The sequence below is a fragment of the Oryzias latipes genome, chromosome 4, assembly GCF_053564925.1.
Source record: "Oryzias latipes strain Hd-rR chromosome 4, Olatipes_Hd-rR_3.1".
NCBI lineage: Eukaryota > Metazoa > Chordata > Actinopteri > Beloniformes > Adrianichthyidae > Oryzias > Oryzias latipes.
In genome coordinates this window covers 30,231,450-30,294,379 of record NC_136240.1, presented here as the reverse complement: position 1 = coordinate 30,294,379, position 62,930 = coordinate 30,231,450, and the positions used below count along the sequence as shown (strand labels likewise).

Below are 62,930 nucleotides of genomic sequence, written 5' to 3'. Positions count from 1 at the left end.
ACTATACCAAAACCAACTAAAACTATAAAATCAAACAGTAAAACAGACCAGAAATTCCTACTTTGCGAACATCATTTCTGTAAATAAAAATAACCCCAGAGTCCTCTTCACCACATTTGAGTCTTTGATCAACTCAAATGTGAACAAAAAAAACACAATGCCAGCCTCCACCTCATTGTGTGAGGACCACTTCAGGAGCAAGATCGATTCTGTCAGATCGAACATCATAAATGGACAGAAAAGCCTTTCTATTGGTAATGATGGGTTGATCTTACCTGAGGAAGCACTGGACAGTTTTGACCTGGTTGAAGCTGCAACACTTGGTCGAGTTTTCTCCCAAGTAAATCCAGCAACTTGTTTTTTAGACCCCATCCCTACCTCACTTTTTAATTTATTTTACGGGTCTTTTGAGAGTGAGATTTTAAATATCGTGAACTCCTCTCTAGAGACGGGTATTTTTCCTGCTGACTTTAAAACGGCAGTGGTGAAACCGTTACTCAAGAAAACTAATTTAGACCCTTCAGTTTTTAATAACTACAGACCTGTGTCCAACTTGCCATTTTTAAGCAAGGTTTTAGAAAAAAATGTTTTTATTCAGCTGAATGAGTTTCTCCTACAAAACAACATTTTTGAGATAAACCAGTCTGGCTTTGGAACGAACCACAGCACAGAGACAGCCTTGTTAAAAATCGTTAATGATGTTACATGTGCCTTGGATTCAGGTCAGATCTCAGTACTAGTTCTACTAGATCTAAGCGCAGCTTTTGATACTGTTGATCACCTGATTCTTGTAAACAGACTTAAATTCTTGGCCTTTCAGGGACTGTTCTCAAGTGGTTTGAATCGTATCTCATGGAGAGAAACTTTATGGTAAGCATGGACACACACTTTTCTGGGGTCCATGAAATTAATTGTGGTGTGCCTCAAGGTTCCACCCTTGGCCCCTTGCTTTTTAACATTTACATGCTTCCTCTGGGGAATGTCATCAGGAGCCACAACATCAGTTTTCATAGCTATGCTGATGATACCCAGCTGTACATAGCTATGTCTCCTGATGACATAAGACCAATAGAAGCACTTTTTAACTGTATTTTAGATGTGAAATTATGGATGGAAAATAATTTTCTGCAGCTCAACCAGGAGAAAACTGAAATTTTAGTTATCGGTCCTGAAGCCAAGAGGGAGAAACAGTTTCTGAAGCTACAGGAACTTTCATTAAGTCATTCAGAAACAGTCAGAAACCTGGGCGTTATCTTCGACTCTAAGCTAACTTTTATCCCCCACATAAAACAGGTGGTTAAAACTGGTTTTTATCATCTCAGAAATCTGGCTAGGGTCCGCCCACCACTCTCTGCATACTTTTATCATGAGGAAAATTGATTATTGTAACGCCCTGCTTGCTGGTCTTCCAAAAACCAACATTAGGAACCTTCAGCTTCTCCAAAATTCTGCTGCACGAGTTTTCACAAAGCCCAGGAGGCGGGCTCACATCACCCCAATTTTAAAATCCCTGCATTGGCTCCCCATATGCTTCAGGATTAATTTTAAGATACTTTTAACAGTTTTTAAATGTCTTAACGGTCTTGCGCCATCATATTTATCAGATCTTTTAGTAAAGTATGAACCTTTGCAGACCCTGAGATCCTCTGGCACGGGTCTTTTAACCATTCCGATTGTAAAAACCAAAACCTATGGAGAGGCTGCGTTTCAGCACTATGGCCCCCGTTTATGGAACAGTCTGCCAGAGGATCTGAGAGCCGCAGAGAGCATTAATGCTTTTAAGAAAAAGCTTAAGACCTTTCTTTTTAACCTGGCTTTTAGCTGATTTTTTACTACTTTTATTTATTTATTTATTTATTTATTTATTTATTTATTTATTTATTTATTTATTTATTTATTTATTTATTTATTTATATATTTATTTATTTATTTATTTATTTATTTATTTATTTATTTATATGTATTTATTTATCCATTTTATCTTGTTTTATGAACTTGAACTAGACTTTTAACACGTTATTTTAATTTACCTTATTTCAATGTTTTATTGTTTTTATCAATATGTTCACTTTTTGATTCTCATTTTTATTTTCATTTTCATTTCCGGTGCTTCCTCAGCTGGAACCTCTCCCTCTGGGTCGGCTGCATTACCGCTTAGCTGTGGTGGAGCGGTCCCCGCCTGTGATGCTGCATTTGGCTTGCTATGCAGCTGTTCACAGGGAGGGAGGTTCTAATTATCAGGGTTTCCAACATCTTGTTTTCGTGCTCAGCCTATTTCTCATTGTCTTTCCCCATCAGTTAGGGGGTGGGAGGTGTGAAAGGAGTGGGGGGCTAGGTACAGGGAGGGGGGGCCCTATTTTTTAATTTTTGTGCTTGTTTATTTTAATCGTTAAGCTTGTTTTTATATTTTGTTGTGTTTTAATGTAAAGCACTTTGTGTTATATTTTTATATGAAAAGTGCTTTATAAATAAAGTTTTGATCTAGTATTATTTTTATATATTTACAAGGATAGAAATAAAATAAAAATATTTAACATTTTCTTGATTCAAAAGGCTTTCACATTTTTATGCAATGATACGTCTAGATAAAATGAGAAATATTTGTCTAACCTTTGCACATTTATACATAATATTTGTCTATTTGAAAAAGGTTAAACTTGTTTTGTATGATTTTTTTTTTAGGGATTTTGTTTTTCTTCATCTTTCAAACCTCAAATTTCACCACAAAAGCATGACCTCAATCTACAAAGCATTAGCAACACAAGTCTGACGCAAATAAAGACGGAACGTGCAAGAATGAACATTACAGGAAAACCATGTACTTGGTGACTTCACACTGACAAAAATCAACATTTTAACTATGCTGGGAGCAAAAGAAGAGAAAAAAAAGAAATAACTCCATCCTGGCGTACTAGAGAACTCAAACAAATGGATCCAACCACTACACTTATTTACTTAAACTGCATAATATTTCTGCTTCTGTAACAATAAAATACACACTGTGTGTAACAAAAATGTTATAATGTGATTTAAATAAGGTCTTTTTAGGGAAAAAAGCAATAAAGACAAACAAGGATCAACAACAAAATCAAATAGTTTGTATGATTGTTGTTGTTTCATGACAACAAATGTCTCAAAGCAAAGTCAAAGTAAAGTAGTGAAAAGGAAACGAATGATTGTGGAAGTGAGATAACGGCTGTTTTTAAAGACTTGTGGCTGCTGTACAGTCAGAATGTATTAGAGAGAAAACAGAAGGAGAATAAGGTCAACAGTTCAGAGCAACCAAGTCTGGGGAAAGAAAGGAAAAAACAAAACCAAAAGGAAAGGTTTAGAGGACTGAGAGAGCAGCCATGTTGTTGGTTTCGATGCTCTGATGCAGACAGGAGGCAGAGCTGGAGGTCGCAGAGATAAAGAGCCCTACTTTTTACTTTATCTTAAATAATATTTATAATAAAGAATTTACATACATAATAAGAACAAACTTTTGTGTTCATTATCATTATTTTTTTTTATAAAGTACCATTCACCACCAGCCAAGGAGGCCCAAAGTGCTGTACACACGGAGAACAAAACATACAAGAATTAAAAGCAGGAAACCCAAACAAGCTCCACAGAGACATGAATAGAATAAATGAAAAAGTATAAAACCAAATGAAAACATTTGTAAAGACACAAATAAAAAATAATAGAATAGGATAAAACCATTTAAAAGAGATTTTTCAGTTTTAATGAAAATAAAACAGAAGTTTGGACCAAGTGATTTTAGTGAATCTTCCCAAGTTTATTTGGGTCCCTTGACTAACTTTTTAAAAACAAACGTTTCTAATCTGGGTTTCAAACTGGACAGTCATTTTAAACTGGATCAGCAGATAAACTCAGTGGTGAAGTCAAGCTTCTTTCATCTTCGCCAACTTGCCAAGGTAAAACCTTTTTTAACAGCTGCACATTTTGAAACAGTAATCCACGCGTTCATCACGTCCCGGCTGGATTACTGTAATTCTCTGTATGTTGGACTCAGCCAGTCGTCTCTCTCACATCTCCAACGTGTTCAAAATGCAGCTGCCCGTCTTCTGGTTGCAGGACGTAAGAGAGACCACATCACGCCAATTTTAGCTTTGCTCCACTGGCTGCCTGTGTATTTTAGAGTTCACTTTAAGATTATTTTATTTATTTAAATCTTTACATGATCTTGCCCCGCTGTACCTCTCTGAACTTCTCTCTCCTTACTTGCCAGCCCGGTGCCTCAGATCAGCTGATCAGCTGCTTCTGGAGGTACCGAGGTCCAGACGGAAGCTCAGAGGGGACAGAGCTTTTGCTGTCGCTGCTCCAAAGCTTTGGAACTCTCAGCCACTGTCCATAAGAGAAGCTCCATCACTGTCCATTTTTAAAACACGCCTGAAAACCCATTTTTATGCTCTGGTACAACATGAGACTTCTGTTATTGCTGTGTTGCTGTACTGGTTTTTATTGTTTTTATCTCTCTATTTTTAATCTTGTGTTTTAAGATGTTTTAGTGTTTGTTTTCTTCTTTTTTCGTGTTCAGCACTTTGTGTCGGCTGCTGTTGACTGAAAGTGCTAGATTAAAGATGAGTTGAGTTGAGTTGAGTTGAGATTAAAACCAGGGTTAGGCTGATGCTAAAACGCTAAAATGAGGAAGAATTATTTTTTTAAACTCCCCAAGAGTGTGACTCTCTAATTGCCAGTGGCAACTGATTCCAACTTTGAGGTCAAAATTCTTACCACAGTCCCACTGGGGGAAACAAACCAGTTGAAAAATACCGAAGGTTTTTCATGGGCTTCTTCAGCTCACGCTCAGAAACGTACAATCCTACCAATGGCACATTTAATCGTGTGAGTCCTTAAATACACAATTTTCCATTAACCCTTGTGCTATCATAAAGGGTTCAGATGACCCGATCCTTACATTGAATTGTTATCCCGACCATGTCAAAGGTGGATAAAGGTGGAGAGGATTTTATGTAATCCATGGACACCAGTGAAGAGCAAAAATCATTGAAGAAAAAAGGTTTAGTTTGTGGGGTCCAGATGACCCTACTCCCAATGTTAAAGTGCCTAGGATAGCACAAGGGTTAAGCGCCTCAAACAAAAAATTGACATAAGCAAAAAAAATAAAATAAATAAAGTCCCATGTAAACACAATGCAATGTAAATATAAAAGTATTGACTATGGCTATGGGTTATTTTGAGTCGGAAAGCAGCAGGAATGACGCACCTCCTGCAGAACCTCTACACACAGCGCAGGTGGATCAGTCCATCTTCATAAACTCCTTATTAAGAGTTTTTCCACAGATTTCATTTCTAAAGTGAATTCTATCTCTTCTTCTGACACTAAAGCTACCACCTGCCTGTGCTGAAGGGAAAATCAACACTGGTCCTTACTTTACAAATTGTGCTTAACACAAACAAAAACAAATAGACATACATCTTGAATAATTAAAGAATGACCATGTCCTCAACAGGAATGGATCCAACTGTAAAACAAATCAAAAAAACACAGAATGTAAAAGTTTTTTAGCAAATGATTTAATCCAGTGAAAAAGTGGCACAAAATGTGCACTGAATAGAAACAACAATAAACAAATATTCATGCAGAACAGAGGAATCTTTTCCAGGAGCAGATTATGATACGAACCCAGAAAGGTTTGAGTGTAAGTTAGTGGATAACCTCAACTTTCAGTTCCAAAAACAGAAGGTATGTATTTATAGCAATTATTTTCTCAACACATCCTGCTCCAGAGCAGATCATGTTCCAGAGAGAGTTCTGAGCACAGAGATCTTTAAAACTGATCCTGTGGCTGTCAAAGAACAGATTACACAATTTCTTTTTTCATCCTATGAGGGGGAAAAGGCCAAGTATTGATGAATACTCGGCCTTGTTGTTGAATGTTGAAATATTGATTGACTCTGGGTTACTGGGTTATCAGGTTGATTAGACTAACTAATTAACAGTTTAACCCTTGTGCTATCCTAGGCACTTTAACGTTGGGTGTTGGGTCATCTAGACCCACTAGACAGTGCGCTGAACCTTTTTTCTTCAATGATTTGTGATCTTCACTGGTGTCCATGGATTACATGAAATCTTTCCACCTTTATCCACCTTTGTCATGGTAGGGAGAACACGTCAATGTAAGGGTGGGGTCATCTAAGATAGCACAAGGGTTCAAACTGACATAGTAGGTTTTGGGTTGATTAACCATGAGTTCAAGATTTATTATATGACACAGTCATGTGAAGAAATTAGGTCACCCTCATTAAATGATAAGCTTTTTCTTTAAAAAATGGTCGTATATCAATGTCCAATCTTGTTTTGAAAAATGTCTAAAAAAGAAAGTGATCTGATAATAATCAAACTAAAACATTACTATTATTCTACCCATAGAAAAAGGGATGAACAAAAATTCATATTTTAATGGAGGTCAAAGTTTAGTCCCCCTGCCTCCCATTAGCTATTTTTGCTCCTTTAGCTGAAATCGCATCACTGAGAAACCTTTTTTTTTATATGTCAGTCCCTTAAATGTGTGAAGTGTCTAAACTTAACTATGCAGAACTTACATTCTCTTGAAATTGCATTTCATAGAAAGTTTTACATGGCCTCAAAAACATTTTAGTGTCAAGTTACATCTCTTGGATTTTTCAGTGATGTTCAAAGTGATATTAAATGTGTACATATCCAAATATGTGGGAAATTATACAGACTTTCATAGGGTGTCCTAATTGTTTCACATTAAGCCAACTTTCTAAAACTTGCCCCTGTTGCTCCTGTAAAGGTGACTATAGCTCATTAAAAAACCGGGAAAACTGCCCAATTAACCTTTTAACAAATCCCTACTTGATTTATTTAAGTTTCTTTTTCTCCTCCTTTATTTGTATTCTTATATTATTTTATTTTGCTTCAATTATGTTGTAACTTAAGTAATAAAGAAATGACTGAGTATTGTGTCTTTTGTACAGCCCCTATACACCTATACATTCTCCTATACATGCTGTGATATGTTCAATAAAAAACAAGGCAGCTGTTTGTTTGAGTAGTACCACAATTCATTGGTACTGCAAATAGTTGCATGGATGTGCTGCAAAACTATAATTGCACTGCACTCGCGTGTGGTGCAAAAACAAGGTCACAGCAAGAACAGAATTTTATCACCATTTACAGAGTGCTGTTGCAAATCCAAATAGCAATGTGTTAATTTCTGTTACAGAGCAACAAAGAAGCAGGACAGACTGTCAAAAACTACTAAGGAGCCTCCAAAGAAAAGAAGGCCCTGCGTTCTGCTGCTTTCCGGCCTTCCGTCTTTGCTCTACTGGTAGATGTGAGCACTCCAAATGGGAATTAGTTTTCCACATTTTACAATTAGTCATTTGTTTAAACAAAGTGGATGTGCCTCAGCACCTCCTTTTCCACATAGCTGTACCAGTGAAAAAGGAGGCAGCTGAATCATATTCTGCCACCATTACTCTGTGTCTGTCAAAAATTAAGCCAGCAGACCTCAAGAAGCTATAATAAAAAATGTTTAAAGTCCCATTACGATCATCTTAAAAGCAGTGGCTTTAAATTATGATTATCCCATTTTTAGCCGAAATCAAAAAATGTGTGTCGTTTTCTAAGGCATAGTTTCTGCAGAGCGGCAGGAGTTAATCAGAAATTCACCTCTGAGTTGTGAGCGGGATTGTTGGCGTGGAGCAGCCCCACCCCTTTGTGTCACTCTCTGTTTATGTGCTCTCCTGCTCCCGCTAGCTTAAAGCCTCTCACACCCCCAACCTAAAATTATCGGTGCAAAAAAAAAGTTGAGCAACATTGGAGCCATCCAGCCGTCTAGTTTTGATCCAAATTTCAGCTCAGACGAGGAAAACAAAGACATACACGGATCTATTTGTCTGCAAGTGGATGCATCAGAATGGAGTGGAGCAGGAAACTTGTAGCCTGCTGATTGTAGCTTCTACGAAACACTGACAACCTTTTTAAATTGATTTTTTTTATCTTCTCCTGATTCACAACTATTTGAATAAAGAAATACTCAAGAGCAATTTTGAACTTTTTTTTAAAAAATATATGAATTCTATCATCAGATAAATGTCACAAGAACATGGTAAAAACGTCAGAAACAATTTTCATTGGATTGGGTCTTCAAAAATGACAGTCACATCTGTAAGTGCGTTATTACTATCATCATCCACTAGAGTACACTCACAAGAAAAGTTTAAATCTAAATTGTTCTCCGAACAACTCAATACAGCATGCTGGGTACTTCCAACATGCCAAATCTGTGATGGTTTGAGTCTTGGGACAAATATGTTTGGATAGACAGGAAGGCTTATATTTGGATGCCTGCTCAGTTTTCACAACAGTTCAACTCCTTCAGATCCTCGTATTGAAGGCATTGTAATGGAGACACATCTATTTGAATCTTGTGATGGACATAAAACTAAAGATCAGACTTCCTGTATTCTTTCTCACACAAATACATTTTGAGGGGCTATAAAAAAGGTCAAAGGAACCAAGTCAAAGAGAAATGTTAGCTCAATAAGATAGTCTTAATCACTACACTAAAGTTGTTGGAGTACAGGTGGATTAGGGGCTGGGTGTAGGGGAGGCAGCACAGAAAGCACCCTCAGAAAGTATTGGTCCTGTAAGGTTCAAACCCCAATGTAGCCATTCTGTTGGTTTTTAATGCCACTAATAGTCCCTCTCTTCAGTGTAATTATTCAAATAAAGAATAGGGCTGGTCTTTTCATATCTGGACTGGTCACACCTGGAAAGACATAGAAAGAGCCTAGGACAAAAGACGACGGAGTGAAGTTGTTGAAGGCCAATGCCCCACCAAGGGTACAAAATGTAACTAACTTTCAATGTTGTTCAGGGCTAATCACCGCTTTGTCAAAGACGAACTTGAGTTGTAGATATTCCAGTTTATGTACACTGTTGAAGGTTGTCTTGATGAACCGAGGACATCATGTGCATCATATGTATGTGTGGTTGCATGGATATGGGTTATGTGAGCTATTTTGCGTTTGTAAAGATGTTCATAGGTGTGTGCATGATGGAAAGAAGAAAAGTTGACATCTTGTGTTTTTCAGAGACCAAATGTAAGAAACGCAAGGCTCATAGACTGGCAGCAGGTTCAAGCTGTTTAATCATGGTGGATGGAAAGAGAAATAAAGGAGAGATCCTGAAGGAAGAGTTTTCTAAAATATTCCGGAGGTGAAGAGAGAGTCAGACACTTGAGTCTGATGCTGAAAGTTGAAGGTGTGACAGTGAATGTTGTCAGTATCTGTGCCCTTCAGATTAGGATGTGAGCAACAGGAGAAGGAGAACCATGACAATCAGGTACTTAGAGTTTTTATCTTTTTTTTTTGTAAATTCAATTTACAAACTTTACAACAATGCAGTAAGAATAGTGTTTTTAAATCATCTCTGTTTTACTCTTTGACTTTAATGGTCTGAGATTATAAGAAAGAAAAAGTTAAACCGAAGCCTAAAACAACTTCAAACAATGAGTGATGTGTTAGTTTGGGATGCCAGAAGGTTTATCGCGGGACAGCACAGAGGCGGTAAGGTTTGGGACAGCGAGTGGCTCCCATCCTGTTCTCCAGACTGGGCTGCTCTCCTGCAGGCGCTGAAAAGGAAAATCTCTGAAGGAGGGAGGTGAAAAACAGAAACAACTCCATCCGGGCCAGCTGCTCCCCGAGACACACACGTTTACCTGGAAATAGAGTACAGCTCTGAGGATTTTAATTTAAACAACCATTATGACTATAAAAATCAACTCAATCTTCTAAAAAATGTTTAAGAAAAATAAAGGTTATTGTTGTAGTTAAAGAATCTGTAGTGAAGGCTAAGGATGTTAAAGATGAATTTAATCATAAAATCCTCTGTTCTTGCCATACCATTGTTCAATTGAATAGAATGCAGGGAGTTTTTGACACTATTTTGATTAAGCAATCAGTTTCAGAGTGAATGTGGTGTTTAAACTACATCCTAACAGTCCATAACTTAAAAGCAAAGTTTGAACAAAAAGTGTGATCACAACCAGATTAAGCTTTGGTTAAATGGGTTAATTCCTACAGGTTTTTGGGATGTGTGGGCCTGTAGAGAGAGCCCTTGTGCTCTCTGGGTCTAGATGACCCCACCCTTATATTGACGTGTTATCCCTACCATGACAAAGGTGGATAAAAGTAAAGAGGATTTCATGTAATCCCTGGACACCAGTGAAGATCACAAATCATTGAAGAAAAAGGGTTTAGCGGTTTTAGTCTTGTGTGTCTAGATGAGTGTTTCCCAACCCTGGTCCTCGGGGCACACTGTCCTGCATGTTATCCATGTCGCCCTGCGTATGCACATCGGATTCAGTTCATCATCAGGCTCTGTAGAAGCCTGACAATGACAGTCATCAAAGGCAGGTGTGATTGAGCAGGATTGGATTGAAAAAAGGCAGGACATGTGTTCCCAGAGGACCAGGGTTGGGATTCACTGGTCTAGATGACCCCTCTTCCAATGTTAAAGTGCCTAGGATAGCATAAGGGTTAAAGGAGCACAGTTGCCCTGAGGCTCATGCCTCCACCTCATGGAAATGGAGTGTACATTCTGCATATTTGCGGATTCTGTAGATTGGCAGGTGTCTCTAGTCCCTAACCCTGGCAAATATTGGAGGAATACTGTACAGTAAAACCCTTTTGACTTTGCAACGTACTTGTGGATCTGTTCTATATCTGGATTTCTTCCTGCTTGCCTAACTGTGACATGCTGATGGAAAGGTGCACAGACTGGCTCCTTACTGACCGTGTTCAATGCTGCATGCATGGCGTGTGCATGTCCTTCACTTACCCTTACGAGTTTCACTACAACCTTTCGCCCACGGCATGCCCATAGTAAGAAGGTTTCTGAACATTTTCGCCTTCCAGGCTCACTGGGTGGTCTCTTTGTATGGGTTACCAATGGGGCCTGTACATATTTGCTAATGTTTTAACCCTCAGACGGCCCGTATACACCCATAACGGCAGTTGTGACAAAGGCGCTATGCTGGTTTTAACTGAACCTCTGTGAAAGCGTGTAAACTGACCTGCACCAAAGGGATTGAAGGCCTCTCTTTTTCTAAATTTCCCATCCTTGTCCAGAAAGTGTTTGGGGTTGAAGGAGTGTGGAGTCTCCCACATGGACTCATCATGGAGAACGGAGTTCAAAGTAGGGATTATCATTGTGCCCTGGAATAAGAAGAAGAAAAAAAAATCACTTTTTTCTAACACATTTTCTAATGAACTGCACTAAAAGGTTTAAACACTACTTATATGTATTAATGTAATGTACACCTTTTGAAGGTGTAGGTCATTGTTTTATTGATCCAATATAATATAATATGTAATATTACAATATGTTAAATATGTGTAATTGATGGTAAAACAAACTGTCGTGTTTGTTTGTGGCTCGACATTTTGAGACGTCACAATGGGATCTTAAAGACCCAGTCCGATTAAAATTGTGTTTTAGATGTTTTTAACATGTTCTTGTAACATTTTCTTATGATGGAGGACACATGTAAATTTAAAAATTAAGATTAAAATTGCATTTCCGATTATTTATTTTTTTATAAAAACTTGTTGGTGTAACGTAGAAACTACAAGAAGGATAATAGAGTTTTATTTAAATAAGCTATATCATTCTGAAGCATCCGCTTGCAGACAAATACAGAACATCTTTCTTTTCCTTGCCTGAGCTGGCATCTGACTCAAAACTGTTCGCCTGGATAGCTCCAATATTGCAAATTTTTGTTGTTAGGTTGGGATGTTAGGTTAGGGGTGTGAGGGGTTCTAAGCTAGCCAGAGAGCGTATAAACAGAGGGATAATGGAAAAATGGCGCTGGATTACTCTGTGTCAACAGTTCCGCCTGCAACTTGAAAGCACATATCTAATGAACTCCTGCCACTCTGTAGGAACTATATCCTAGAAAATGACACAAGCTTTTTTTAATTTAGCTTAAAAATTGCATAATTATTGTTAAAAGATCACTGAGAACTGATTTCTACATTGTCCTACATAGCTTTACGTTTTTCACCTTTGGGATTGTGTATTTGTCAAGGGTGGTGTCCTTGCTGGCCATACGGAGGACACCAAGGGGGAGGATGTTTCCCATTCTCTGTATCTCATGGATAACTGCATCAGTGTAGGGCATGTTTTCTTTATCAGCCATGGATGGCTGTCTGGATGAACCAATCACAGCATCGATCTCAGCCTGGACCTTCTCTACAGGTCAGAATGAGAGAAATCGTCAGCCTTTGTGCTGCCAAGATGATGAAAGAATACAAAAATTCAGTAGAAAAAAACAGGAAACAGTTTACATTTAATTATTGATTTCCTATCGAGACATAATTTGAACACATACCTTGAATGTCAGCATAGTAGATCATGTAGAGCAGCCCCCAGTGTAAAGTAGTGGTGGTAGTTTCAGTTCCAGCAATGAAAAGGTCCAAGGTGCACATACACAAATTGCTTATGTCAAAGCTTGACTCTTGGTTTTCATTCTGAAACAGATGGAACAAATGTTAAAGCCTCAAAAAACCCTCAACTTATACTTTATGTTAATAAAAATAAGATATACAGTGGCAGACACCTGAGCCATTTCAATGAGAAAGGAGTCAATGTAGTCTTTTGGAGAGGAGGGGTCAAGGTTTTCTTTGTGCTCTGAAATCTTAACTTTTGCAAAGTCAATTAACTTTGCCAACAGAGTTAATATTTTCTGATGAGGTCCAGGAAGTTTCTTCATCAGCCAAGGAAAGGAGTTGAACAGCTGCATGTAAAAAAAGAGGGAGTTGGCTACTGTACATATCTGCTTCAGTTAACACTTTGTAAAGTTTACATCATCACATAATCTTCAAGTAAATACATTTTGTAAATTTGTGTGTATCCTCTGGAAACAGTAAGAAATGACAAGGTTTTTGTTTGTCAATTCACTGATTTTTTAGTAAATAAAATTTTTTTTAAAACAAAAAGCCAGTTTATTTTGTCTAAACATAAAACTTCTTGGCGCAAAGTCAGTTGATTGGTTACAAAATGAATAGAAAAATCAGCTTTCACTGATTCACAAAGGTGGTTTTTACACCGGATGGCCTTCCCGACACAACCCTGTATTTTATCCGGGCTGGGGACCGGCACAGGGGGACCCAAACTGGGCACCCTTGTGGCCAAATAGTTGGGCAGCAGCAAAGTTTGCTTTGTCTGATGACCCGCAAAAAATAATACTTCTGTTCAAATTCTTATCGGGATGACAAATGTAGAGATCAAATATGATCATGATAATGATCACATGACATGTTTTGGCAGCTTAGATGCTTCTTTTCTTAAATTTGTTGATTTTCTTTTGTTCAGTGGTCAGTAGATGGGCCAAACTAAAAAGAAAAAACATTCCTTTGAAGAATAGGTAGGGAAACTTCCTAGAAAGATATTTTGAAATGTTTTTAAATTAAAAAAAATTTGAAAGAAGAAAGCAGTGTTAGGTTAAGACTTTGATACATGCAATTGTTTTTAGGCTATTAATGCATGTGTCCTTTAACTTGAGTAAAGCTTTGAGTAGATTGTTTAAATATAATGTAATCATTTTTACAGAGTAAAGTTTTTGATTGAAAGAAAACGCCGTTTTCTGTTGATAAAGAAGCTCACCTGTGCTGCAAAACCTCCCTGCAGGATCATAATCTCATTAATGTCCTGGAGAATTTGCTGGTACTGTTTGTCAGAATACTCATAGCGTTCCCCAAAAACCAGACAACAAATGATATTGGACACTGCATTGTTTATCAGTGCCTGGGCATTAAAGGGCTTAACTGTAAAAATAAAGAAGATATAAGGTTAATATATATTTGAAAGCAACAATATTATTATTTATTTATTTAAAAAAAAACTTATATAGTAGTAATATTTTTGCTTTATTTGGTACCCTTGTACTCTCCAAAAGCCTCTGTGAGATAGCGGCACTCCTCCTGCATATATTTCTCCATCGTCTTTTTGCCTAAACCAAAGTTTCTCAGTGTATGTAGAGCAAATCTCCTCTGTTGCTTCCATGGATAACCATTTGAAACCACAATGCCTTTGGAGAAAAAATAGGAGACATGATGTGATTGTAGAAAAATATAGAAATATCCACGTATAATTCATGCAGAATTTTGAGTATACCTTTGTTTGAATAGAACTGTTCAAACAGTGGGATGCTGGGACGATCCACAAAGTCATCTCCTCTTTGGACCAAGGCCTCTTTCACATGCTTGTGTCCATTCAGGATCACTGCTCTTTCACCAAAGAGATGAAGGCTGAAAACATTTCCATATTTTTCTGCAAACTAAACAAAGATACCTTGTTAGGTTTTTTTCCCCATACTTTTCTTTTTTTGACTTGTGAATATAATTCTTGGAAAAAGTTTTTAGTGATGCACAAGTGTTTTTATTTGTTATTTTTAATTTTTAAATCTTACTGTATATATTTTTTAAATTTGTACACAAATACATCTTGTACCTATGCAATTGCAAAACTCTGGGGACATTTTTAGGGAACTGACAACACTTATTCATTTTTATTTTGTGAAAAATATGCAGTTACTAAAACAAAATCCAAAGTAATTTCAAATTACAAAAATGTAAAATAGCATAAAAGTGTGGAAGTCATAATCTTGGGTGCATCAGCGGGAACCTGATTACCTCCTTTAACCATGCATTTTTCTGTCTTGCTATCCAGGCCTCCCTATTGGATTCAGTTCAGTTAATTTATGAAGCGCAAAGTTATAACTTAAAATGTTATTAGTCGTGACACAAAAGATCAAATTAACAGATTGTTATAATCCGAGGTTATATGCATTTATATGAGCATTCCACAGCATCATAATGTAGTTCTGATCGTTTCAACAAAGCCTCACTATTTTAAATGTAGTTCAATAAAGACCAGTTTAACCGGCCAATAGATTATATTAAATGGCTTTTGGGTAACAGAGGAAATCAGTCTGAAGCTGTTGCCCTTATGACTGAGAAAAAGCAATGGAAGGCTTTGAAATAAGAAGATACGCAAGAAGTTTTGGCTATAAAGTAAACCAGAGTTTAATATGGAGCCCTAAACAAGATATATGAGCTGTGACTATCACTACTGTAGCAACCAAGACAAAGTGATGTGAGGAAACTAAACCTGTCTGTAATCCAAGAAAGTATCAGTATGTGTCTGTTTTATCCAGAGTAACATTATTTATGGGATTTTGGTCTTACCTCAGTGAGCTGCAGGTGAAGCCTGGAAGGGTTGATGCGATGAAGATCTCCAATGAAAGGCAGGGAATGGGGGCCAGGAGGAAAGTTTTTTGGTCGTCTGTTGGCTAAATAATCACTCAACAGCAGAAAGACAAACAGAAATATCAAAAGGCTCCTGCTGTCGATCCATTCGAAGCCCAAAACCGCAGTTATTGCCTCCATTGTTGGCCAAGACTGAGACAGTGCTCACTCTCAACAAAAAGCAGATTTATCTGGCTGATTTGTTGTACAGTCTTGAGTTACTGAGTCAGTATTGTGATCGACTTTAGTTATACTTGGCTGAGTTCTCTTGTATGGGACAACACCCATGGTTTACATTGGCCTAAGCTGTTCTTGTTACATCATTATAGCAAGTGCAAGAGCAGCAGTACGTTTACCTCCAGTTTATTGCTGTGTTTAACCTTTGATTTATTGGAGTGAAGCCAGAAAACCAGTCAAATCAATCTATGAGTAGAGTTTATCTATTAAGAAAGCAGAGCAGGCAAACAGAAAATAGCTGTTCTTTGTGGATTCAATGTCATTATTCTCTCTCCTTTCATTTTTGTCAAGAATGGAATGCCATTTATTGATTTACTGGAATCAACAACAAAAATTAAGAAAAAGCTGAGAAACCTGAAACAGAAACAGTTACAAAATAGTTAGTCTGATATAACAGGATTGGATTAAAACAAGCAGAAAACCAGAACACATAACTGACTACAGAGCAGGACTAACCCTAAAGCTAGCCTAAAAAAACTTTCTTTAAACATATTTTACATTTTTTCTGTGTGTTTAATTTAATATTTTCTTGTTTTGAAAAAAATAACTACAAAGAGGGCTGCATCTGACAAATTCCCAGAAGCCCCTGGGAGTTACTCAGAATGCTGCAATGTCAAAAAAACATCAATTGATGACAGAAACAATGCAACATTGCATGCTTTTTTAACATTTCATGTTATTTATTTATTGTCCTCTGTTTATTAATTTGTTTGTATTATAGTTCTTTAATTAATCTGGAATTTCTATTGGAATCAAAAAATGTAAGCATTATTCTCTCATTCATACAAAAAAACATTTTTGTGTGGATTGTTGCTTTTTTCTTTGACAAAATTTACAACTAATTCACTAGTTCTTACTTTATCATGCTCTAGATAACAATATTGATTAGATCTTTCATTTACGACAGCTACACCGTCAACGTACCATTAAATCCAATACTACAATTAATTAAGAATCACCTTTAATAAAAAGACAACACACAAAAATAGGTTTTATGAAATTGGAAATAAAAGTCAGGAATGAAGGGGTTGAATGTTTTATTCATTTGTAAAATATATTCCGATATCTAGCTAAATTCTTCTGTAGCAACTTTTTATTTACTTTTTTTCTTTACCTTGTTGGTAACAGCATATACTGCAGCTTAAAACATGTTTTCTTTTCTTCCAGACAAAACCTAGTCTAAAATAATCTTTTAAATATCTTTGATTACTTCAGTTTATTGTTATTTTTATCCTATTTAAGATTGGATTCTTGTCTGTTCCCATCATGCACTTATTTAGTACTCACACGCTTGTTGCCTTTTGCCACTAGTGAACTTTGAATACATTCGTTTTTTTTTTTTTGTTTATTGTTTAATCAGCCAGATTTCACAAGCTCTTTCCCCTTTGTACAACCTTTGATAAACTTGTGTGTTTGTCTTTTAAAAACGAAGAAATAAAGTCTCAGCGTAAGCAGAAACGTTCTTCTGTTGTCTTTAGTAAGGCAGATTTATCCTTTTTGGAAGAATTGAACAAGAACTTGCTTTCTTTGTTCTACATCATGTATTTATGCTTTTATTTAGTAGCATTTAATCTTAAAGATCCAAGTCACACTTGAAAGATTATTGAGCATAGGTTTACTTTAATGGCAAAAATACACTCTTAAGCAGGGTTGAAAGATCCAGTTTTTTGTGGAAAACCACAGAGCTGGAAATAATTATAATGATGGGTTAGAGTGATCTGTGCTTTTCCAGATGCTCAAACATACAATGTGTCCATTATTCATTCGCTCCTCATGTATGCTTGGTGATGACAGAGGCATGGCTGCCAGTTCGCGCCTACGGTCCGTCTGACCATCACCAGGGCATTCATATGCATTCACACACCAGTGGAGCCACACTGGAGGCAGGGAGGGTGAAGTGTCTTGCCCAAGGACACAACGACAGTTGACTGGGGGGAGCAGGGATTGAACCGCCAACCCTTCGATCGTCAGACGACCTGCTCAACCTCCTGAGCCACTGCCGCACTAATTACAAAAATAATTTCTGCTGAAGTTTAGACCAAAGGGCGGTCAGTGTTGTTTGCAGAGACTGAACTTGATTGAACTTGCTAATGTGGTAAATATTGAATAAAATATTAATTTAAAAAAATGATGACAACAAATTCTTAAACTTCAACAAGCGCTCTTGGTCATTGTAAAAGAAATGCATGGCTGTCAATGGAAATTTGGAGAAAATTAAAATACCTTTTTAAGGACTAACTTAATGACTTCAGTTGGAATCTGACACAAACTAAAGTACCAATTATTCACTAATTAATAATAAACAAAGTTCAACATCTGAAAAAACACAATACTTGGTTTTATACTGCAATAATCATTTGTTTAACTGCTCCTGACCAATTGCACAGAGCTCAGGGGCAGAAACTACATGAGTTTTCTACATGGCCTCTTTATACTAAACAGGTGTGTTGTTGGAATGGAGTGAGATTAAAACAATACTGAAGTAAACATTTATTTAAAATAATGTACAAAAAATGTTATGTCACAAATAGAGAGATATTTTAAGTGTTTGTACTCATGCCATGTTGAGAAAATCTCGGCTCTTGGATGATCAAATAAAATAATTTTATTTCAACCAAAAAGAAAAGTTACAATCAATACTGAAAAATAGAATAACAGGCTTAGACATTTTATCACAGAGAACAACAAAAGAGTCAATTTATGCAGAGAAACTACATCAACACAGTGCAAATAGCTGTGCTTTTTTATCGCAAGAATTGAATCGGTTAGTCCAAAAAGGGGCCCAAGTCCACAATTTATCAAAATAGAGTTTTTATATGTTCTATGGTCTTCAAGGGATAAGCTATCTGATTATGTGCAAAAAAGTCCCAAGTCTGTTGTAATGTATTGACTATGCTTGACATGTAAAATGCATTAAGTGCAAAATTCCTGGACTTGGGCCTCTCTTCCAGGGGTTTTGCTTTATCCCATAGATGGCAGCACTAGTTATCCAATATGGCAGCGCCCCTTCTTAATTTAAGAAGGGCCCAAGTCCAGAGACTTTAGTTTGCTAGTCCTCTGAAATTATAAAAGTGAGGGGCTTCATATTATAGCATTTGTAAGCTATGAACTGGTGCTAAATCTGGGTAAAGTATTAATTATTTGGTGTAGCCTCCCTTTAAGCTATGCAATCAAAATCGTTTCCTGGAAAAACAAACATCTTGGACTTGGGCCCCTTTTGAACTCAATTTTGGGATCCTTGAAGGTTTAACGTGGTGCAGCAATGACACGGAAAGGTTTTGGACAGCGAGTGGCTCCCATCCTACTCTCTAGACTGAGCTGCTCTCCTGTAGGTGCTGAGAATGAAAACCTCTGAAAGAGAGAAGTGAAAAACAGAAACAGCTCCATCCTGGCAAGCTGCTCCCCGAGACACACACGTTTACCTGGAAAAAAAACAGCAGAAAACTTTTCAAAGAAAATAAAATGTGCTATTTTATAAAAGAGAAATATCTCAAACAAGAATTAATATTGTTGCAATGATTGATTTTTTAAAATTGATCTAATTTTATTTACTATAATGTTTATATTGAATGTTTTGTAAAAGGCTGAAATTAAGCTATGACTCCTTGGCAAACAGTGGGCTTACTACTAACTATTGAACTGTGAAATGAAAATACATGTGTGTGTTAAACAGACTATTTTTGCTTTGATATTCTGTTCCAAAAAGTACAGGCTTCACAGCGACCGAAATCTGTTTAAAATGATCAACTGACCTGCACCAAAAGGATTGAAGGCCTCTCTTTTACAAAACTTTCCATCCTTGTCCAGAAAGTTTTTCGGGTCAAAGGAGTGTGGGTTGTCCCACATGGACTCATCATGGAGGACAGAGTGAAGTGCTGGCACTATTATGGTGCCCTATGGTTAAAAAAAAACAAATTTTCATGTAATATCATCAAACTTGGTCATACTTTTTTCCTTCTAAAATTGTAATGTTACTGAGTAGAAAAAGTCTGAAAAGGATTATAGGAGCAATGCTCCCTTGGGGCAACTTCTTCTAGTACAGACAAACTGGTTCTAAGAGAGTGACAGTGCAGACGTTTTTTTTGTTTGTTTTTTACTTTTTTAGACTAAAAAACAAAGAATCAAGTTACCCTCACTTTGACATGGATCCCTGTGACCTTGAGTTGTATCTCAGGTAAAAGCTTTTTGCCAGGAACAGCACACAGGAGAACAGGAAGATGTACAACTACAGTGTAAAGGTGGAGGTGGCAAAGGCCAAATAAAGGGCGTTGGAGAACTTGTTTAACAGGTTGGACATAAGGGAGGGAGAGTTGGCTCTGTACAGTGCAGGTGAGGCAGAATAAACAGACATGGAAGGGTGTGCAAAGGTGAAGTTACAGGGAGCAAGAGGTGAAGAAAGTGGAGGAGAAGAAGAACTCAGTGTCAACAGTCCAGAGTTACGGAACCCGTGTCCTGACATTAAAAAATTAAAATATATCTCGTTCCCAAAGATTAATATCTTGTTCCCACAAATTAATATCTTGTTCACACAAAATAATATTCCGTTCCCACAAGATAATATTCCGTTTCCTCGAAATACAATTTTGTTCTCTCGAAATGATTAATTCGTGCGAACGCAATAATTATTTACGTCATAAGTCATTCATAAACACGGATATGGTCTCCGTCCGGCTGCAAAAGACGCTTTTAGCAGTAACTTCCGTGTCTTTGTGACCCACATTCGTTCAAGAAAGGAAAAAGAAAAATAAGAATGATCCATTTAGTATTGTCTCAATGAATATAAGAAAACTATCATAAGATTTATGATACCTAGGCTTGCTGCTTTGCCATACGATTCACCGGACCCAGCTCCGCCGCGGAGCTCTCTTGCTTGTCATGCTGGCATTCGGAAAGCTAGCTGATATTGTAGTTTAGTGTCGAATTTGAATAATAACATTCAGGACTTGTCTTTTATTAACATACTCCTTAGCAGTTGCTTTACATTAGAAGGGTAGTAGGCTACATGCTAACTAGCCTTTCATTTATCCTGTTATTCTTGTCATAGGCATTCATATAGTTAGATTTACAGCAGATACCTTCACATTTCTGTTTGTGTGTGTCACATTACATTACTTTGAAGACACTGAGGATGTTTAGAGATCAGATTTATTTATTGTGTGTGGGTGTGATGTGTGCTCAAGGAGTGTCAGCACTCGTGAGTTCAAATCCAGACGGTGTTATACCAAAGACCTAAAATGGGACCCAATGCCTTTCTGCTTGACAGACAGCATCATGGGTTCGGATTGGAGGGTTCAACCGCCAAACAGTTCGCGAGTGCAGCTATGACTGCAGCTCACTACCCCCCCATGGGATGGGTCAAATGTGGAGAAAAAACAAGTTGCACACCTAAGTGTGCAGCAACCAATGAAATTTCATGTTAACAGAGGAACAGATCATGTAAGATGTTTTGGAGATAAATGCAGGGAAGCAGATTGAGATGGTTTGGTGAGAGGAGGAACAGTGAAATTTTAAAAGGTTTTATCAAATACCTTGGGGATTGTGTATTTGTCGAGGGTGGTGTCCCTGTTTGCCTGACGGAACACACCTTGGGGGACAATGTCCCCCATTCTCTGTATCTCATGGATAACTGCATCAGTGTAGGGCATGCTTTCTTTATCAGCCATGGATGGCTGTCTGGATGAACCAATCACAGCATCGATCTCAGCGTGCACCTTCTCTACAGGTCAGAATGAGAGAAATCATCAGCCTTTGTGCTGCAACAATGAATACACATTTCTTCTGTCCATCAGAAAAATATATATATGTTAACATTACATATATGTTAACATATATATATGTTAACATTCAAGGCTCTTTTGAAGTAACAAATGATGAAACTATTAATTATATATTTTTATAATTTACTATGATAATTATATTGTTATACACCTTGTATGTCAGGATAATAGATCATGTATAACAGCCCCCAGTATAATGTAGTGGTGGTAGTTTCAGTTCCAGCCAAGAAAAGGTCCATGGTGCAAATGCACATATTGTCGATATCAAATCCAGAATCTTTGTCTTGACTCTACCAGAAACATGTGAAACATGATCACAACATTTTTTTTATTTTTTAAATCTGTTACTTTAAAAACATGATAAAGTGAAAAGACAACACATCCAACACTCACCTTTTCCATCTCAATGAGAAAAGAGTCGATGTAGTCTTCTGGAGCAGAGGGGTCAAAGTTCCCTTTGTGTTCGTTAATCTTGATTTTCACAAAGTCAATAATCTTCCGTGTCAGAGAAAATATTTTCTGATGAGGTCCAGGAAGCCTCTTCATTAGCCAAGGAAACATGTTGTATAGCTACATAGAAACAAGTAAACCAGTTACAACCCCATATAACAGGACAAGAGTAAACCTGCTAGATTTGTTCTTCACACAAGCCCTCAAGGAATATTTTATTTTATAAGTGGCATTATAAATACAAATAACAGTTAGTGGGTGCTCCTGCTATCATATAAGGCGGGGCGGCCCGGCCTTGGTCCTTAAGGGTTACCGCCCTGCCTGTTTTGTCTCCCAAAATTTCTTGCTGCTGATTACCCAGATCAGGTGTAGTCAATCAAGCATAATGAGAAGACACCGGTATCAGCAGCAAGAAGGCAAGGGGGAGCTGGAAAACAGGCAGAGGGATAGCACTTGAGGACCACGGTTGGGCTGTCCATATTTAGGGGCATTAAAAAGTGCAAGTTGAGATGGATGACTTTGAGCATGAGGGGTTTCAAAGAAAGTTTGACCTTTTCTTGTCTGAATTTAAGCCATGAAGTAGGTGTGCCTGGATTTTATTTCCAGCTGGTTTTCTAACAAATTCTTGTCTTACTATTTAGCTTTTATCCAACATTTTTCAAAGGGTCATCTGGTCCTACTTCCCATTCTGTGTAGGAGTAAACTGGAACATCTCTACAGTCCCTGAACACTTTCTTTATAAATGAAGTGAGCACATGTTTAGCTTAGTGGCTACTCCATCTTTTTCACAGCTCTTCCAACATGGCAGTCTATGTATTGTGAAAAAAATGGTAACTGAATTTACTTTAGTTCGTTGGATCCTAAAGTACCGTAATTTCCGGACTATAAACCGCTACTTTTTCCTGCGCTTACAGCCCTGCGGCTTATTCAGTGACGCGGCTAATTTATGGATTTAATTGACCGGCGCCATGTACGTACTTTCGGACACAGTGAATGGTTAGAATTCTCTATCTAACACCAAGCACAAGTCATTTGTTTTTCAATACACCTCTAAGCAGCCAAACAGCATGGATCTCACTTCAGGTCTTAGACACTTCAGTCATGGTTCAACAAAACGAAACACGCATGCCCGGCCGCATCCCAGAATCCTTTGGTGCCATTAGACCCAACGTGCACGTGATCGCCACTACAATATGATGCAGCTTTCAAGTTAAAAGCAATCGTTAAAAGCAGCGTGAAAAAATCCACCATCACCAATGGGTTTGGAAAAGCTGGTCAGCTGCGTGACAAAGAGAACATTGCATGGAGGGAATTTACCTCTGAGTCATAGTGACTCGGCTGGCTGCACGTAAATATGTGGGAATAACATCAGCCTTTATTTTGTCGGGACATGACTGGAAACACAAATTGACGTGGTCGTTTTAACGGTTTCTAAGGACTGAGCAGAGATTTGCATTGAAACGCTCACAGCCTCCGTGTGAGCTGGAGACTGCCTGTCGTGTGAGCTGCGGGGCCGATGGCAGTCTGAAGGCTCCCACACGTAACAACGCATCCGCCCCTCATACACAAAACGTACAGTATTAAGTCCGATTGCTCTGCACAGGCACGATTTGCTCCGTTCACTGGCGCAATGGGGACGAAGCGCTCCTCCTTGGAGCCGCCCTGGCCAGAGCTGTCGGAGAAGATAGGAACGGGAGACAAGGAGCGCGCGGGAGCGCGGAGCGCAGAGGCGTCCGCGGAGCAACAGTGTTTGTTGTGGAAGGAAACTTCTGACCCAAGCGCTGCGAGGAGGTGCGCGTATCGCGCTGAGGCGCACGCTTTTCAGTCGCCGCTGCTTACTGTTGTGTTTTTTTAACCAGCCCTGTTACTCCCATAACGCTGCTGCGACACAAGCGGAAGGAGAGCTTTACCCGTTCACCCCTCCATGCACTGCTGATACTTGCTCATTCTTAAACACGTACAACAGTGAGGCGAGCCGGGCATTGGCCCCGCCTTTAGCCCCTAAGACTCATGGGAAATGGGGAATCGCGGATGTAAATTTCCTCATCCTAACTGAGGGATATGATGTTGATTATATGGTTACTGTTTGTAATTTTATGTATGATACCTAGATTGTCAATAAGTAAAAAAAAAAATGAAATAAAAAAACATAACTGAGGAACTTGCGAACAGAATAGAGGTCCATGCTGTTTGGCAGATGTAGTTATACTCAAATACATGAGCCTAAGGCAAAGCTGACTCCACCCACTGTGGGCTAATGAGTCACACTTACTCTGGGAGTCAGGACGTGATTTGTCAGGATGACAATGTTGCCTAATACATGCGGCTTGTGTATGTATAAAAGTAGTTTAACACGTGAAAATGGGTGGTTGCGGCCAGTTATCGGGTACGCTTTGTAGTCCGGAATTTATGATAAGTTGCCTTCTATTGGTGAGATCACACTTTCTCGGTCAAGTTTTCATATGCAGTCAATGTTCCAGCTTCACCGAAAAGTCCAAAGAGGTGTTTCTGGTTTGTGACTCTAAATTTGTGGTTGTGATTTTAAAAGTGACATTTGTTATAACATTCATTTAGGGTTTTATCTTTTCTTTAATTGCAAGTCTTATTGTAGTTTAAATATGACCCTAAAAGTTGTTGACACCAATGCCGGAACACTTTCACTGTTCCTCACCATTGCCGAAACACTTCCTTCTAAAATCAGAAGGTCATTGAGGTTCCGAAGAATTTTCTGGTACTCCTGATCAGAGTACTCAAATCGTTCCCCAAACACCAAACAGCAGATGATGTTGGACACTGCGTTGTTTATCAAAAACTGAGCATCAAAAGGTTTGCCTACAAAAAACACAAATATTAAAAACCTTTAAAATTAAAGATAAAATGATTGAATTTTTTTTGTAAAACATTTTAAGAAAAGCATTTGAAACCTTTTGTATTTTATTTTGATTAATACCTTGCTTGTCGGCAAAAGTCTGTGTGATATAATGGCATTCATTCTGGATGTATGTCTCCATCGTCTTCTTGCCCAGACCAAAGTTTCTGAGCGTGTGAAGAGCAAACCTTCTCTGCTGCTTCCACGAATTCCCATTGGACATTACGATACCTTTCAGGAAAATAAATACACATCATTAGAAATTAAATGGTTGGTGTTTGACCACATTCTGCAAAAGATATTGGAAATACCTTTATTGTCAATTGTATCTACAAACAGTGGAATTGTGGGACGATCGACAAAGTCATCTCCCTGTTGGACCAGGGCCTCTTTAACTTGCTTGTATCCATTCAGGATCACCGTCCTTTCACCAAGGAGATGAAGGCTGAAAACATTTCCATATTTTTCTGCAAACTAAACACAAACAATGGATCAGGATTTGGTTTCAGCACCAGATTTATGGTTGTAAAGGATGGTGGATAGATAATGGAAAGCTGCTCTGAAACTCAGAACACTCAGAATCTGAATCAATGTCCTATTCTAAAACACAAATGTGCGAGCTGGCATTATTCAGGATTGTCTACTTAAGAATAAAGTTCCTTTACAGTTCAGCCAGTTACAGCCAGTCATCCAGGTCACAAAGCTGCAAATGACCTCAAGATAATAAGTAATGCTTTGATAGTATTGTGGCAAATGTAGCAAGTTGCACAATTTCTTCAATATAATTTTTTTCCTACATATTGTAACAATTTTTAAACTTAACTTTTGAAACTGAGACATGCGTAAGCATACATTAATTTAACTGATGGGTCAAAACAAGAGTGTGACACATTTTCACTTTCACACAAAGTCATGACTCATGTTATTGTCCTGAAAACCACACCCTAAACTGCAGAGATTTTTCAATAACTAATCAAAACTCTTTATGACACCTCTGTTTGTTTTTATGGGACAGAAGCATACAGTTTAAAAGCCCTTATGTCAAGAAAAACAAAAATGAAATCCAAATATTTGGAACATTTTTGTCTTTTGTCACATAATGAATGTGTTATTGCCTCCTACCTCTGTGAACTGAACGTGAAGTCTGGCAGGTTGAATGCGATGCAGATCTCCAATAAAAGGGAGAGAATGGGGGCCAGGAGGAAAGTTTTTTGGTCGTCTGTTGGCTAAAAAATCACTCAGCAGCAGAAAGACAAACAGAAAGATTAAAATAGTCCAGGTGTCGACCCATTCTAAGCCCAGAACAGAAGTTATTCCCTCCATTGCTTGCCAAAGACTAAGCTGGTTTCTCTATGTGCTGTCAATGAATAGCAACTGTTTCCACACTACTTTCAAAATAAAAGCACTCCGTCTTCTCCACTGAAACAGCTCTCCTGAAGGTGACTCATGATCGTCTCATGTCTACACGCAATGTACTTGTGTCTATATTTGCTTTTTTAAATCTTAGAGTGGCATTTGACCCAACTGATCATAAGATCTTTTTACAGAGACATGCACATATCGTCAGTGTATTTCTGTTATTATGCTGATAAGACTCAGTTATACTTATCTATTAAACCATGAGATGTTCATGGATGTATTCAAGATGAAAAGGCTTAGACGTCATCTAAGTGTCTTTTATTAACATCATGTAAATATAAGCTGGTTGTATTAAGGCCCTAAACATTTCAGAGATTTACTCTGCAACAGCAACACTCTGGATTCCACTGGTTTGGTGTCCAGTGATTCTGGGAGAAACCTTGACAGCGCTTTCTTTCCTGCTTGTGTATCAGTGGATGTTTCAAGATATTTTTGTCTTTGTCCACTCGCTTTCTCTTTTCTCATTGATGCAGCTCCTACCCTGTCTCTGCATCGTAAAACAGATGTTCCAGTTTTTTCATGTTTGTCTTTTTTCCTGACCTGTTAGAATGTAACCAATCTTAGCAGAAGTTCTGAGTTGCTGAGTTGGTTCTTTTGGAGGTTTCTGGTCCTGTCACCTTTTGTTTGTTTAGTACAGGTAATCCATTTAAACCTTTCAATGTAATGTGTTGGTCACTAGCATACAGTAAAAACAATCTTTCATTATTAGAATAAATTAGATTAAACTCATAATAATGAATGAAGCTAATGTTTTGTTTTTCATTGTTGCTCTAAGAGACAAACTCAGTTGCAAAATACTGCTTTAATAAAAACAAATACTGTTTTTAATTCATCTCTCTGTGATCTGACAAAAAACACCAAACACTTCAGGATCAGAAACGCGGAGACAAACAGCAAAAAAACAAACAAAGACAAATGCATATGCACACACATTGTCTTTTTCCTGAAAATTGTGGAAATCAGAAGATTTCAGCGTTCCTCTAGCAGCTGGTAAACACAATGTTACACCTGGTGCAACTTTAGGTTTTGCTGCAATTTAAGCAAAATCAAGCATCTATAAACACGCCCACCCCTTCTTCTCTGCAACCACGTCCCCCTTTCACCTACTGGAGTTTCAAGTGTTTATGTAATGCAGGACGTTACATAACTCAGGCCCTACCCAAAATGCAAACACAAAGACTTTGGAACAGAATGAGCATGGCCATCTACCTATAACCATGACTTGCACATTTCTGTTGAGAATTTCTAAAGATTACATTTCTAGACAAAATTGTTCTTTAATAAAAGCTTTGAAAAAAGGGAGGAACATACAGAAACTATAGAGTGAAACAATGGAATGAGGCTGCTGCTTGAAATGCCTTAACGGTACATTAGTGTTAGTGTTGGCGCAGATCGCTGCTCTTCTGTGCTGCATTATGTAAACAACATAACTCAAACATTGCCAAACTCTACTGGGAGCTCCGATCTGAGGGTTTTTCTGAAGTGAGCAACCATTAGCATTAGCAACCTTTGTGTTTGTTAATGAGATTGACACAGAAACTTGACCACTGAGTTTCCTTCTGGCTGTTTTTGTTCTCCTTGTACAGGAAGTTTTGGGGGAGCTGAGATCTTTGCAGAGATTTACACTTGTGCAGTTTGTATGTTTGTATGTTCCCCTTGTGCATGCATAGATTTTCTCAAGTTTCCTCTCACAGTCCAAAAACCCGCTTCAGGGGTTTATTGCTGAAACAAAATTTGTCTTTTAGGTATAGATGTGAGTTTTTGAGGATTTTTGTCTATCTGTGGCATTGCCATATACCAGTAAATTGTCCTGGGTGTACCCCATCTTTGCCTGAGTGTGGGTTCCAGCATCCTTCTGATCCTGCCTTGGTACATTTAGATAATGAATGTAATGGATGAAAAAAAAAAACACCCAGATTTTCAATTGTTTTTGTTAAATACTTATAGATTAAATCACCAAAAATATATATGCTATCCAAAAAATTGAAAACATCTTCTACATCTGTTATCATACTCAGTGCTATAATAATGCATTTATATATATATGTGCCATATTGGATAACTAGTGCTGCCATATGGGATAAAGCAAAACCCATGCAAGAGAGGCCCAAGTCCAGGAATTTTGCACTTAATGAATTTTACATGTCAAGCATAGTCAATACATTACAACGGACTTGGGACTTTTTTTCACATAATCAGATAGCATTTCCCTTGAAGACAATAGACCATATAACATTTCTATTTTGAAAAAAATGTGGACTTGGGCCTCTTTTGAACTAACTGATTCAATTATACATAACAAAAAAGTGTGAAACAACAAAAAATGTGTCATATTTGTTGGTTCTTTGTCAGATAAATGCATCTAGACATTAAAGAAAAACACAATTAGAAACAACAGACCACAACAAGAATCAAGTTTCTCATGCACAAGGGAGAAGAAGCAAGTGTGAGAGAAAACATCCACCAGACTTCTCTTCTCAACGGATCTGCCTCTCCCCGTGCTCCTTTTATTAAGAATTAAAGTAGGAGGTTACAATTTCAAGACAAAGAAAAAAATTCATTAGGGGGTGTATAATGACCCATATGGTGGATTCTAAGTTCAAACAGTATTGCTTATCAACTCAGGACAGTGTGTCATAAAACCCCCTCTTCCTAGCTGGGATGAGAAACAGATGAATGAACACACAACGGTTTTCTAAAAAGGTCAATCTGAGTTAACATTTAAAGAAATACATTTAAACAATGATAATAATAAAGCAATTTCCCTCAAATTCTTCAAAGTAGCCACCTTTTGCGTTGATTACTGCTTTGCACACTCTTGGCATTCTCTTGATGAGCTTCAAGAGGTAGTCACCTGAAATGGTCTTCCAACAGTCTTGAAGGAGTTCCCAGAGATGCTTAGCACTTGTTGGCCCTTTTACCTTTACTATGCGATCCAGCTCACCCCAAACCATCTTGATTGGGTTCAGGTCCGGTGACTGTGGAGGCCAGGTCATCTGGCGCAGCACCCCATCACTCTCCTTCTTGGTCAAACTGTCACGGTGAAGGGGGCTCGAGAGCAGGTAGGACCCAGACGCAGAGGCGGAAGGCAAACGGTTCCAAGGCTAGAGGGTTTATTAAACAAACAAAAGGCGCTGCAGAGCAGGAATCAAAACAAAACAAAGCTTACTGTGGCGTGGGAGGAACATGGAACATGGCATGAAGGGACAACGAGGCATGAAGACGTTAATGAACCAGCACAAGAGGAAGGCAGAGACAAGACTTATATACAGACAGGGCAGACAAAACACAGGTGAACACGATCAGGGCAGATGGGGACCAAGGAAGTACAACTCAAGACAAGACAAGACAAGACAAGACAGGAACCCTTTCAAAATAAAACAGGAAACCAAACAAGACAGAACAAGAACTAAAGCAAAAACCAAGACAAAACAAACTCAAACCATGACACAAACAGCCCTTACACAGCCTGGAGGTGTGTTTGGGGTCATTGTATTGTTGAATAATAAATGATGGTCCAACTGAGCACAAACCGGATGGAATAGCATGCTGTGCAAGGTGCTGTGGTGGTAGCCATGCTGGTTCAGTATCCCTTCAATTTTGAAGAAATCCCCAACAGTGTCACTAGCAAAGCATCCCCACACCATCACACCTCCTCCTCCATGCTTCACGGTGGGAACCAGGCATGTAGAGTTAATCTGTTCAACTTTTCTGCATCGCACAAAGACACGGTGGTTGGAACCAAAAATCTCCAATTTGGACTCATCAGACTAAAGCACAGATTTCCACTGGTCTAATGTCCATTCCTTGTGTTATTTAGCCCAAACAAGTCTCTTCTGCTTGTTGCCTTTCTTTAGCAGTGGTTCCTAGCAGATATTCTACCATGAAGGCCTGATTCACACAGTCTCCTTTTAACAGTTGTTGTAGAGATGTATCTGCTGCTAGAACTCTGTGTGCCATTGACCTGCTCTCTAATCTGAGCTGCTGCATTTCTGAGGCTTGTGACTTGGATGAACTTATCCTCTGCAGCAGAGGGGACTCTTGGTCTTCCTTTTCTGGGGCGGTCCGCATGTGAGCGAGTTTCTATGTAGCGCTTAATGGTTTTTGTGACTGCACTTGGGAACGCTTTCAAAGTTTTCCCAATTTTTCGGACTGACTGACCTTCATTTCTTAAAGTGATGATGGCCACTCGTTTTTCTGTACTTAGCTGCTTTTTTTCTTGCCATGATACAAATTCTAACAGTCTATTCAGCAGGACTATCAGTTGTGTATCCACCTGACTTCTGCACAACACAACTGATGGTCCCACTCCCAACCCCATTTATAAGGCAAGAAATCACATTTATTAAACCTGACAGGGCACACCTGTGAAGTGAAAAACATTTCAGGTGACTACCTCTTGAAGCTCATCAAGAGAACGCCAAGAGTGTGCAAAGCAGTAATCAGAGCAAAAGGTGGCTACTATGAAGAACCTACAATATGACATATTTTCAGTTGTTTCACACTTTTTTGTTATGTATATAATTCCACATGTGTTAATTCATAATTTTGTTGCCTTCAGTGTTAATCTACAATTTTCAGTCATGAAAATAAATAAATAAAAACTCTGAATGAGAAGGGGTGTCCAAACATTTGGTCTGTACTGTATACATCTATGATATATCTGGTATGTACAGTATATCTAAGTTTTGTAGAAAAGATTTAAATGGAAAAGAGAACATTAGTGAGAGACAAATCTGTTATAATATGATGAAGGAAGAAAAGAAAATACTATCATACTACCGCGAAGGGGGGTCTAAGGGCAGGGATGCCAGTATAGCTAAGTCAGTTTGTTAGTTCATTTTAGTATTTTCCTATTGAACTCTTTGTATTCGTGATCCTTTTGAGTTCATGTTTTACTTCAAAGCCCATCGAGACGACTGTTGTTGTGATTTTGGGCTATACAAATAAAATTGAATTGAATTGAATATCATACAAAATACTAGTACATGAAACCAAAATAGGTAAAACGAGTTATGAAACAGATGTGTCAAGAAAAATCTGGTGGAGAAATGTGTGTAATGCTTCTACATTAGGATTCTGTTACATGAGATAATATAATGTATGTTTATGGATGAAGTTTCTGAGCCAATGGAATTGATGACAAAGGTTAGACAGATATCTCAGAGGGTTACAAGTCACACAGTCTTTAAACCTAGAAAATAAAAAATGATATTGAGATGCCTCGCCAAATGTTAAATTTGGTTAGTTTTTTATTCCAAAGACAAACAGTCCAATCCACATCAAGAAGACCTGCTAAAGCCGTCTTCAAATGCTTGACAGTTACAAACTGACAAACCTTCGATATCATAAAGCTAACCTTATTAGACCTAACCTTAATTAAGCTAACCTTAACGTATTTGCTGTTTTATGTTCTTTATAGGATGTGTATTAGAGTAATAGAAACACATTTGTCCATTTCCATAATAACAGGACTAAAATTAAGAAATAACAAATACTTTTATATAGAGAAGATTTACAAATTATAATAAACATGTGACTCCAAATATTATTTTACTAAAAAACCTTTATGCTGATTTTAAACGGTAATTTTTCTTGTTTTCTTTTTTAGATGTTTTGTGGCTTAGCGAGGTACGGCGCAGAGACGGTAAGATTTCGGAGATCGAATGGTTCCCATCCGGCCCTCCAAGGGGGGCTTTTCTCCTCCGGCTGTGGAAAACGAAAACCTCTGCAGGAAGGAGGTGAAAAACAGGAATAACTCCATCCTGGCCAGCTGCTCCCCGAGACACACGCGTTTACCTGGAATGACACAAGGAAATTTTAAATGTGACACAACAAAGAGAAATAAAAATCTCTGTTTTCCCTTTCACGTAATTTCCTTTTATTTCATAAATACAGTTTTGTTAGTGCATTTTAAGGTTGTGTGTTGTCTTTGAATCTTAGAGACATTACTGTAACAATAAAGTACTATAAATGTTCAAAGGGATGTACTTATAGCGCTGTACTCCCATCTTAGAAGACCCAAAGTGCTTTACAGTCACAGTCCCATTCACACACACATTCACACACTGATGGTGAACACTGGCGCCAACCTATAACCATCTCAAAATGACTGAAAAACCAAGGTTATATCAAAATAAACAATAATTGAAGAAAGAAAAACTATAGAAAAGCAAAAAGACAAGAAAGAGAATCTGACATGGAACAACACAAACAATACTGTTGCCTGAAATACTCAGAAGACTAATCATCTAAACAAATAAATCTAATACAATTGAATCAATGTACAAGTTTTTTTGTTGTTTTTTTTTGGGGGGGGGGGGTCCCAGGTATAAGATCCCTGTCATAATTTGTCATACTCTATCAAATATTTGTTTTTCCAATTTTTGCATAGAATAAAATAAACAAAAAAACTGTTTACAGATAGATTTTTTAGCAACTACGTAGTCGCAAAATAGTTTAAAATGTTCTTATTTTTTTAAGAACAAGTTCTAGAAATAATTGAATTACAAAACATTCATTGGACATTTATTTCTAAGGTTTTTTTGTTTTTTATTAGCTGGCTTTTAACTGTTTAAAGCAGAAAAATGACCACTTGATTGTTGACACCAATAAAGCAGATTGAGTTTCAACATGATGATCCTGTGATTGCAGTTAATGCCAACAACCTGACTGACCTGCACCAAAAGGAAAAAAGGCCTCTCTTTTCTTAAAGGTACCATCCTGGTTCAGAAAATGCTGTGGGTTGAAGGAGTGTGGCGTCTCCCACACAGACTCATCATGGAGGACGGTGTGAAGAGCTGGCATTATCATGGTGCCCTAAGGAGAAAAAGAAAAAGAAAACAACAACATTCAGCCCTTGAATGTAAAGCTTTCATCAAAAAGAAAGGTATGAAATAAAAGGTATAAAAAATAATCTTCCTGTAGATGTTAAAAGTCCATTATCAGCAAATTACTATTTACCGGTACTCAGTCATTATTTGACCAGGTCAAAGTTGTACGGTTGTGTAATGGTACTTTAGTGTACTATAGACTTGTGCCTCTGCAATACAATCCACAAAATATTATAGTCTCTACCTTCATGTAGGCCTGAACAATAAATAGCAAATTTATTGTTATCGCAATATCAAGTTGTGCAATACGCATATCGCAAAAGTTGGCGAAATTAAAGGGTAACCTTAAGTGTGCTAAAACAATCTTATGGCAGCTTGAAACATTTAATGAATCAAATAAATCTCTTTATGCATTTGATCAATCGGATGGATGCCTTAACATTGTTGACCAATCGGATGGAGCTCTTTTATGTTAGCTATTGGACTCCTATGTAGATGAGAGTTGACTGGCCCTACCTTCAGGTGTGTAATCGAGAGAATTAAAGAAAAGAAAATTCAAAGCAACATCTAAAAATATGTTATCTTTTTTAATCAAATCTTCAGTCATGCTTATTTTCACATTTCACCAGAATTCAATTAAAGTGTTTAAAAAAGGCTGATAAGCAAATTAAAAGTCCACATTTTTGTCAAGTTAAGGCAGGGGTCGGCAACCTGGACCTCTCAAAGAGCCATTTGGATCAGTTTCCCACTGAGATGAAAGTACAGGGAGCTGTAACACTAGGTGTGTTAGAAAAAATGATTTTGCCGATATATCGCAATAGTCCATTTGGCAATACTTGTGTTGATTCAAAATGTCAGGATATTCATTTATTTTAATTATTCTTATTCTTTATGAGCGTGATGTTTCCTTTGATTTTTTTGTCCATTTTCCACAACCTTGAATAGCTATTTTTATTAGGAAGTAGCTGTTAGTTTGTCTGGAATCATAAGCGGTGAGTCGAAGCCCCGCCCCCGCCTCTCTACCTGTTTGTTGTTTTCCCCCGTGTGCAACCCCCCTCCCGCGTGTTCTACACAGACAGATCAACATAAAGTCATCGTAGCAGCAAGGTGACAGGATGGTAAGGGCGTCCTAACGCAAATTTCATTAATTTTACGCGGAAATGGGTGGTTTTAGTCTAGTTTTTTGGGGCGCTCATGTGTCCCCTACGAGATCGCCACTGACTGTCTTTCCAGAAAAACTTTCCATTCCATAATAGACTTTGGTCGGCGTTCACAGCTGCAGACACGTCCCCTACTCACGTTCATGCTGCTCTGTTCCCCCTGCCTGCTCGTACTATCTGAAGGTGTTAAAGGCACCACGACAATCTTAGAACAGGAGAGTTACAAAAACACAGAGAGCCGCAGCTCAGGTATGAAAGAGCCACATGCGGCTCTGGAGCCGCCGGTTGCCGACCCCTAGGTTAATGTAACAATTGGCTTAAAGGTCAAAAAAGTCCTAAAAGAAAGAAGCCATAGTGACCAAACAGCCCTGATGTCTACTGAGCACCTATCTAATACATTCCAACCTTAGGAATTGTGTAATTATCCAACATGGTGTCTCTGCTTGCCATGCGGGCAACCCCAATGGGGACAATGTCCCCCATTCTCTGTATCTCGTGGATAACTGCATCAGTGTAGGGCATGTTTTCTTTATCAGCCATGGACGGCTGTCTGGATGAACCAATCACAGCATCGATCTCAGCGTGGACTTCCTCTGTGCACAAGTAGGTCAAAATGGAACAAAACATGAGACTGTATTCTGCCCAACGCCTGGGCTCCTGAGAACCTGACGTTAGGAAGACAGCTAACAGATATCTTTTAGAAGATTTTGAAATCAATCAGACACACACCTTGTATGTCGGGGTAATGGATCATGAATAGCAATCCCCAGTACAATGTAGTGGTTGTTGTTTCACTTCCTGCACCGAACAGGTCCAATGTGCATGCACACAGATTTTTGATATCAAAACCAAAGTCTTCGCCTTGATTCTGTGAAGAACGTGTGAAAGTGATGTGAAGCTTTAACATAAAATGTACTTATTTGAGCACTCACCTTTTCCATCTCAATAAGAAAGGAGTCGATGTAGTCTTTTGGACAAGCGGGGTCAAGGTTTTCTTTGTGTTCTTCAATCTTGATTTTTACAAAGTCCATTATTTTATCTACCAAAGTAAACAGTTTCTGAAGAGGTCCAGGAAACCTCTTCATCAGCCAAGGAAATACATTGTATGCCTACACAGAAAAATGATTAAAACAGGAAAATTCAATTCAATTCAATTCAATTTTATTTGTTTAGCCCAAATTCACAACAACATTTGTCTCATTGGGCTTCGTACCGATAATTGTAATTAGCTACTCTATTTTTAGCTTGAAAACTTTCAGTTGGCAAATTGGATTTTACCAGAATTTTTTCTTCATTGAATATTTTACTGGCAAAAGCACAGAAACATCAAAAAAAACCTGAGGAAAGGCTCAGAGGCAAGTCCACTAAGCAACAGAAGATAATCTTCTATCTATAAAATATGTTTTGAGCTAAAGGTAGCCATGTTGACCAGATGGCTCCTTTTTTTTGCTCTGAATTCATTATGCAGCATGAACACTCACCTACTTGACAAAGACGACGCATACTGAAACCGACTTTCTGCTAAAACAAAAATGACTTGCGCCTTAAATATTAGGACTCACAGAAACTACAGTTTGAATCTGTATGTGCAAAGATTCCACACAAAGGAAATGAAAAGCCAAATCCTGTTCAAAGTTTTTGAAAACCAGATTTCTTCAAACAGACAAGGGTTTCTAATCTTTATCTTTAGTTTTTTGAAGTCTCTGTTACCTGGCAACAGCTCTCCGCTGTATCTAATAGTAGTAAATGAGGATTTTAGGCATTTTAGGCAAGTGAAAGATGCAGCACATTGCTTGATGGGAATGAGATAATGATCATTTTATGCATCTTTGAAGCTAAAAAATACATTCCTGATACCATAACTTACAAGTGAACACACAACCAATTTTAAATGCAAACATCTATGACAAAAGCACTTTTTTTAAAGCTGAATTAGGTAAATTAAGCAGATATAAGTGAAACATTTATGCCAAAAACAAGGGTCAAGTAAAAAAGACATGTTCACATTTAATATTTTGTATTTGTTAAATTTTATAATATGCAGTAGTGCAAATTTGGTTGAGAAGGAGTCTTACCAGTGCTGAAAAACTTCCTTGCAGTTTCACAACCTCGGTGAGGTCCTGAAGAATTTGCTGGTACTCCTTATCAGAGTACTCAAATCGTTCCCCAAACACCAAACAGCAGATGATGTTGGAAACAGCACTGTTCAACAGTGGCTGGGCATCAAAAGGCTTACCTGTTAAATAAACAAATGAATAAAATTCCAATTATACACAAATTACAAACCATTTGCTTTAAATAAACATATTATAAATACCAAATAAGATACATAAGGGGTCCCCGATCTAATGGCCACAGCCCGTTTTAGACCATGGGTCATTTGGTAACGTGCCACACAGAAAAAAAAGACATTTACATTATTCTTGGTTAATTTATTTTCTAAATTTGAAGGATGTTTTATTTTGAAAAACGACAGGAATTTTTTTCCACCACTTCCATTCAGAACAGGATCACGTGTCTTCTGATACCTTCTTAGAGAGGCTGTTCTAGCCGATGTTGTGCCTGGAATGTTTATTGTTGAAGAGAAAAAAAGTTAAGTCAGTGTTCGGCCTGCACAATATACCGCAAATTTATCGTTATCGCAATATCAAGCAGAGCAATATCCATATCGCAAAAGTCAGCAAAAATCCCAATAAATGGTTACCTTAGAAGTGCTAAAACAATCCTATGGCAGCTTGAAGCATTTAACGAATCAAATAAATCTATTTATGCATTTGACCAATCAGATGAGCCCTTTCATGTTAGCTGTTTTCCTCCTACGTCAACGAGGGTCATTTGGAGTATAATTTTTAACCTGTTGCAATGAAATGGTAATGATGTTTTTGGTTGTTTTGCTATTTGTTTATATACCGCAAATTATATCGTTATCGCAATATTGATCACTAACATCGCATATCGCAAGTTTTTCTCATATCGTGCAGCCCTAGTCAGTGTAATGAAATGTTACAAATGCTTAAAATGCAGATTTATTGAAAACAGGTGGATCCCTCGTACCAACCACGCTCTGCAGCCACCGACTCTCTAACATTACATGGGTGTTTTTTGTTTTGTATTTTTCAATGATAGCTGTTTCATTTAATTTTGGTATACTCATCTGTCACACCTTAATAATAGAACTTGGCTGAAGTTAGTATCTGGTTTTCTAGATTCTACCTTAAAACTTAAGGCAAAGTCAAGGGAAAATCTACTAAAAGTAGGAGAAGATTTTATGACCGAGTACAGCTGTCTAGCATTGACCCGGTGACAGCTGTTCACCTTTGATCTGCAGAAGATGTGCCCTAAACCACAGAGGTCAACAACCAAGCAATGTCTCATAGGAGCAGTTGTTGCTTTAAAGATGGTCTTTAGATTAGCTTCCTGACCTGTGTGGGCTGCTATGTGTATTTTTTTCCCCCACACCAGACCTAACACATTTGTATGCAGGGAAACGCATTGTTCTTAATAAAAACGAGGAGACAGACCTTTGTAAACTCAGAGCAAACTGGAGAATTGCCTGCATTTCCTGTCTACTCTCTCAGAAAGGACTCATGAGAAAGGACTCGTGAGTATGAGTCCTTTCTTCCTGCATGAATATAGTTGAGAAGTGTTGGCTTAGATTTAGATCCAACACTAACTGTACAAGGGTAAGGGTGATAAGTATGAATGTGGTAGTTTTAGGGGTATTAGTCTGTTGAGTGCTGTAGGCAAAGTGTATGGGAGAGTGCTGATTAATAAGGTAGTGGAGGGGACTGAGTGTATGATTGGTGAAGAGCAGTGTGGTTTCAGGAGAGGTAGAGGGTGTGTGGATCAGGTGTTTGTAGTGAGACAGGTGTGTGAAAATTTTTTGGCTAAGGGGAGGGAGGTGTTTTGGGCATTCATGGATTTAGAGAAGGCGTATGATAGGATTGATAGAGAGGCGTTGTGGGTTGTGTTGAGTATGTATGGTATTGATGGTAGATTGTTGGAAGGTGTGAAGAGTTTCTATAGAAACAGTAGAGCGTGTGTGAGAGTGGGAAATAGCATGAGTGAGTGGTTTCCTGTGAGGGTTGGTCTGCGTCAGGGATGCGTGATGTCTCCGTGGTTATTTAACGTGTATATGGATGGTGTGGTAAAAGAGGTGAATGACAGGGTGTTAGGTACGGATGTGAGCATGGTGAATACTGACGGCAGTGAATGGAGTGTGAATCAATTGCTGTTTGCAGATGATACTGCACTAGTGGCTGACTCAGTAGAGAGCTTGGTTCGTCTGGTTGAGGAGTTTGGAAGGGTGTGCGACAGAAGGAAGTTGAGAGTGAATGTGGAAAAGAGTAAAGTGATGAGGTGTACGAGGTTAAAGGGTGAACGTAGATTGAATGTGGCATTAAATGGGGAGTTGTTGGAAGAGGTAGAGTGTTTTCAGTATTTGGGGTCGTGTGTCTGTGTTGATGGTGGAATAGGGGGAGAGGTAGAGTTTAGAATGAACGAAGTACGAAAGATATGTGGGGGAATGAAGAGAGTGTTTGAATGTAGGTCACTGGGAAAGGATGCAAAAAGGAGATTGTATGAGGGTGTGGTGGTGCCTGCAGCGTTATATGGGGCTGAAACATGGAGTCTGAAAGTGGCGGAAAAGAAGAAGCTGAATGTAGTTGAGATGAGATGTTTGAGGAGTATGTGTGGTGTGACGCGTATGGATCGTGTGAGAGATGAAGTTATCTGAGAGAGAACTGGTGTGATGCGAGAGTTGGCCTATAGAGCAGAGGAAAAGGCACTGAGATGGTTTGCACATGTTGAAAGAATGGAAAGGGAGCGTTTGGTGAAAAGGGTATATGAATCTGATGTGAGTGGAGTGAGAATGAGAGGAAGACCACGAATGGGATGGACGGAGGGTGTAAGGAGAGCGCTGAATGCAAAAGCGATGACTGTGGTGCAGGGGAGAGAGGCTGCTCAGGACAGGGATGGGTGGCGAGAGTTTGTGTATGAATGAATGGATGGGTGTGGTAGAGGTCTGGTCTTGGGATGAAGCGGCAAGGGGAAACCAGCCTTGGCTGAGGCCCTGCTGTGGAGGTGCCCACACTGGAGTGTGCAGCTGACCCTGGTGCCGTGTGGTGTGGCTTAGACCAGGCCTTAGACCAGTCACACAAACACAGACAAACACTGAAGGAGGAGGGTTTGGGGAAGAGAAGAAGGGAGTTAAAATTCTGGGCCCTGTCTAGGCTACCCCACCTTGGTGGGACATAGCCTTGGTATATAGATAGATAGAGACTAAGTGTTTATGACTATAGCCCTGGTCAGGACAGGGTCTGCTTGAATGTATTCAGACGGAAAATTTGTTCCAGATTATCAAGGAAAACGAACTCTGATTCACTTAAAGTGAACCAAATGTGTCAAGTCTGAAAACACCCTAATAAAATAGTGATGTACCGGTAAACGTAAAAGAAAAATTGATGGACTAAAACGGGTATTGGAAAATAAAATGCATTTAAATTGTACCAGTGCATTACTACTATTTAAATGTGGAGAAGTGTATTTACCAAACAAATGAAACACAATTAAAGACAAGAGGCTTTATCTCGTTACAATACTTTAGATTTTCTCAAAGCAGAAACAACTTTTATAAACCAGCTGCTTTGTTTGGTTGAATTTTCATCCTACAGCCCCAGTTCCTACAGTTTACGTGTAGGACCTGGGGCTGTGACGGTGTGGGATTTTTGCTCACTGCAGTGATGAAGCAGCAAGAGTCGCGATGTTGCGGTTAAACCCCCCACCCCGCCACCCCCATCTTCATGTTGCGTGACAGGAAAACCAACATGTTAACCATGTCAGGTTTCAGCGAAGTGCAGATGCCTCTGCGCTCTGCCCTCGCCCCGGGGGCTCCTTGCCTCTCCCTTTCGCGCCCCCCCACGTCCGGACCCTGCACGCTGCCTGGGGCCGCCCACGCAGCACAGGGCCCCACGGCAAGGGGGAATCAAGTGGGAGCGACGCCCGCGCCCTTCCCAACATGTAGAACCTAAACAAAACCTAATTGACACAGTGCCCTGGGTGTCAAAAATGTGTCCATTAACCGGACAAAAACACGCAATTATTAGCTAAGATGAATGTGTTTATGGTTTAAATCACACACCATATGCAGTCTTGTAGCTTTCAGCAAAAGAAAAAAAAATGTATATAATGTTTTGTATTACTATGTTTTTCTTAGTATTTGTTTTTAACTCGAAATACTCATACTTGTACCTTGGTGTTCTGCAAAGGCTTGGGTGATATAGTGACATTCCTCCTGAATATATTTCTCCATTGTTTTCTTCCCCAGACCAAAGTTTCTCAGCGTATGAAGAGCAAATCTCCTCTGATGTTTCCACTGGATTCCATTTGTCATCACAATACCTTAGGAGGGGAAAGGCACAATATTACCCATGAGTGCTGCACTGAAATCTACGGAGCCCGTGTCCTGACATTAAGATATAAAAATATATCTTGTTCCCACAGATTAATATCTTGTTCCCACAGATTATTATCTCGTTCGCACGAAATACTATTCCGTTCCCACAAGATACTATTGGCCTCCCTCAAAAGACTATTCCGTTCCCCTTGAAATGATTAACTCGTGCGAACGCAATAATTATGTCGTTCGAACGCAATAAATAATCTGTTCGAACGCAATAATTATTCACGTCATAAGTCATTCACGCGGATATGCTCTCTGTACGCCGGCAAAAGCCGCTTTCAGCGGTAACTTCCGTGTCTCTGTGACCCATATTCGTTCAAAAAAGGAACATGAAAAACAAAAATGATCACTTTATTACTGTCTCAATGAATATAAGAAAAATATCAAAAGATTTATGATAGCTAGGCTGCTTTGTCATACGATAGCTCCTGCTAGGCTACTACTAGCTCCGCTGCAGAGCTCTTTGATGTATGCCGGCATTTGGGCAACTGGCTGGTCGGTTGACAGACAGCTGATATTGTAGTTTAGGGTCAAATAGGAATAATAATATTCAGGACTTGTCTTTTATTAACTTTAGCAGTCAGTCGCTTTACATTCTCGAAGGCTATTATTAGGCTACATGCTAACTAAGTGGCCGATCATTTATCCTGTTATTAATTTACGTCATAGATTTACAGCAGATACCTTCACATTTCTGTCTGTCTGTGTCTCATTACATTGCATTGAAGACACGGAGGATGTTTAGAGAACAGATTTATTTATTTTAAAAAGCACCGAACCATCCATCGTATAATTCACGTTCATTCACATCTGGTACGCCCTCCGTCATCTTGCTGCAAAAGCCGCTTCCTACCGCTACTTCCGTGTCTCTGTGAGCATTCAATAGGGGTAAAAATAAAAGCAAGAATGGTCGATCTGTTATTGTCTCGATGAAAATCTGAAAAATATCATATTAAGCTGGCTGCTTCGCCTAATGCACTTACCTTTAGCTCGTAGCATAACAACAATAGCAGTACGTCACGTTTCCCAGCATGCTTTGCAACCAATCGTTGGCCAATCACCGTGTCCCTGTGATCAAGGTTTAACAACAAGACCAATGATTGGCCGCAAAGCATTCTGGGAAACACGGAAGTTACCGCCGAAAGCGGCTTTTGCCGGCGTACAGAGAGCATATTCGCGTGAATGACTTATGACGTGAATAATTATTGCGTTCGAACGGATTGATTATTGCGTTCGAACGACATAATTATTGCGTTCGCACGAGTTAATCATTTCGAGGGAACGGAATAGTATTTTGAGGGAACGCAATAGTATCTTGTGGGAACGGAATAGTATTTCGTGCGAACGAGATAATAATCTGTGGGAACAAGATATTAATCTGTGGGAACAAGATATATTTTTATATCTTAATGTCAGGACACAGGCTCAGTAGAAACCCAACAATAGTCATATAATGTTTATTGCATACCTTTATTTTCTATTAAATCAGAAAACAGCGGGATTTGGGGCCGATCTACAAAGTCGTCTCCTTTTTGGATCAGGGCCTCTTTCAGTAGCTTAGTTCCATTCAGGACCACAGTTTTTCCACCAAAAATATTAAGGCTAAAAACATTTCCATATTTTGCTGCAAACTAAAGACAGACAACTGATGAGTATCACAATTGTGCTTATATAGAGGTTTTATGCAAGATCTGTAAACAATCTACTAGGATTTCTGAATGCATGGAGTCTTGGGGCAAAAGGTTCTTACAGAACACCTGAACGACCCAAAGCCAATGTAGGATTGGAGATTTGTATGAAAGCTAAGGCAACCATGATGTCAGGTCAGAGTCCAATGTTTGTTTAGTTGGCCTTGCTTATCTTTGAGGCTTAATTATTACTCTTTTATATCTTCCGGACTCCTTATCTTTCTTGCAAGACAATAAATTAAAGTAGAAGTATAAATTAAATATGTGTAAAAACAAACAAACAAGTAAACAAGAAGAAATTCAGCCTGCTCATGTTTTCTACATAAAAACAAAAGGAACATTATTATTATTAGTACGTAATAGTAAAATAAATTTATAACCAATTTAATTCATTTTTGCAACTATTTCCTAATGTCATAGTTTCATTTGATTGACAAATTGCCTCAGACGGAGAAATGTGGTTGGATTGTAGGAATCGATTCATTGATTAAGCTGATTAATCGCTACATTACTGACATGGACTTAAGAAGAAGATACACAAAAAAACAAAGGCTCAAGTAGTGCTAATATTCATGAAGTGTACAAATAATGTTCAAAAATATTCAAATAGAACCACAGAAAAATGTTCTAATTGACAGGAAATTAAAAGTAATAATAATCATTCAGGAATGTGGAGTGAGACTCAAGTGATTATATTTTTGCTGTCCTTTGTTGATTGCTTTCTTTTTCTTTTTTTTTTTTGCAGACCAGTTTAGTTAGTGTAATAAAAAACGTTATTATTTACAGGTATTTATTGCCTATATTTTGTCTCATATATCTATTGTCCAAAAAAAAAAAAGATTCAATAATTTAAAATACTGACTATTTCTCCTTGGTGAGAACAACCACGTGACCGTGTTTTCCTTCTTACCTCTTTAAACTGCAGGTGAAGTATGGTCGGCCTGATGCGGTGCAGATCTCCTATGAAAGGCAGAGAACGCGGGCCAGGAGGAAAGTTCTTGGGCTTCCTGTTCGTCAAAACATCGCTCAACAGCAGGAAGACGAACAGAAAAAGCAAAGCACTTGTCCAGTCGAGCCATTCCAAGCCTAAAACGGAATAAATCGCTTCCATAGTTGGTCGGGACCGAGTGTGCGACTTTAGCTGCGTTCTCCCAATAAATACTCAAACTGCCCGTCGACCTTTCAAAATAAAAGCACAAAAATTGTTCACAATTTTGCTCCTTTAATTATTTTTTCCCCCTAAAGTTGAAGAGAAGTATTCGTGCATTAGTGTCAGTTTTATCTAATGTCTCTCATATATTCTCTCATATAATAGGACTGTATGAACAGGAGGAGCCAGTTGGCAGCCTTCCAGTTTCAGCCTGTTTTTCCCATTCCAAGGGTCCCATGGGCCAGCTCTGTTATGCAACAGTTGTTCACTTCTTTCCCCTGCTCCTTTCCACTCTTTACCCATTTGCTTCTGCACTCTGCAGCTTTGCAATTGGAATCCAACTTTTCGAAAATAGCTGAATTTTTGAACCACCATCCATCATGATTTTTCAGGCTCTTTTCGATCGCATGGACTTTAATAGTTGGCTGGTGTTTGGTTTTGTTTTACTGCTTCTAATTGATATTGTTAAAACCTGGAAGCCTCCCAAGTTTCCCCCTGGACCTCTGTCTGTGCCTTTTCTAGGAAACGTCTTCACCGGGGTGGACTTCAAAACAATGGAGAAGGTGCAGTTAACATGAATACTTGCTAAGAAAGTACTTGTTCGTGTTTCAAACAGAAGTCTTGTGTTTATAGACAGATAATAATGAAATATTATTTCACAATAATACCTGTAAGTAAAGGAAACATTCAATGCATGCTTTCAATTGGAACATTTTTGATTCAGTTTTCACGTTTTTGTCTGTGTGTCATTTTCTACATGTAGTAATAACGTCTGATCCCATGCAGCTTTCTCAGGATTTTGGCCCAGTGTTCAGCTTGAGGAGAGGCAGTGAAAGGATGGTGTTTATTTCAGGCTATAAGATGGTCAAAGAGGCTCTTGTCACCCAGCTGGACAGCTTTGTGGACCGACCAATTGTCCCTCTTTTCCATGTTGTGTTTAAGGGCCTCGGTAGGTTGGTGAACAAATATCATATTTTTTAAAAACACATTGACATAAAACTCCAGGAAGGCATCGCAGTAAATTAGTGAAGAACTGATAAAACAGAAGGGCTGAAAGTCGTTGATATGCTCATTTTAATACTTAAAAAACACTAAATGTAATTCCATTTAATTTAAAACGCATTTTTAGATCCTGTTTTATTCTGAAGTTGAACTTTTTTCCATAGGCATTGCTCTCAGTAATGGCTACCTTTGGAAAAAGCAGAGGAAATTTGCCAACGCACATCTGCGTTACTTCGGAGAGGGCCAGAAATCCCTCGAAAGATACATTGAAATAGAGAGCAACTTTCTCTGTGATGCATTCAAAGAGGAACAAGGCAAGTTCCTGACAGGAAATCCACTTTGTGATAAACTGAAATCTGTGTCTTGTCCTGTTTTTAATGATCCGTTTGACTTGATTTATTTTCAGGGAGGCCATTCAATCCTCATTACCTCATAACAAACGCAGTGGGAAACATTATCTCCTCTGTGGTCTTTGGGCATCGCTTTGAATACTCTGATCCAAGCTTTCGCAAAGTTTTGGAGTTGGACAATGAAGCAGTGGTGCTTTCTGGCTCAGCTCGAACTCAAGTAACCCCTAATTATTCAGATTTCAACAAAGCAGCCACTTTGTCACATTTCTGCTATTTATCTGACAGTTTCCCTCATCCACAGCTGTATGATGCCTTCCCTAGTTTGCTGAATTACTTACCAGGACCTCACCAGACCGTCCACGCCAACTACAGGGAAATCGTCTGCTTCCTCAGAAAGGAAATAGAAAAGCATCAGGAGGAATGGAACCCGGAGGACCCTCGTGATTACATCGATGTTTACCTGTCTGAGATGGAAAAGGTGACATATTTACACATGCACATGTAAAGCAAAGATTTATTCGTGCAAGGTAAAAATCTGTTTATCAAGTTTATCTATCAAGAAAAGAGGCTTAAGGGTTTAAAAGATGTTAGGATTTAGTCCCCTCTTTTTGATGTCACATTCCAATTTTGTCTTTTAGAATTGCATTTTTCCAAAGGAAAAGCACCATATTTTGGGATAACTGTACATAGAGAGAAGTCATTAAAGGAAAGGAGTTAGACAAGCCTTATCCTTTAGTAAATGCAAATTTGAATTTATCTTTCACAATCTCAGTCTGGAAAATTGATGATCAAAACACTGCAGGGGTTTATATTTGTGGGAAAGACATTAACGTCAGATTTTTCATGTTTTTGCTTCATGGTTGTTAAGCCTTCGGAGGGCAGCTCCAAACAGACACATGTGAAAAAAAGTAAAAACATTTTTCTTTGACAGGAAGTTTTTTTTTTTTTTTTTTTAATGTCAAAGTCCAGTTTTAGCAGATAAAAAGCAAATGTTGGAAGCCTCTTTCTAGTAAGTATTTGATCAGTGTTTGTTATCAGCTGGGATGAGCTTTGCCCTGCTGCCATTAATGAACAAGATATTTTTCCCTGTTCAGGGCAAAGTCTGAAAGGTTCGGTTATTCGTTACCTTTTTTCTTGCTGAAACAGTAAATGGTCGCACCATTAATGAGCTTCATAAACTTCTATTGACAGAAACTTGCCAAATTGACAAGTCATGATTGTAGTTGTAAATGTCAAAACAAAGGTCAAACGTTTGTAATGTGACAGACCTAACAGCTCACAAAATAACAATTCTTCTGATTACACATTAGACAAAACAAGACCCCCAGGCTGGCTTCAACATTGAAACACTGGTGGTCAGCACTCTTGACCTGATAGAAGCAGGAACTGAAACAACTGCCACCACATTGCGCTGGGGTCTTATGTTCATGCTCCACCACCCGGAAATACAAGGTCAGTGTCTTGGTCATGTACACTGTCTGCCTTGGACAAAGCAGCTTTATCACAAAGGCAATTCACTATTCACTGTTAAAAGAAAGACTTTTAGTCCCCATTGTTTCCCAGATATTCTTGCTAATTTCCTGGATCATGTGTGTTAAACTAAATAGATATTCTATTTATATATTATAGAATAAACAAATCTACTGTAAGTGGCCTTGAGTGGAGTTGTTGAACCGCACAGACCAGATTCTGAGGCAAACCAAATAAAAAAATCAGGGGAAAAAGACTTCAAGACTAGATTTCTGTCAATTGTGACACACTGGGGTTTACTTAGACGCTTGTTCCATTCATGTGCAGCATGGTAGCTATAAGTTCAGAGGTTTGATTTCCTCCAAATAGGTTCTATCAACTGACTGGTTCATATAATTCTTGCAGTTCTGTTGGAATAGTTGGGTTTCCTTGAAGAAATTATACATTTAATTACAATAGGTTAAAGTCCTACTCCGATCATCTTTTTATCTATATTCAAAGCATTCCAAGTGGTTCTTTAATAATGATTATGAAATTTTTTCCCCAAATGAAAAAAATCTGTCGTTTTCTAAGAAATAGTTTTTGCAGAGCTGCAGCACCTCAATGAAGAAATGTCCATGAAAGCAATTTTATTCCTTTTTTTTCTTTATACATGTCCTCCATCATGAGAAAAAACAGGATTTTTATCAGAGTGGATCTTTAAAACTTTTAATGGTGCATCGATTTAGGCTTTTTTGAGCTCACTGATTCAGGTTTCGGTTCTGCTTTCAGAAAAAGTCCAGGAGGAGATTGACAGAGTGATTGGACAATCCCGTCAACCCGCCATGTCAGATCGACCCAACCTACCCTACACTGACGCAGTCATCCATGAAATCCAAAGGATGGGAAATATTGTTCCACTTGGATTCCCCAAAATGGCCAGTAAAGACACAACACTGGGAGGATACTTTATTCCCAAGGTAGGGAAAAAGTTCTCATGTAGTAAGATTCATCTCTGAAGTGCTGAAAAAGAATTTGACAGGGATTGGAACTGTCTTGAATCTCTTTTTCCAGGGCACACCCATAACTACCATCCTTTCGTCAGTGCTTTTTGATAAGAATGAATGGGAAACTCCACATGTCTTCAATCCTGGACATTTCTTGGATTCCGAGGGCAGATTCCTTAAGAAAGAAGCCTTCTTGCCTTTTTCAGCAGGTAAGAGTTCCAAAGGGCTTAGAGCTCCCCCACTGGCAGCAGATGGAACTACACGAGTTTAGTTTGCATTTAGCATTTACTTTAATATAATTAAGTTCATTTCAGTGATCCAGAAAAACGATTAACATATTCAGGTTGATTTAATTTGAAATAATTTATTACTCACAGACATAAAATATGACCCAAAATTAAATAAAAAGATAAATATTGTTTTGATAAGCATTTACAAACATGAGTTCTTTTTAAAGTACATCCTATTTTTCATGTCTGTGTTTAAATGAGAGCAATAGTAAAAAAACAAACTAGGAATAGTGTTGGATGTGAACAATCAAAGGATTTTTTATTTTGACAGCACCAGGTTTTATGTTTTTGCAGTAGCAAGCTTCAATCATCAGATAAGCATTACTTTGTTTAGATATTCTTTCTGCATTTAAAACTCAGAATAACTCCCAGTGTTTCTCTTTCTATATTTATACAATCTTTTTCTTTATGAAAAAAAAGCATTTCAAGTTTTGTCTGATGTTCCTCCACAGGTAAACGTATGTGTCTGGGCGAGCACCTTGCCAAAATGGAGCTGTTCCTTTTCTTCTCAACTCTCCTCCAACGCTTCACCTTCAAACCAGTTCCTGGAGAAATGCCCAGCTTGGAAGGCGTGCTGGGATTCACCCATTCCCCCGAAGAGTTCAGGTTTCTGGCTTTGCCCCGTTGATGACAGTTGACACAAAGGCCAAAAGAGATCTCTGTCCTCATTTAGAGACAAAGTGTCCAGCTGAGGGATTTTAGACCAATACATTTTGTATGTGGGACACACAGACAGAGTGAGGCTTTTCACATGTCTATTTTCAAACATGAAAAATATGTGAATATTAAATGAACGGTGCTCTTTACCAACAGCAAGCGATTCAAGTGACAAATGTGTTAAAGCAGGTTATATTTTTGTCTGCACATTTACCCTTTTTGTATTTTATTACAATTGAAATCTTAATCTATCAATAGCTGTTTCCAACAACCAGAGGAAGGCACTAACAAGTTACTTACATGTATCTACTGAAATATCTTTTAATAAAGGCTGCACTTCCAAAAACAGGTTTCAATGAACCATACTTTTATATTTTACTTGAGTCTTTTTCTGATGAAAAAGTACTTTTGCTTAGCTATAATTGGCTACATTCTTTTATTCGTATAATGTTCATTTCTCCTTGTATTTAACATTTGCACTTCTTAATCTAACCATCAGTGATATTCTTGACCAAAACCCTGTAAACTATGGGACCTACCTGTTTCTGTGGTTTGTTCAAAAATTCAAAAACATTTAGACGATTAGAATTTGCACTTGAAATTGTTTTTTTCTATCTCATTACGTATTGATATCCCAATAATCTTGAAATATTTTTAATAAAATGGATTAAAAAAAATGGTTGAGTTTCATGGGCTTGTCGTTTATTTATGTATTTACATTTCTTTGTAGGGCTTTGGGACAATCTAAGGTGAGAGTTGCAACAGATTGAATAACATTTGATTTTTTAAAGCAAATGAAAAGTAAATGGAAAAGTACAGGATAGATAAATCAGAGGACCTTATTGGTGAGATGTATGGAAATGTATAAAACATTTTGCAACAAAACAATCTTTAGAATCTTAAAATTTTCTTGATTTAATCTTGATAGTGAGTGATTGTAAGTTTTGGTCCTAAACCTTCTTAAAACAAAAGCTTGACAAAATGTAATATTTAATGCAACTACCAGTAGATGTACCAAGTACGTGGTTAGTTTGGTGTATAACTTTTTTCTCACACCTTTGAAAGAAGAATATAATGTTTAATTATTTCATAGCTAGTGACCTGATAAGTACTTTCAATGCCTTTTGTGAAGTCAAAAACAGATCCAAGTCAACCACTGTAGTGCTGCTAAAAACTATATCTGTGTGAGGAATAGCATGTATTCGTTAATTGGAGTTTGGGTGATGATTGTTAGTAATGATTTAAATTAGCCAACATTAAATAATTGGTGTGTATGAATTTTAATTCTGCAAAAATGTTATTAACTCCTCGACTCCTATTGATGCAAACATTGCATCCAGCCTCCTTGGCTCCAAAATTACCTTAATTGAGCATCCACTTAGAAAGCCAAAACATAAGTGCTTTTTTCATAGCTGAAATTAATTCAGGCTTCAAGGCATTAACATTTTTGGGTCCTACTAAAGACACAATATTTAAGGGACAAACAAAGGATAAACAAATTATGTTAAAACCTGAGTTGCAGAATTTGTCAGTGAACTTGTCTGTTAACTATGCAACACTCTGGGCTGCATGTGTGGTGAACACGTGACTGTGGGTATGTCCCCCACAAGGACTATTCGAGCATGTGCAGCCTTTCTGTGACTCTATGCCCTTACTCAACAAACATCTACATTTATTTCATACATTTTACAATAACCTGTTCAGAAAAAAACTGCAACAAACAAAAAGGTCTTTGGCCTCTTGTGTCACAAGATTTTCCTGAGTGGACTCCCATTTCATACACAGTGGGGCAGAAAAAGTATTTTGTCAGACACCAATTCTGCCAGTTCATCCAGGTAAAAACCCGAGAGGTCTCTAATGCTCACCACAAATACACTTCAACTAGGAGAAACAGAATTGGGGGGAAAGAACGCAGAAAAAATATTGCTGAAATTTTAATGAAGCAGTTGATAAATTCCTCACTAAAATAAATATTTGGTCTCCAACAAACAAGCAAGATTTCTGTTCCTCACAGACGTGTTACTTCTACTTTAAGAAAGTCTTGTCCTCCACTGGTTGCCTGTGTTAATGTAACCTGTTTGAACTGGATTTCTGTATAAAAGACACCTATCGCAAAAAGTCACATTCCAAAGTACACCATGCCAAAGGCCAAAAAGCTGTCTAAGGACACCAGAAACAACATAGTTGACCTGCACCAGGCTGGGAAGACTGAATCTGCAACATGTAAGCAGCTTGGTGTGAAGAAATCCACTGTGGGAACAATTATTAGGAAATGGAAGACATACAGGACCCCTTGTACTTTTCTCCACACAAGATCTCACCCTGGGGAGTCAAAATGATGACGAGAACAGACAGCAAAAATCAGCACCACACAGGGGGGCGTAGTGAATGGCCTGCAGAGAGCTGGGACCAAAGTAACAAAGGCTACCATCAGTAACACACTACATTGCCAGGGACTCAAATACTGCAGGACCAGACATGCCTCCCTGATGAAATTTACAGACCTCATCTTTTAAGGTGGAAGAATTTTACACAGTTTGTGGCTGACAAATCCTTTTTTTTTTTTCCGCACTGTAGAGACCATCATGAAAAACAGTTAGGACAAGTTTGCCTGATTTTAAGAAATTTGACCCAAATTAATGGTGGAAACCTTAAATAATATTATCTTTTGCTTTGGTTTGGCATTTTTCTTTGTAAAGCTCCTTTAGATGGCTCTGGTTGTGATTTGGCACCTTATAAGTCAAATGAAAAAACTCTGCAGAAGAGCGGAGTTAGCAAAGATGATGAATTGTCTGCAGATCTCCGTTGTCAAAGCCACATTGTGCCAAAGTTTATTCATAGACCCATGTTGTATGTACTCAAGTTACATGAAGGTGTGGTTTGGAGCCTGTTATGTAAGCTCAAAGTTCCCAATGAAACACAGAATTATATAACAGATTTTTTTGCCATCTTCTCCCATTTTTTCCCTACGAAGGAGAGAATACGTATCAACAGGCTGCAGAGGTTGCAGGCTGCAAACTTTGTCCTCCCTCATCATGTGGCTTGACAGCTTTTTACTCAGTTTCGACCTGAAGGCGCTCGTCTTGTTTATTTTCCTTTTTCTTTTAATAGCAGATTGGATCAAACATAGGAAGCCTGCTAATTTCCCTCCAGGACCACTGGGCCTCCCCTTTGTTGGGAACTTTTTGACTATAGATGGCAAACACCCACACATCTATTTCTCAAAGGTATGGCTGCATTGCATCCTATGTCAAAAATATTAGTAATGATTTCAGAACTATTGAAAAATTCTTTTTAAGGGTGTGATCTGTTCTTGGTTTTAGAAATTTTTGGCATTTACTTGTTTTATTTCTAGTTTGTAACATGTCATTGCATACTGATTGAGTGCCGTGCTTCATCTGGGTTTTCAATTGTTGTCCCACAGATGGCTGAAAGCTACGGTAACGTGTTCAGTGTCCGGCTCGGCAGTCAGGCAACAGTGTTTGTGTCCGGCTACAAGATGGTGAAAGAAGCTTTAGTGACACAGGCTGAGAACTTTGTAGACAGGCCATTCAGTGAAATTGGTGGCAGGTTTTATGAAGGAAACTCAAGTATGCGTCTCTTTCTTGTTGACATTAATATTCTAATACAGAACTGGTTTCAACACTTTACTGACCTGGTACAATGTGCTTGTTTCTAGATGGTTTGTTCTTCAGCAATGGGGAGAAATGGAAGAAGCAGCGACGCTTCGCTCTATCTACCTTACGCACCTTCGGACTGGGAAAAAACACCATGGAACAGAGCATCTGTGAGGAGATCCGACACCTGCAGCAGCAGATAGAGAACGAAAAAGGTGGACTATAAAAGAGACACAAAACAAATTCAATTCTTACAAGACCAGAAAAAAGTCCTTTCTCTCCAAAGTTCTGAGAAGAAAAAAACTTTTCTGAAGCCGATCTTTAGACATTCTTGGAGACTGAACTGACATTCAATTAAAAGTATACATTTGGTGTTTATTTAGTTAGGGTTAATGGCCTTCGAAATGTGCATTATCACTTTTTAACACAAAGTGGTAGCCTGAAGTGATAATGCACATTTGTAAGGCCATTAACCCGCTTAAACCATGGTCACTTACAAAAGAAATAAATATTAACCAGTTTTTTAGTCCTTAATTCTTGTTTTTTCCCCGATTTGGATAGCTTTTTTCACGAAAAGCGGACTATTTGTTACATGGTTAAGCGCGTTTTTACGGTAACGTGACAACACGCCACACCACCGGTATATAACTTTTTAACGCACACCCAGCAGCCAATCAGAAACGAGTATTCACTAGGACCATGGTATAATGACATTTATCTGTGCTTTAACAAAGTTTTTTTTTTTTTTTATAAAACATTGCAAATTTGGGAAAAGTTGGCTAATTCCGAAAAAACGGTCAGTTAAATTCCATATCCTGAACTTTTAAATTCAGTGCCTCATTGCTATGGAGACATGCTTATTTCCTCTTCCATCAAATAAAAAACTCCTGTCTCTTGTGTTGTTTCCAATGTATACAGTGTAAAGCTACTTTCACACCAGGCATGTGATGCACGTTCCAATATGCAGGTTTAGCACATTCGTGAATGCGTTTAGCACATGCTGTCCACCCTGGTCTGTCTCTACCCGATACTAGTCCGTGTACTCACTGTTAGGAAAGGCTTGGTCCCAAATGTTGAAGCGGGGCAAATCTCCTTCAATCTTACTTCCGGCTTTTCTTTTCCTTGCTCTGTTCTGATATATGAAACACAGTGTCATTGAATTCCTGCCGGGCACAAACCGCAATTATTCATTTCTCCTTGATGATCTGTTTACAAATGGTTTGCACTTCCATGAATTACAAAGGATGTAACCATACGTCAATACTAAATCTTAGTCCCTGATTGGTCAAAGTTCAACTGGTTTAACTTTTAATGTGCTGGCAATGGCCAGGTTTTCTATGAAGAGCCCAAAAATGGACTTAAAAACTGGTGTAACCACACCTGAACAGCAATTTTTAACATGGAAGCCCAAAATGCACATTTAGGCACGTTTACATGGACTTATCAGTGGATGTGGTCGCACGTTACCAACACAGCATTATAGTCATTAGTTGCGACAACAGATGACTACTTGAAATGTCCTTTTACTATGAGGTGTGGTGGTAAAGACAATTAAACACCTCAGAAGGACTTGATTTAAATTGCTGGAAAAATATACCATCTTCTGACTAGTAAAAGTGTTATGGAAGTGCAAACAAGGAAACACAATTTTACTTCAAGATGTCTCCATTCCTGCGCCTGCAAGTGCCTTTTTGAACCACTGGTTTCCTCCTCCTCAGGTGGACCCTTCAGCCCTGCAGGTCTCTTCAACAACGCTGTGTCCAACATTATTTGCCAGCTTGTGATGGGAAAAAGATTCGACTATGATGACAACAACTTCCAGGTTATGATGAAGTACATCTCTGAGGCAGTTCAACTTGAGGGGAGCATCTGGGGTATTGTAAGTTCATAACGTTGTTGGCTGTTAAAAAGGCAGAGATCCCTGATTTTGACAATACAAAAATATTTATTAAAAAAGGAAATCTGATGTTTTGAATGAGGACAGCTTCTTTGTGCTCACAGCTTTATGAATCCTTCCCGGGCTTGATGAAGCACCTACCAGGGTCTCACAACAAGATATTCAGAAATTACAAGATCGTTCAAGACTTTCTTGCTCAGGAGATAAAGATACACAAACAGGACCTGGATCCCAACAATCCCAGAGACTACATTGACTCCTTCATCATTGAAATGGAGAAAGTATGTTGGTCACTGTGTTACACTAAACACTACAATGCAACCGCCTCTGTAAAGCTAACACCCATTAACAGATGATGCTCATATTATTTCTGAACAGCATCAAAACTCAGACCTGGGCTTTAATGATGCCAATCTGGCTTTCTGCTCCCTGGATCTCTTCGTGGCCGGAACAGAAACAACCTCCACCACTCTGATGTGGGCCTTGATTTACCTCATCAAACACCCAGACGTCCAAGGTGAGCAAACTCAAAGAGTCTGTATGTACGGTTTCTGTAAAAAGTCATGTTTTGACGGTACAAATAAACAACCATTCACCACTCATGGTGATTAAATTTTGTTCTACAGTCACTCTGAGTTGCATTTGTGCACCCAAGTAGGTAGGGCAACATCAATGGCAGCTTTTTGTCATTTGTAATAACTCTAGTCATTAACTGCGGAAGACAATACCATGAGATTAACATAGAAGTACTTGGACAGGGTTATAGTGTTTTTTTCCATTAATGAGTTTGTGTTATCTCTGCCTTAGACAGCATGGATGTTTATTTTTTTCAGTGAAAGTCCAGCAGGAGATCGACAGAGTGATCGGACAGAACCGTCTGCCCTCTATGGCTGATAGACCCAACCTGCCGTATACTGATGCTGTCGTACATGAAATACAGAGAATTGGAAACATTGTGCCTCTGAATGGACTCAGGGTTGCTGCTAAGGACACAACTTTGGGTGGTTACTTCATACCTAAGGTGCATTTACTTTGCAGCCTGACATCAAGCTTCAGTGAGTTTTTCTTAGGTAGTGTTTTAGCAGAAGATCAGGTATGTTTAATCTTGTGTTTCATTGTTTCTATAGGGGACGGCTCTGATGCCCATGCTGACTTCTGTGCTGTTTGATAAGACTGAATGGGAAACTCCAGACACCTTCAACCCGGAACACTTTCTGGATGCTGACGGAAAGTTTGTGAAGAAAGAAGCTTTCTTACCCTTCTCTGCAGGTACAGTGGCTCCAAAATGGTAAATGAAAATGTGAGCAAAGGAATTTAACCTTTTTGTAAATCTCACTGAAGTTCTAATTTAAGGGTGGAGTTCTTCTTTTAAAGTGGAGTTGGGTTTTGTGTTGGTTCTGTGTGGGGAAAGTAAAATGAGGGCATTCTGCCACAATGGCACATTGTTGAGTCTACTCTGTGTCAGGCTCAATCAACAAAACACTGTTGAGAACTTGAGACAGTATAAAACCTGAGTCTTTTTACAAAGTAGGCACCACTTGCCATTTATAAATCTAAATTTATAATTTTAAAATGTATTTGCTATGACATAAAAGTATGTTTTTCCGTCGACCCTCAGGACTAAAAAAATGTCTGCTATTCTTCAGGAAAATGAAAGACTTGTGTTTTCAGGTAAACGTGTTTGCCTTGGAGAAGGCTTGGCCAGGATGGAGCTGTTCCTGTTTCTGGTGGGGTTACTGCAGAAGTTCTCCTTCTCTGTTCCTGAAGGAGTAGAGCTGAGCACAGAAGGAATCACTGGAACCACTCGAGTGCCTCATCCCTACAAAGTTTATGCCAAAGTTCGCTGAGTTTTGCACCATTCATCACAGGAAAGATGAGAAAAGATTATTCCTTCTCTCAAAGTTGAGGACAAAGAACATGCCATTTTAACTTTTGCAAAAAAAAAACTTTTAGTTTAGTAGTATTATTAGTTTTATGATGTATAAAGAAACTAAATGAGATTTCTTTTTGGCATAAACATTGGTATGAAAAAAGTTTATTGACAGTGGAAGTGGGCCATCTGAGCATTACTATTTAAAAATGTGTGTCGTAAATGCAACACAATATGTTCAATTGTCACAAGTTTTTTGGAGTCAATAACCTACCAGCATTTAGTCACTATGCATGAATAAAATATTGTTATATATAGCTTTTTACCACCATCTTAGAAGGCCTGAAGCGCTCTACAGTCAAAGACCCAGTCACCCATGCACACATTCACACATTTTCACCATAGCCAAACATTGGCGTCAACCTACGACCATCAGGAGCAACATGGAAGCAACAATGTCTTGTCCAAGGACAGATCGACACATGGAGGGGCAAAGCAGGAACCAAACCTGTGATCTGCCAGAGGTTCACCGCCCTACCACTGCGCAATAGCTACTCCATTATGTTTTATAAACTATTCTAAGAAGAAATCAAATCAAACAATTTTTTTGACCTAACAACAAATTCACTTAAGTGTAACACAGAGGGCTGAAAATGTGCACAAAACAAATCTGTCTAAAGCAGTGTCACATGAGAATATTGGAAATGGGAAAAACAAACAAGGGGAAATAAAGTATTTCATTTTAAACAAAGACGTTGGTGCTTTTACTGTTATATTGTACAAAAATTTTAATCCTTCCATGCCTGGATTTATTTCCAGATATATTAAAAAATATTCTACAGTGTTTTTCCTTTTGAGGTGATGCTGAATAAATCAAGTTCTGGATTAAATAGTATGTTGCATATAAGTGACATTGGGTGTAAAGGATTTGATGCCAGAAATGAGTTAATCTGAAATTACATTTATTTTTTTAAGTCCATGAAAGTAGTTCTTTCCCACTGCTGCCTATCAGAAATTGTGTTAGGGTTTGGTGATGTGAAGACTTCATCTGAATTGCTTATTTAGTTAGTCCCATTAAAGGAATCATCTTCCTCAGTTATAATCCTTCATGTGAGTTCTCTGTTAACCCTGATACTGCATTTCCTGGATCCTGAGAATAGGTTCTTTAAAATAGACGAACTTATGCAACTGACCGTCTTTTTTTTAATAATATTTTTTTCACAGTAACACAAATGATGAGATAGAGATGTAAAGGGGTGTAGATGAACTTTGCTTTAGAGCATTATATGGACAAAACAATGTGTTTTTTTTGTCAAGCAAACTTTAAGGAGTAAAATATCCAGTAAAGAAGAACAAACCATTAGTTCCTACATCTATTTTTCAGACGATTGTAACCATTCACAAAAAAAAAGAAACTGCTTTTGTTTGCAAAGCAGGATAAGCAAGTAAATGAGTAATTTATTTATATTGAATGAATTTATTTTCATTAGAATTCAAGGTCAGGCAAGAAGGAGAACGCAGATGCAAGGAAGAATCATGAACAAAGATTTGTTGATGGTGGGAAAAGCCTAAAAAAGCTCAGTTAACTAAAAAGTCCATAGTGGCAGGATTAAAGTCGAGAATAACACAAGATGAGTCAACACTGAGGGCACAGAGAGGGCTCCTTATGTGCAGAGATTATAAGCAGCAAAGTGCAGATGGTTGCACCACAGGATCCACAGGTAAATGGGCGGAGTCACAGCTAACCTGCTCAGAGACCAAGAAAGACAAATATTATCCTATCGTAAAACTCTCAACTTTTTAAATATTTCATTTAATATATGTCAGTTTTTTAATTATTGCATGGAAATGAACCAGATAAGTAGTGAGTATTTATCTAGTGTGTGTGTGTGTGTGTGTGTGTGTGCATGCGGGTGAATTGGGGAGGTTTTCCGTATGGTTTGGTAGCAGGTTCAGGGTTACGTTGGGTTTTCATCTACTTTGCCTACACTGCAGTGGTTTGCTGGTCAGGGTTCAACAAGGAGGAGTTTAGAGCTTGTTACATAATAATTCTCTTCCCATCCCTTTTTGTACAAGGAATTACAGGGTAGACTGTCCAGTTTTTGTTTGCTCAAAAAGGAGTGAGCAATTAACAACCTTACAGGCTGGAAAAAGGCTGCAAGTTCTAGCCAGCAGAGGAGAAATCCGACGTATCTCCAGCTGCTGCTCCTTTCATTCTCCTTAACCATGTGGCTTCTCAGTTTTCTAACTAGTTTGGACCTCAAGACGATTTTTGTGTTTTTATTTGTTTTTCTTTTGATAGCAGATTTTCTGAAAAACAGAAAAGCAGCTAATTTTCCTCCTGGACCTCCAGGCCTTCCATTCGTTGGGAATCTATTGAGTGTAGATGGCAAACACCCACACATCTATTTCACCAAGGTACTTGTTTATGTTTGTCTTCAGCCACGTCGTAATTTGCTTCTGTTAAACTTTAACAGTCTCTGTGTGTCGTAGTCTCTATTGTCTTTGTCGTGTAATACACAACAGCGTAAAGTGAAGATGATGATGATGATGATTATGATGTGAGCTGCATTTGATCAGGGTTTGTTTACGGCTGGATTCTCCACAGTTGGCTGAAACGTACGGGAATGTGTTCAGTGTCCGCTTTGGAAGTGAAACCTCTGTGTTTGTGTCCGGCTACAAGATGGTAAAAGAAGCTTTAGTGACACAAGCTGAGAACTTTGTGGACAGGCCTTACAGTCCCATGGCCACCAGGTTTTACCAAGGACCCACAAGTATTGAACCCCTTTTTTTCCTCAGCTACATTCTTGTGAAAATCATCTCCACAATTCACTGACCTTCTCACAATTATTTTCTGTTACTAGATGGCATATTCATGAGCAATGGGGAGAAATGGAAGAAGCAGCGACGCTTCGCTTTATCTACATTACGCACCTTTGGACTGGGCAAAAACACCATGGAACAGTGCATCTGTGAGGAGATCCGTCACCTGCAGGCGGAGATAGAGAGTGAAAAAGGTGGGCTACAAGAAAAAGAATGAAGCTCCTATTGCTCCACCAATGTGAGCATTTATAAATGAATGTCTTTCTCTTCCCCAGGTCAGCTTTTCACTCCTACAGGCCTCTTCAACAACGCCGTGTCTAACATTGTTTGCCAGCTGGTGATGGGAAAAAGATTTGACTACAATGACCATGACTTTCACACTATGATTAAATATCTTTCTGAGGTTCTTCGACTGGAAGGGAGTGTCTGGGGTTTAGTAAGTTCATGAAATTCCTTATTTTAGCAGCTGAAAGAAATGTTTGTTGCAGATAGGAAAGAGTTGTTCATAATGTGGGTAACTCTTCTGCTCTCAGCTTTATGAAGCATTCCCTGGCCTGATGAAACACCTGCCAGGGCCTCACAACGAGATGTTTAAAGATTTTGACATCCTGCGAGACTTTCTTGATCAGGAGATAAAGATGCATAAGAAGGACCTTGATCGCAACAATCCCAGAGACTACATTGACTCCTTCCTCATTGAAATGGAGAAAGTATGTTGGTCACTGTGTTACACTTAACACTACAATGCAACCGTCTCTGTTAAGCTAACACCATAAAACATGTGTGTCTAATATTATTTCTGAACAGCATCAAAACTCAGACCTGGGCTTTAATGAGGCCAATTTGGCTTTCTGCTCACTGGATCTCTTCCTGGCTGGAACAGAAACAACCTCCACCACTCTGATGTGGGCCTTAATTTACCTCATCAAACACCCAGACGTCCAAGGTGAGGAAATAAAAAGAGCTCCAATGTTTATTAATAGATATTCCAATAACTATTCCATGTTTTATAAGCTTAAAAATGACTACATTTCAGAGCCAAAGTCTAGATTGTGAAGATCTAAAAGGAGACGTTTAAGCCTGAATAAAACTAAAACTGCTATTTTAAAACAAAGTTCGGTATATCTTCAAGTGACCAGTTAGCCCATACTGTAACACTATTGGATTCAATAGAAAATGGCTCTTTTCTGAAACAAGTCTCTAGTGGAACTCCCAGAGGTTTCTTCTTTTTATCCTGGAAAATCTGTTTATTTTAGGAGTTTTTCCTCACCGACAGGGAGGGACTAAAGGCAGGGATGCCCAGTTTACCTTAGTCTGTTTAGTTTAGTTTTAGCAATCAGCTGTTGTGTTTTTGTAACTGATTTTATGTTTACTATTATTGAATTCAGTTGAGTGTTGTAATACTGAGTTATATAATAAAACTAATTGAAGTGAATTGAATATGAGGAACTGCAACATTAGGCTCTTTGAGGTCTACATCAAATCAAGGAATTGGAAGTTGGGGGGTTGATTTAAACCAAATGTTGCACAAAAAGTAAAAATATTTAATTGGCTAGTATCAAAAATATTTTAAATCGGTTTTTCATTTTGTTTTAGAAAAATGTCTGCAAATTTTTACTGTGATAAACTCAAAGGTGCAAAAAAAGAATGAAAGTAAATGCGTGTCGGAAATTTAGGGATCATTGCATTTATTGTCTGGTAGAATAGCGTTGCTTCTGGAGACAACAAGACTAAAATCCCTGTTCACTTTGATAAATCCTGTTTAACAAAAAAGTACTTGGTGAAAGATTTTAATGGTTCCCCGTTTGTTGTTTTGTCTTCATTTTAGGAGCAGAAATTAAAAAATATATATTATAATGTATTAGAGTGATGACATTGAAATAAATCACAATCAGGTTTTCAAGCAAGCGCAAGTTATTTATATTTAATAGCTTCTTCAATTTGACCTTATTTTTTCTTTTTCAGTGAAAGTCCAGCAGGAGATCGACAGAGTGATCGGTCAGAACCGTCTGCCCTCTATGGCTGATAGACCCAACCTGCCGTACACTGATGCTGTCATTCATGAAATACAGAGATTTGGAAACATTGTGCCTCTGAATGGACTTAGGGTTGCTGCTAAGGACACAACATTGGGTGGTTACTTCATACCCAAGGTGCATTTACTTTGCAGACTGAACTCAAGCTTCAGTGAGTTTTTCTTAGGTGGTGTTTTGGCAGAAGGTCAGGAGTGATCTTGTGTTTCATTGTTTCTATAGGGGACGGCTCTGATGCCCATGCTGACTTCTGTGCTGTTTGATAAGACTGAATGGGAAACTCCAGACACCTTCAACCCGGAACACTTTCTGGATGCTGACGGAAAGTTTGTGAAGAAAGAAGCTTTCTTACCCTTCTCTGCAGGTACAGTATGGAATCATTTGTGTCTCATAATTCAAAATAAAAGTCAATACCAGCTCCGTTTGCCCTCTTCCACAATTAATTGCACATTGTGGAGTCTACTCTGTGTCAGGCTCAATCAACAAAACACTGCTGAGAACTTGAGACTGTATAAAACCTGAGTCTTTTTACAAAGTAGGCACCACTTGCCATTTATAAATCTAAATTTATAATTTTAAAATGTATTTGCTATATGACGTAAAAGTATGTTTTTCCGTCCACCTCAGCACTAAAAAAATGTCTGCTGTTCTTCAGGAAAATGAAAGACTTGTGTTTTCAGGTAAACGTGTTTGCCTTGGAGAAGGCTTGGCCAGGATGGAGCTGTTCCTGTTTCTGGTGGGGTTACTGCAGAAGTTCTCCTTCTCTGTTCCTGAAGGAGTAGAGCTGAGCACAGAAGGGATCACTGGAACCACTCGAGTGCCTCATCCCTACAAAGTTTATGCCAAAGTTCGCTGAGTTTTAGTGCTTCTGTATTACAGATAAAAACATGTTTGCTCTGTCTATGCAGGGTAGCTAACAACTAAAATGTATTCTTTTTACTGAAACGTGTAATTTTCAAAGACATTTACACTTTTGTGGGATTGGCATTATCAATAAAAAAACCAATTCCTTCATATCAATAAATACAGTTGATATTTTGGAAAATAAAGTGATTTAAACAAACATTTATAAACATCAACTTGAACATGCTGGTTGAATGACGAATGTGTTTACTGAGTACAGAAAATACCAACATAATAACAACTGTAACATCAGTAGGCGAACAATTACCTGGTTTCCACAGCGTCATAAAGCCACACTAAAGCTAAATGCCTGAACTGATCTAAACTAACTTGACAGGCCACTGCACAGAACCCAGCACCATGTTCAACATTGAAAACCTGTCCCATGCTCTTGGAATATCTTCTGAGAACTGTTGCCAACAAGGTTCCATTGAAGAGCACATACCGTGACCCCTCAGTGCAAGAGGGAGGAGTTACAGGTAAATGGAGCAGACCTTAACTTATCCTAGATGCCCAGGCGAGCACGGCAGATCTGGGAGTACTGTGGCTCAACCTCTAGGACTGCCTCTTCGGGGTGGCATTGTCCAGAGCAGGGGGTGGGAAAACTCCAGTCCGGGGGCCACATGTGGCCATTAAACTATATAATCTGGACCGGAAAACTGGAATAAATTATGCTTGAGCAGCTGCTCTCTCTCTTTCTGCTGTCTGCACTCTGTTTCTGCTAGTTGCTTCACGTAAAACGTATTTTATTAATCCAGCTAAGTCTTTATCTTTGGGTTCTGCATTAGTGACAGAAAAGGTATAAAGCAGGTTAAGAACATGGATGGATGGAATATTAGTGTGACAAAGTAGCATCACAGGTTGCAGGACAGCGTCTTCACACCAACCTAAATTGTTTTTTTCTCTCTCTTTTCTCCCAGCCCAGGAGCAGCTTAGTTTCACTGAACACATGCACACACCCAGACAATTAAATCACTTACATTTCATATTTTGTTTAATTCTAAGGGTGCACACTTGGTTTTAAACAGAATCTTACTCACCATCTAAGTTTCCCTCCACAAACAGCCAAACCAGAGCATTGTACACATCAGCATACATATCCACAGAAAACAGGAAGTGACTTCACATGTCAGAATTCTTTTTTCTCTTTGTTCCCTTTCTGTCTAATTGATTTTGTTTCAAACCTATTTCTGTATTTCAATTGTAACTATTTTTTCTGTTAAATATCCTGAATTTTGGAGTTATGTTTAGGAATCCTCCAGGAATTTGTTTTAAGGAAGTGTTTTGTTAATTGGCCTGTGGGAGGGGCCAAGCCTTTAAAATGAGTGAACTTCCCCAGTTGAGAGAGAGCAGTCTTGGTTGAATTGGTGGCAACAGGCATTCCCAGAATCAGCTGAATTTATTCTTTGATTATAGTTTTGGGATCAATAAAATCATTGTTTGAAATTTGGAGTCTGCTGGCTTGGTCATCTTATTTCAGAGTTACATATTTATTTGCTGCTGAGAAGAACCCTGTCACATTCAGTAACAAACGTATGAGTAATCATGACTAATATAAAAATATAAACAATAATATTAATTTAGAAAGGCATTAATAAAAACATGATTATAAAAAATAAAGACAATATCAATATCAAGTGTATTAGTAAGAATCATAATTTAATATCAACAACAGAA

At 38.4% G+C, this 62,930-nt stretch overlaps 6 protein-coding genes across 7 annotated transcripts; 3 read left to right on the top strand and 3 right to left on the bottom strand.

The window, feature by feature from the left end:
• Positions 1–9,546: 9,546 nt before the first annotated feature.
• Positions 9,547–15,453, bottom strand: cyp2p3 (cytochrome P450 2P3). The gene is made up of 9 exons (NM_001163163.1): positions 15,253–15,453; positions 14,180–14,342; positions 13,944–14,093; positions 13,670–13,830; positions 12,624–12,800; positions 12,396–12,534; positions 12,069–12,256; positions 11,079–11,220; positions 9,547–9,722 (listed from the first exon to the last, which is right to left on the bottom strand). Exons 1-9 carry the CDS (start codon positions 15,451–15,453, stop codon positions 9,547–9,549), a joined length of 1,497 nt encoding a protein of 498 aa, NP_001156635.1.
• A 2,678-nt stretch (positions 15,454–18,131) lies between these two features.
• Positions 18,132–26,029, bottom strand: LOC105353996 (cytochrome P450 2J4). Its single transcript, XM_011474367.4, has 9 exons — positions 25,768–26,029; positions 24,957–25,119; positions 24,727–24,876; positions 24,448–24,608; positions 21,720–21,896; positions 21,478–21,616; positions 21,078–21,265; positions 19,302–19,443; positions 18,132–18,971 (listed from the first exon to the last, which is right to left on the bottom strand). Exons 1-9 carry the CDS (start codon positions 25,966–25,968, stop codon positions 18,796–18,798), a joined length of 1,497 nt encoding a protein of 498 aa, XP_011472669.1. The 5' UTR covers positions 25,969–26,029; the 3' UTR covers positions 18,132–18,795.
• A 2,446-nt stretch (positions 26,030–28,475) lies between these two features.
• LOC101157767 (cytochrome P450 2J2) lies at positions 28,476–43,316 on the bottom strand. Its single transcript, XM_004068192.4, has 9 exons — positions 43,116–43,316; positions 41,986–42,148; positions 40,307–40,456; positions 36,133–36,293; positions 34,990–35,166; positions 34,787–34,925; positions 34,463–34,650; positions 32,742–32,883; positions 28,476–31,863 (listed from the first exon to the last, which is right to left on the bottom strand). The coding sequence occupies exons 1-9, from the start codon at positions 43,314–43,316 to the stop codon at positions 31,688–31,690; spliced, it is 1,497 nt and encodes a 498-aa protein (XP_004068240.1). The 3' UTR covers positions 28,476–31,687.
• Positions 43,317–43,544: 228 nt separating this feature from the next.
• Positions 43,545–48,456, top strand: LOC101157528 (cytochrome P450 2J2). 2 transcript variants are annotated; one of them, XM_004068191.5, is made up of 9 exons: positions 43,545–43,918; positions 44,142–44,304; positions 44,522–44,671; positions 44,764–44,924; positions 45,009–45,185; positions 46,018–46,159; positions 46,949–47,136; positions 47,231–47,372; positions 47,906–48,456. In XM_004068191.5, exons 1-9 carry the CDS (start codon positions 43,736–43,738, stop codon positions 48,079–48,081), a joined length of 1,482 nt encoding a protein of 493 aa, XP_004068239.1. In that variant the 5' UTR covers positions 43,545–43,735; the 3' UTR covers positions 48,082–48,456. The 2 variants fall into 2 exon arrangements, with proteins under 2 accessions (XP_004068239.1, XP_078802391.1); XM_078946265.1 differs by having other exon boundaries at positions 44,522–44,675; positions 44,768–44,924.
• A 2,537-nt stretch (positions 48,457–50,993) lies between these two features.
• LOC101156965 (cytochrome P450 2J6) lies at positions 50,994–56,245 on the top strand. The gene is made up of 9 exons (XM_004068188.4): positions 50,994–51,337; positions 51,535–51,700; positions 51,790–51,942; positions 53,446–53,606; positions 53,729–53,905; positions 54,003–54,141; positions 54,458–54,645; positions 54,752–54,893; positions 55,296–56,245. The coding sequence occupies exons 1-9, from the start codon at positions 51,146–51,148 to the stop codon at positions 55,469–55,471; spliced, it is 1,494 nt and encodes a 497-aa protein (XP_004068236.1). The 5' UTR covers positions 50,994–51,145; the 3' UTR covers positions 55,472–56,245.
• Positions 56,246–57,558: 1,313 nt separating this feature from the next.
• On the top strand, positions 57,559–61,413 carry LOC101156566 (cytochrome P450 2J6). The gene is made up of 9 exons (XM_004068186.5): positions 57,559–57,912; positions 58,103–58,268; positions 58,359–58,511; positions 58,593–58,753; positions 58,851–59,027; positions 59,125–59,263; positions 60,283–60,470; positions 60,573–60,714; positions 61,031–61,413. The coding sequence occupies exons 1-9, from the start codon at positions 57,721–57,723 to the stop codon at positions 61,204–61,206; spliced, it is 1,494 nt and encodes a 497-aa protein (XP_004068234.1). The 5' UTR covers positions 57,559–57,720; the 3' UTR covers positions 61,207–61,413.
• The last annotated feature ends 1,517 nt before the right edge of the window (positions 61,414–62,930 follow it).

What these genes read in the sequence shown, in the direction of transcription:
- cyp2p3 (NM_001163163.1), bottom strand. Translation starts at nt 15,453, where the DNA reads ATGGAGGCAATAACTGCGGTTTTGGGCTTCGAATGGATCGACAGCAGG. An exon ending in ACAGTTCTATTCAAACAAAG is followed by an intron (nt 14,094 to 14,179) that starts GTATACTCAAAA and finishes TTTTCTCCAAAG; the next exon opens with GCATTGTGGTTTCAAATGGT. An exon ending in AGGGAGGTTTTGCAGCACAG is followed by an intron (nt 12,801 to 13,669) that starts GTGAGCTTCTTT and finishes TTTTACATGCAG; the next exon opens with CTGTTCAACTCCTTTCCTTG.
- LOC105353996 (XM_011474367.4), bottom strand. Translation starts at nt 25,968, where the DNA reads ATGGAGGGAATAACTTCTGTTCTGGGCTTAGAATGGGTCGACACCTGG. An exon ending in AGATACAATTGACAATAAAG is followed by an intron (nt 24,877 to 24,956) that starts GTATTTCCAATA and finishes TTTTCCTGAAAG; the next exon opens with GTATCGTAATGTCCAATGGG. An exon ending in TTCTCATTGAGATGGAAAAG is followed by an intron (nt 21,617 to 21,719) that starts GTGAGTGTTGGA and finishes TGTTTCTGGTAG; the next exon opens with AGTCAAGACAAAGATTCTGG.
- LOC101157767 (XM_004068192.4), bottom strand. Translation starts at nt 43,316, where the DNA reads ATGGAAGCGATTTATTCCGTTTTAGGCTTGGAATGGCTCGACTGGACA. An exon ending in AAGGAAGTTTTTCAGCACTG is followed by an intron (nt 35,167 to 36,132) that starts GTAAGACTCCTT and finishes TTTTCTGTGTAG; the next exon opens with GCATACAATGTATTTCCTTG. An exon ending in ATAATTACACAATTCCTAAG is followed by an intron (nt 32,884 to 34,462) that starts GTTGGAATGTAT and finishes TTTTCTCCTTAG; the next exon opens with GGCACCATGATAATGCCAGC.
- LOC101157528 (XM_004068191.5), top strand. Translation starts at nt 43,736, where the DNA reads ATGATTTTTCAGGCTCTTTTCGATCGCATGGACTTTAATAGTTGGCTG. An exon ending in TGTTGTGTTTAAGGGCCTCG is followed by an intron (nt 44,305 to 44,521) that starts GTAGGTTGGTGA and finishes TTTTTTCCATAG; the next exon opens with GCATTGCTCTCAGTAATGGC. An exon ending in TGCATTCAAAGAGGAACAAG is followed by an intron (nt 44,672 to 44,763) that starts GCAAGTTCCTGA and finishes ATTTATTTTCAG; the next exon opens with GGAGGCCATTCAATCCTCAT.
- LOC101156965 (XM_004068188.4), top strand. Translation starts at nt 51,146, where the DNA reads ATGTGGCTTGACAGCTTTTTACTCAGTTTCGACCTGAAGGCGCTCGTC. An exon ending in GCAGATAGAGAACGAAAAAG is followed by an intron (nt 51,943 to 53,445) that starts GTGGACTATAAA and finishes CCTCCTCCTCAG; the next exon opens with GTGGACCCTTCAGCCCTGCA. An exon ending in TCATCATTGAAATGGAGAAA is followed by an intron (nt 53,906 to 54,002) that starts GTATGTTGGTCA and finishes ATTTCTGAACAG; the next exon opens with CATCAAAACTCAGACCTGGG.
- LOC101156566 (XM_004068186.5), top strand. Translation starts at nt 57,721, where the DNA reads ATGTGGCTTCTCAGTTTTCTAACTAGTTTGGACCTCAAGACGATTTTT. An exon ending in GGAGATAGAGAGTGAAAAAG is followed by an intron (nt 58,512 to 58,592) that starts GTGGGCTACAAG and finishes TCTCTTCCCCAG; the next exon opens with GTCAGCTTTTCACTCCTACA. An exon ending in AAGGGAGTGTCTGGGGTTTA is followed by an intron (nt 58,754 to 58,850) that starts GTAAGTTCATGA and finishes TTCTGCTCTCAG; the next exon opens with CTTTATGAAGCATTCCCTGG.